Source organism: Heterodontus francisci, chromosome 7, assembly GCF_036365525.1.
Source record: "Heterodontus francisci isolate sHetFra1 chromosome 7, sHetFra1.hap1, whole genome shotgun sequence".
In the NCBI taxonomy this organism is placed as follows: domain Eukaryota; kingdom Metazoa; phylum Chordata; class Chondrichthyes; order Heterodontiformes; family Heterodontidae; genus Heterodontus; species Heterodontus francisci.
The window spans coordinates 93,611,277-93,683,365 of NC_090377.1; positions in this window are offsets into that span (position 1 = coordinate 93,611,277).

Sequence of the window (72,089 nt, forward strand, 5' to 3'; positions counted from 1 at the left end):
CAGAGGCCTCAGCCTTGGTGAAAGCCTATCTTCCTGCACGTCAAGCATTCAGATGTGTAGAAAAAAGGGAACTAATTGTAGTACCTTCTAGAGCAGGAGGACTGTCCAGTACAGAAGGCAATTTGGGATTCTGCCCATAGACCAATTGATACGGACTATATCCTCCAACCATCTGAAGTGAATTCTTCGCATGCACTGTCCATGCCAGGGCAGTTGTTAACTTGCAATTTGGCTGCTCAGCCAAGATTTTATGTAAAATTTCATCCACCATTGCATGATTCCTTTCACAAAGCCCATTGCTGAAAGGACTTTCAGCTGCAGTATTCATAACCGTAATGTTCATGTTTTCACACATATACCTGAACTCATCATTGGCAACTTCCATTCCATTATCAGTCAGAAACATAGCTGGTGCCCTAAGCCCAGTCCCTATCCATTTCTCCATAATTTTGTCTATAATCACTCTTTTGTCCTTACTATTAATTATTGTAGAAAAACTAAATTTAGGTGCTAGGTCTATAAAATATAGAATGAAAATATTCTTGTCTTTGTTCCTTACCTTTAACTACCTCGTTAATGTCACATGCCAATGGAACACTGACAATAGGATGTGATGGTGTCCTCCCATACTTTTTACAAATCTCACACTTCTCACTGATCCCTTCTATTATCCTCGTATACACTCCATCAATCATACCTGCATCTTTTAGCAGGGTTTTTAATCTCTGACAAGAATGGTGAGCAAATTGCCAGTGCAACTTCAAGACAATTTGCCTTTTATCTCTGATTCGTAACACCTGATGTCATCAACATTTCACTAACACTGACTAGAAATATTAGGTTTTATTAAGGGGATCCAATAATGCCCTGACTGGGTAAACTGCAAATTCACTGGCTTCCCAAAAAATAATTGCCTTATCATGCTCCATATCAAGTTTCATCTGTGCCTTTTTCATTGAAGGCTTACTCAAGAGTAAAGGTATCTCACTGGAGACTGCATCAGTACTGATAAAGTGGTTTACTCCAGCTATTTCACATGGGATTACTACTCTCTTCAGTGACTTCAATATGTTGCCATCACCAAACCTACAGCTGGTAGTACTTTTATATTCCTTAACCTTGCATCGATCCTCACTACTGAGTGAATCCAGATAACACTGTAACCAATCAGTTCCACATACTGTCGACGTACAAGCACTATCCAGTACAGCACAGTTGAACGAATCCGCAACCAACACAGGACTAAAACTCCTTGTGACAAGTGCAATTCCTTCAGATCCATCCATATTTTCCTCTTCTGCCTCAGAATTTTCAGAGTCATATGATATTTTGAAGACTCTGCCCCTCCGCTTAGGGACGTTCATTGCATAATGATACTTTGAGTCACATCTGAAGCACCTATTAACTGTTCCTTGAGCATTCCAGGGATTCATTCGCCTATGATTGCTGTTCCAATTCTGTCTTCCAGTGTAATAGTCGGACATGCTAAAGGTGCTTTCATCCTCATTCCTCCTGTCTTTAACTCTTCCATTGTACTTAGGCCTGCTTCCAGTACCTGGATTATTTCTAATTCTTGTAAACATTGAGTCCTTCATTCTTTGTGTCACCGCAGAGTGTCCCGCTTGTTCTACCAAGACTGTGGGAAATGATTGTTTCCCCAGGAATATTTTTAAGGCCGCGGACATATGGTCCAACAGGGAGTCTTTGTCCAAGAACAGAACCCCAGTTAGAACCAGGAGCCTGTCCATATGTGACACCCTCGCACAATCTATCAATTTAAAAGCTAGCACTGAACCAAGGATCTCCAAATTGAATTTCCTCAATCTTCTATAACATCCGTTAAAGTCCATGATATATTCCTCCATTGAATAACCAACTGTTTTCCAAAATCTATCAAAGTCTGACCATGCCTCATATGCATTCAATAGATCATCTTTCATGTAAACTTCATCCAAAAATCCTAACAGAAGTCACTTCATCAGTATCCAACTGTCGAGCATCCAGTTCAGAAAATACTTTACTTCTGACTTTACTTTTGGTAGGAAGTGACAATGCCAAGGCCATACCTTGTTTCCTTTTTGGTAGAAATGTAACCCGTGTCCACATATTCACTTCATTCTTCCACTGGTCATATGGTTCAGACTCTGAAAACACTGGAGGGGGAGGTGGTGGTGTACTGATATTGTCACTGGACTAGTAACCCAGAGACCCAGGTATTGCTCCGGGGACATGGGTTCGAATCACACCACAGCAGAAGGTGGAATTTGAATTCAATTAATAAAAAATCTGGAATTTAAAGCTAGTCTAATGATGGCCATGAAACCATTGTCGATTGTTGTAAAAACCCATCTGGTTCACTAATGTCCTTTAGGGAGGGAAATCTGCTGTCCTTACCTGGCCTGGCCTACATGTGACTCCAGATCCACAGCAATGTGGTTGACTCTTACATGCCCTTGAAATGGCCTGGCAAGCCACTCAGTTCAAGGGCAATTAGGGATGGGCAATAAATGCTGGCCTGGCCTGCGATGCCCGCGTCCCATGAAAGAATAAAAAAAAATTTCCTGACACTTGCTTTCTGCCATATTTTTCACAATGGCCCTTGGAGACTTTAGTTTTCTATCCAAAAAAATTTCCTATTTTCCAACCTTCAGATTTAAGCAGCCATCCTCAGCTACCATGTTAAATTCCAGAAAACTTGTTATAGAAGGATAAGGCTGGAGCCTGTATTTACTTAGTTTCACATTTATTGTGCAGAGTAAAAAGGATTACAAACATGGAGCTCTTCACACAAATCCCTCTCCCAGTCCCAGTGAGTGTGTGCTTTTAAGTGCTCAACTAAAACCCCAATTAACTCCCTTCACCTGCATATAATCATACAATTAACACGGATTTGTTTAGGGAAGCTCTTGTCTGACGAACTTGATCGAATTTTTTAAAGAAGTAACAAGGAAGATAGATGAAGATAGTGCAGTTGATGTCATCTACATGGATTTTAGCAAGGCTTTTGACAAGGTCAATATTACGATCAGGTGAGAAAGGGGTCTGGGGTTCCCTCTCAGCCTTTGTCTGGTTTGACCGTAACAAGGTTTAGATTTTAAAAACATTGTGTTTTTATCTCCCTCTCAGTGAATACTTGTTCACTGCTCTCCACTTGTAAGGCAAAGAAATCAACCAGACAGGTTTTCTTAGATTTAAACAAGAAAGGTTGAAGTTTATTAACATTAAAAATCTAATTCGGTTAAATCGACCATGTACACGACGCGACCACATTAGCATGCATATGCGATAAACACACATGCAGATAGAGACAGAAAAGAATAAAGAATAAAGGGGAAAAGTTTGAAGCATTAGCTGAGGTTTATTTACTGTCCTTTGAATTCGATGTAGAGTCTTTGATTGCAAGTAAATCTTGCTGTTTTGTTGGGGCCCTGTGGATGCTTTCAAACTTGTTTCAATGCAGGAGTCTTCTTTCTTAAGCTTTAAGTGTCTTCAGTGGATCTGGAAATTCATGAGAGAGAGCCAAGCAGGAGAGAGGCTCTTTCTTCAAGTTCAGTTACAGTCTGACCCAAACTGTTCTGTGAGCAGTTCAAAACCAAATCTGGGCCAGCAGGTTAGTCATGGGACTAGATGTTTTTTTTAACAAACTCTCCTGTGTTTTGTGGATTCCTTTCATCTTAGCAAACACCCGCCGTGGGTGGGGGTGGGGTGGGGGTTGGGGGGAATGGAATGCTGGCTTGTTCCACATTCAATGTCTGATGATAAAAATCCATTTGGTTTAATTGGATCAAGGAACAGTTCCATTATCTTTTCAGCCGACTGTCTTAGAATGCAATTTTTTTCAGCCACTACTGATCTCGTTAAACAATTCATCTCTTCAGTCCAGCAACAGTTTAAAATTAATGTTTCATGTGACAAAATTAATATGCCTCATTCATGGCAGGTGGAGTCTTCATGACACCTCCACACCCAGCAGAATGAAATGTGATTTTTTTAGAAGAGCATTTCATTAAAAGGGACTAGAGAGAAGAGTAGGTACAGGAACACACACATGCATCTCTCTCATTCATTCAGAAATCCTAAAAATTGTTACAGCCTCTCTTTTCTTGGGAGCAGTACTGCTTTAAACTGCCCTTTTTGGCATCCCAATAAACATGCGATTTTTGGGGGGGGGGTGGTTTTCAGTTTGTACATTTGCATGACTGCCTAGGGTGTCTTTGTTCCTGTTGAGGTGTGCAGGGGGAGGGTTAGATTTAATTAGCCCTAGTGCGGAGTTCTGCTCATGGGCGTCGGCAGTAGGTGGAACCACTCAGAACTCTCAGTGCCTTGATGAGTCACGCAAGGGCTTTTCACCTTAGAGGATGGTTGGTTCCCTTTTCTCCTGACTGTGGGGGTGCATTCTTTGCTCATCTTCCCTTTGTCCTATGGGTCACTACTGCTTTCAGGTATTTGTCCATATATTACTGCACTCCCCACGGCACTTCGACTAGCTGAGCCACCACCCTCATGGTTTCTCTGCCCTCTTGAGGACTTTCTTTGTCTCTGCAGGTTCCTGTAAATGCTGTCAGCAACTCTGGTGGGGTGCTTCTGGTGTCTGCATTAAAATAGGAGGTTGCGGAGCCTAACTTTTCAAAAATTTTGGGGTTGGCTGACCGGACGATAGGGATTTCCATTTGGAATTTCTCCCAGATTTCCTTTAACCTGTCTTCTTTGTCCCTTTTTCCCCTTTCCTCTCTAACTTGTTGCCAGCCTTGTGCTTGTCTGTCCCCTTTTGTTCCCGGCAGGGGTATCTTGCAGTTTACCAGCTCTCTGCTGGAGAGTCCTCTCAACACAGATACAGGACTTAGGGATGCAGATTTCACTGTAGTTTGGGGTTTCCCCTCAACCTGGCAATTGTGGCTACTCCTATAGTACTCCACCACATCTTTGTGGAGTTTTGGCCAGCCAAACTGCTGTCTTATGCGGGCTTTGGTTTTTCATATACCGACATGTACAGCCACTGTAATCTCGTGGGCCAGTCTTAATATTTCTCTCCGATACCCCTGCAGCACCACTAACTGGTGAACCACTGTCCACTCCTTGCTCTCAGGTCTGTGAGGAGAACTCCACTTCCTCATCAGTACCTCATTCTTTAAATAGTAGCAATCAGAGACTCCCTCGGCTTCAACTTCAGACTGGGCAGCCTATGCTAACTCTCTCAATATTGGGTCAGCTCGCTGAACCTCAGCTAGGGAAGATTCATTTAATTCATTACCTGGGTTTTCTAACTTTCCAAAGAAAGTCTCAGACAGACAGGCCTCATTATCATCTGCCTGTAGTGCCAATTCAGTCTCCTCTGGGGGAACTGGTTTGATCATGGCCTGATTCACTACACATTCAGGGAAACTGCAGGGAACCGTCTCCTGCCACTACCCTGTTTCTCTGACCTCCTGTGGTCTCTCTTTCACTACTAGGGAAGCTACCACCTTCATCCCCGCCAGATCATTACCAAGAAGCAGGTCAACCCCGTCCACAGTCAAACTAGGGACAATCCCTACAGTCACTGGTCCCAAAACTAGGTTGCACTCCAAGTGCACCCGACGTAAAGGTGCAGCGTACTCTGTCCTCCAATACCATTCACCACCATTCTGGTGTTTACTGCACTCTCTGGGAGTCAGGTCAGGCCTTTTCCCAGTGAAAGGGATCCAGTGGCCCCTGTGTCCCTAAGGATTACTATGGGCTTGCTTGCCCCACTTGAGGGGTATAGGGTTACTTTCCCTTCAGACACAAAATCCTGATAGTCTTCAGGACTCCTATTAAATTTTCCTGCACTTGCAGCAGTAGGCTTCCTGGATCTTACTATTACTGCATTTAAAGCTATACCTTGTTCTGCTGTGCTTTCCATCAGGGTCCTTTCCCTGTCACTGAGCGGGTGTGCCCTGATTAACCTTACAGGTTTTCCTTTTAGTTTACAAGTCAGCTCTTAGATGACCTGCTTTATTACAATGGGAGCACACAGGTCTCCGGGTCTCACTCCTCCTTACAGCACCTTCCTTTTTGGCTGGAGGAGGGCCCCTTGTGTCTCTTGCTTTTCTTTCCCTCCCAGGACTTCTTGGGCTTCAATCACCTTCCCACCCTTTGTCCTTTTCGGATTTGTGGGGTGACTAGGAAAGGTTTTCTCCTGGGGAACTGACTTATAAATGAGAGCGAACTCATCAGCCAGAACTGTGGCTTGCCGGGCTCTATGAACTTTTTGCTCTTCTACATGTGTCTCTATGGAGAGTGGGAGAGAGTTTTTAAATTCTTCCAGCAAAATTACCTCTTTGAGATTTTCATAGCTGAGCTGTAATTTAAGATCCCTCAGCCACTGGTCAAAAGCCAGCTGCTTATTTCACTCAAACTCCAGGTAAGTTTGATCAGCTTGCTTCTTGAGGGTTCTAAACATTTGGCGATAGTTTTCTGGTGCTAACTCATATCCCCAAGGATAGCATTTTTTGTCAGTTCATGATCTGATGAACTCTCATCTGGCAATAGGGGATAAACCTCATGGACTTTTCCTGTTAGCTTGCTTTGTAGCAGGAGAGTCCAAGCCTCAGCTAGTCACTTTAACTGCCGTGTAAGTTTTTCAAAAGGTACAAAAAATGCTTCCACATCTCCCTCATTGAATTTTGGAATCAATTGGGAAAATTTTAACAATTCTGTACCCAGCCCTGAATTACACTCCTCCATATTGGCCATGCTATCACTGGGGTTACTCTGTCACCCCCTATTTAACTCAAGCCGCCTCAGCTCTCTCTCTTCGCATTCCTTCTGGAAGGCTCTCCATTTCTCTCTCTCCGTTCTCTTTTTTTCTTTCTCCTGTCGCTGTCTCTCTTTATCTTTCCCTGTCTTCTAATTTAAGTTTCCTTTGTTCCAATTTTAGCTTTGCTGGCAATAACCTTTTGGAGCCTATTTCTAACCCTGTTTCTGCTTCTTCAGAGTGAAGGGGAAAATGGTTGGCCACTAGTCTTACTAGTTCAAACTTTCCAGTCTTGGCATGGATAGTGATCCCACACTACTCATCCATTTTTCTCAACTCCTCCATAGACAGTGCTTTTAACTTATCCCAAGTTACTTCACCCTGGCTTGGGGAGCTACTAGCTTCAGTCGCAGACATGTTAATATTCTAGCACACACAAGCACAAGAACACCTGTATTGAATTCTTTTCTCTTTTCTTTAAATTGGGATCAATTTGACTGCCCACTTCCAATTTCTCATTTCTCTGTGGGTCCAATCTGGATGCTAGCCCCCAAATCTCTGTTATGACCAGCTGAGAAAGGGGTCAAGAAGTTCCCTCTCAGCCTTTGCCTGTTTTGAGTGTAACAGGGTTTGGTTTTCAAAAACACTGTTTTTAGCACCCCCTCAGTGAATCCTTGTTCGCTGCTCTCCAATTGTAAGGCACAAAAATCAACCAGACAGGTTTTCTTAGATTTAAACAAGAAAGGTGGAAGTTTATTAACCTTAGAACTCTAATTCGGTTAAAATGACCACGAATACGGCGACACGACCACGCTAGCATGCATACACGATAAACACGCAAGCAGATGGAGACAGTGGGTGGAGGCATGGGGGGGAAATGGAATGCTGACTTGTTCCACATTCAATGTCTGGTGATCAAAATCCATTTGTTTTAATTGGATCAGGGAGCAGTTCCATTGTCTTTTCAGGCAACTGTCTCTTAGGATGCAAATATTTTTCAGCCACTGCTGATCTCTTTAAACAATTCATCTCTTCAGTCCAGCAACAGTTTAACATTAAAGTTTCATATGATGAAATTAATATGCCTTATTTGTGGCAGGTGGGGTCTTCATGACAGTCCCACATGGCAGACTGGTTAAAATAATAAAATCCCATGGGATCCAGGGAAATACAGCAAGGTGGATACAAATTTGGCTCATTGGCAGGAAACAAAGAGCAATTGTTGACGGGTGTTTTTGCAACTGGAGGGCTGTTTCCAGCAGCATTCCACAGGGCTCAGTACTGGGTCCCCTGCTTTTTGTGGTACATATTAACAATTTGGACGTAAATGTTGGGGGCATGATCAAGAAGTCTGCAGATGACACAAAGATTGACCGTGTGGTAGATAGCGAGGAGGATATCTATGGACTGCAGGAAGATATTGATGGTCTGGTCAGATGGGCAGAAAAGTGGCATATGGAATTCAACCTGGCGAAGTATGAAGTGATGTATTTGGAGAGGTCAAACAATTCAAAGGAATATGCGATTAATGGGAAAATACTGAGGAGTGTAGAGGAAGTGAGAGACCTTGGAGTAAATGTCCATAGATCCCTAAAGGTAGCAGGACAGTTTGATTAGGTAGTTAAGAAGGCATATGGAATCATTTCCTTTATTAGCCAAGTTTAGAATATAAGAGCAGGGATGCTATGCTGGAACTGTATAAATGTTAGGCCACAACTTGAGTACTGTGTGCAGTTCTGGTCACTTCATTACCGAAAGGATGTAATTGCACTTGAGAGGGTACAGAGGAGATTTATGAGGGTGTTGCTGAGACTGGAAAAATGCAGCTATGAGGAAAGATTGGATAGGCTGGGGTTATTCTCCTTGGAACAGAGAAGGCTGAGGGGAGATCTGATTGAAATGCACAAAATTGTGAGGGGCCTGGGTAGAGTGGAGATGAAGGGCCTATTTACCTTAGTAGAGAGGTCAGTGACTAGGGGGCATAGATTTAAAGTGATTGGTAGAAAGATTAGAGGGGAGATGAGAAAAGTTTTTTCACCCGAAGGGTGGTGGGGGTCTGGAACTCACTGTCTGAAAGGATAGTTGAGGCAGAAACCCTCAACTCATTCCAAAGAAGTCTGGAAATGCACCTCAAGTGCTGTAATCTGCAGAACTACGGACCAAATGCTGGAAGGTGGGATTAGACTGGGTGGAACATTTTTCAGCTGGCACAGACACGATGGGCCAAGTGGCCTCTTTCTGTGCTATAAACTTCCTATGATTTCTCTGAGTCTATGACATTAGAAGGCTAGCAAAATAAAGGCGAGCATCAACTAGGTTAGAATACAGAATAATGTCAAGAAGACAATGTTAAAGACACTCTACCTGAATGCATGCAGCATTCACAACAAGGTTGATGATTTAAAGGCCCAAATAGAGGTTAATGACTATGATATAATTGCCATTACGGAAACGTGGCTACGGGGTGACCAAAACTGGAAACTGAATATTCAAGGATATTCGACATTTAAGAAGGACAGGCAAAAAGGAAAAGGAGGTGGTGTTGCATTAATAATAAGGAATTGGATCAGTACATTAGTACGGAAGGATCACAGATCAGAAGAACAAAATGTGGAATCTGTTTGGGTGGAGCTAAGAAACAGCAAGGGGAAGCAAACATTGTTTATAGGCCACTAAACAGTAGTGGTATTAATCAGGAGATTAGAGAAGCATGTAGCATAGGTAATACAGTAATCATGGGTGACTTCAATTTTCATATAGATCGGGTAAATCCAATGAGCACGAATGCTGTGGAGGATGAGTTTCTGGAGTGTGTTAAGGATGGTTTTCTAGAGCAGTATGTTGAGGAACTGACTAGAGAATACGCTATTTTAGATCTAGTGTTACGTTATGACAAAGGGCTAATTAATAATCTTGTTGTAAAAGAACCTTTGGGGATGAGTGACCATGATATGATAGAATTTTACGTTATGTTTGAAAGTGAGGTGGTTCAATCTGAAGCCAGGGTGTTAAATTTGAACAAAGGAAATTATAAAGGTATGAGGGGCAAATTGGCTGAGGTGGATTGGAAAAATACATTAAAAGGTATGACAGTACATAGGCAATGGATAGTCTTTGAAGAATTATTACATAGTTTACAGCAACAATACATTTCTTCAAGGCACAAAAACCCCAAATGAAAAGGCAGTCAACTGTGGCTAACAAAGGAAGTTAAGGATTGTATAAGATTAAAAGGAAAGGCCTATAAAGTTGCCAGAAGAGTAGTAAACTTGAGGATTGGGAGTATTGTAGAATACAGCAAAGGAGGATCAAGAAACTGATAAAGAAAGGGAGAATAGAATATGAATGTAAATTAGCAAAAAAACATTTTAAAAACAGACTGTAAAAGCTTCCATAGATACATAAAAAGGAAACATTTGGCTAAGACAAATGTGGGTCCATTATAGGCAAAGTCAGGAGAATTTATAACGGAGAACAGAGAAATGGCAGAGAAGGTAAATGATTACTTTGTGTCTGTCTTCATTGAGGAAGGTACAAGAAATCTCCCAGAATTAGAGATCCAAGGAACTAGGGAGAATGAGGAATTGAGGGAAATTAGTATTAATAAAAAGGTTGTATTGAAGAAATTAATGGGGCTGAATGTTGATAAGTCCCCAGGACCTGATATTTTACACCCCAGTGTTGAAAGAGGTATCTATGGAGATAGTGGATGCATTGATGATCATCTGCCAAAATGTTATAGATTCTGGATCAGTTCTTGCAGATTGGAAGGTAGCAAATGTCACCCCACTATTTAAGAAGGGAGGGAGAGAGAAAACAGGGAATTACAGACCTGTTAGCCTTGCATCAGTTGTTGGGAAAATGCTAGAATCTATTCTAAAGGATGTGATAAATAGACACATGGATAATAATGATCTGATTGGGCATAGTCAACATGGATTTATGAATGGGAAATCATGTTTGATGAACCTGTTGGGAGTTTTTTGAGGATGTTACTAACAGAATTGATAAAGGGCAGTCAGTGGATGTGGTAAACTTGGATTTTAAGAAGTTTTTTTGATCAAGTCCCCCACAGGAGGTTGCTTAGCAAACTTAAAGCACATAGGATAGGAGGTAATATACTAGCATGGATTAAGGATTGGTTAACAGGCAGAAAACAGAGAGTAGAAATAAACGTATAATTCTCGCATTGGCAGGCTGTGACTAGTAGGGTACAACAAGGATCAGTACTTGAGCTGTTCACAATATATATCAGTGATTTGGTTGTGGGGACCAAATGTAATATTTCCAACTTCGCTAAACTAGGTGGGAATGTGTGGGGATTTGGACAGGCTAAGTGAATGGGCAAGAACATGGAAGACAGAATATAATGTGGAACAATGTGAAGTTATCCACTTTGGTAGGAGGAACAAAGGTGCAGAGTATTTCTTAAAGGGTAAGCGATTAGAAAGTGTAGATGTACAAATGGACCTGGGTGTCCTCATCAATAAATCGCTGAAAGCTAACATGCGGGTGCAGCAAGCAATTAGGAAGGCTCATAGTATGTTAGCCTTTATGACAAGAGGATTTGAGTACAGGAGTTGTCAAGTCTTGCTTCAATTGTATACAACCTTGGTTAGACTGCACCTGGAGTACTGTGTGCAGTTTTGGTCCCCTGACCTTAGGAAAGAGATTATTGCCATAGAGGGAGTGCAATGAAGGTTCACCAGACTTGTTCCTTGGATGGCAAGACTGTCCTATGAAGAGAGATTGGGGAAACTGGGTCAGTATTCGCTAGAGTTTTGAAGAATGAGAGGTGATCTCATTGAAACCTACAAAATACTTAAAGGGATAGACAGGGCAGATGCAGGTAAGATGTTTCTCCTGGTTGGGGAGTCTAGAACCAGACAACACAATTTCAAAATAAGGGGGAAGCCACTTACGACCGAGATGAAGAGAAATTTCTTTACTCAGAAGGTGGTGAATCTTTGGAAATCTCTACCCCAGATGGCTGTGGAAGCTAGTCATTGCGTATGATTAAAGAAGAGATTGACAGATTTATAAATACCAGTAATATAAAGAGATATGGGGATAATGTGGGAAAAAGGCATTGAAGTGGATGATCCGCCATCATTGTATTGAATGGCGGAGCAGGCTTAATGGGCTGAATGGCCTACTCCTGTTCCTATGTTCCTATGACCAAAAATGCCATTAAAAAGTATTTCATCTATTTTTTAAAAAAAAGTAACATTCACTTGTTATTTTATCACCTGTGTGTTCTCCAGTCTCCTTCATAGGTGAATAAGCAACAAAGTTAATAACTTGCTACATGGAATTGTCTGTTCCTTGCAACACTTGCATGGAGCTTACATTTGTCGAGTACCTTTCAAATCTTTGAACTTTCCAAAGCGCTAGTTTAGTGTAGTCACTGTTGTAATGCAGAGAAACCTGGCAGTCAATTTACAAACACCAAAAGCCACAAACAGCAATGAGATAAATAACCAAATAATCTGTTTTAGTGATGTTGGTTGAGGGATAAATATTGACCAGGGCACCAGGAGAACTTTCCAACTCTTGTTATATATCCACATGAGCGGGCAGATAAGTGCTTTAGTTTAGCATCTTATTTGAAAGACAGTACAGCTTTCCCTTAGGGCTGTATAGCATTGTTGGCCTAGGTTATGTGCTCAAGACTCTGCAGTGGGGCTTGAATCCTGAACCGTCTGATACGGAGGCAAGACCACTACCAATCAGCCAAGACTGACACCTATCAGTGAGGGCATTGTAAATTTATATAAAAATCCATGTGTTGTGTTCCTCAGATTTTCTTTATTATGCACAGTGCACAGGGATTTTACACTGTGGTTAATAATCTGCTCACTATCAATGTATTTTTTTTAAATAGACTCTTTTGAAGGCATATCTCTTCATTTACTTTTTCATGGTGTCTTCAAATCATGGGTGCAACCTACCACCTAATTTATGAAGAGCTCAAGATCGGCCTGGGGGGGGGTGACATGGGCCGCGATTTTATATGGCCTCCTGAGGCAGGGTCGGCGGCAGGGGGGGCTTGGAGTATCATGATGGGTTGGAGGGATGGTGGCGGGGGTGGTGGGGATGGGGTGGCGAAGGGCCCGTTGTCTCCTCGTCGCCAAGTGATCTTCCCAGGGGCAGGATAGGCTGATGACAGCCTTCCTGCCCAGAGATAAATTGAGGCTCTTAAGTAACCTATTAACGGACAATTAAAAGCCTCTTCCTGCCGCCGCTGGTATCTTGTAACACGAGGCCACCTCACTGAGGGCTTGGTGAGACATCCCTCCTCCATGAGCAATCTGTGACCCAGGGAGGACCCCGCCCGGGAACCAGTTTACCTTCCAGGAGTCCCCTCCCCCTGGACTGCATGACTATCCCCTCACCCCCACTCACCAGGGCCTTTCAGACTGGCCCTGGTGACCCTGCCTCACTTACCTGAGGTCCAGGGTTCCAGCGCTGGGACTGGTTCCGAGGCCTCTGCAGTATCAGCAGTGGCCACCGCTCCCAGTGGCGCTGCCGATACTGTTGAGCTGCCAGCCCTCTGATTGACCGGCAGCTCTTGGATGCAGGGTCCCCATCTTTAAGGGACAGGTATCCTGGCTCCTGAAACTTTGATTTAAAAAGACCAGAGGATCGCTCTGGAGGGGAGGCACGAAAAGGCGGGTGCGGGCTTTCCCCCATCTTTTCGGCCCAATGTCAGGAGCCCCGCCTCCAGCACAAAATCCAACCCATAGCTTCAGTTCATCGATGCTTTGCAATACCATAACTAGTTTTGGAAAGTTGCAATTGCATTATACAGTGTGTACTCTAGAGGTTGGTGTAGGACACACCTGCTACCAAAGAGAAAGTGAAACTAACACAGAATAAAAGGAGAAGCCTTTAAGTTCAGCTGCTGCAGTCTTTGTCTCTCAGTCTTTGCCTCATATCCTATATCAAACACTACTAAACCTCACTCAAACTCCAAGGACATCACAGTCTTTAGTTAATTTCTGTTAAGTTTCGTTAGTCTAATAAATAAAGGCATGGATAGGCACTTTAGTCCTGTGGAATGTACATCCTGTTCCATGTGGGAACTCCAGGATTTTTCTCATGTCCTGGAGAACCACATGTACAGGAAGTGTCATCAGCTGGACGAGTTCCAGATCTGGGTTTCAGAGCTTGAAGAGCAGCTGCCGTCACTGTAGTGCATCCATGAAGCTGAGATCTATGTGGATAGCATGTTTCTGCATGTAATCACCCGCAGATTAAGGGTGTGCAGGCAGAGAGGGCTTGAATGACTGCCAGGCAACCAGGGAGGACCAGACAAGTAGGCAGGAGTCCCATGAGTGCATCTCACTACCCAACCAGTCAATGGTAATATCAGGATGTTGATAGTGGGGGATTCAGCGATCGTAATGCCATTGAATGTCAAGGGGAGATTGTTAGGTTCTCTCTTGTTTGAGATGGTCATTGCCCGGCACTTGTGTGGCACGAATGTTACTTGCCACTTAACTGCCCAAGCCTGGATATTGTCCAGGTCTTGCTGTATTTCTACACAGACTGTTTTAGTATCTGGAGGAGCCCAGCAAGTCTGTGCAAAAATGAGCTGAAGCATTACAAACCATCTTCAACCAGAAACGCCGAGTAAGTGATTGATGTTGGCCTCCACCTGAGGTCCCCAGCATCACAGATGTCAGTCTTCAAACGATTTGATTCACTCCACATCATATCAAGAAATGGCTGAAAGCACTAGATACTGCAAAGGCTATGGGTCCCAACAATATCTGGACCGTCGTGTTGACGACTTGTGCTCCAAAACTAGCTGCACCCCTAGCCAAGCTGTTCCAACACAGCTACAACCCTGGCATCTACATAACAATGTGGGAAATTGTACAAGTATGTCCTGTCCACAAAAAGCAGGACAAATTCAATCCAGCAAATTACCGCCCCATCAGTCTACTCTCAATCATCAGCAAAGTGATGGAGGGTGTCATTGACAGTGCTACCAAACGCTACTTTAACAGCAATAACCTGCTCACCGATGCTAAGTTTGGGTTCCACCAGGGCCACTCAGCTCTAGACCTAATTACAGCCTTGGTCAAAACATGGACAATAGAGCTGAATTCCAGAGGTGAGGTGCGAATGACTGCCCTGGACAATGTTCAGGCTTGGGCTGATAAGTGACAAGTAGCATTCACAGCACACGAGTGTCAGGCAATGATAATCTCCAACAAGAGAGAATCTAAGCATCTCCCATGACATTCAATGGTATACCCATCAATGAATTCCCCACCATCCATATCCTCGGCATGACCATTGACCAGAAACTTAACTGGACTAGCCACATACATACTGTGGTTACAAGAGCAGGTCAGAGACTGGGAATTCTGCAGCAAGTAACTCACCTCCTGACTCCGCAAAGCCTGTCCACCATCTAGAAGGCACAAGTCAGGAGTGTGATGGAATACTCTCCACTTGCCTGGATGAGTGCAGCTCCAACAACACTCAGGAAGCTCAACACCATCCAGGACAAAGTAGCCCACTTGATCGGCATCTCATCCACCACATTAAACATTCACTTCCTCCATCACTGGCACACAGTGGCAGCAGTGTGTACAAACTATAAGATGCACTGCAACAACTTGCCAAGGATTCTTCGACCAAACCTGCGACATCTACCACCTAGAACAACAAGGGCAGCAGACATGCAGACCATCTGCAAGTTCCCCTTTAAGTCACACACCATCCTGACTTGGAACTATAGCGCTGTTCCTTCACTGTCACTGGGTCAAAATCCAGGAACTGTCTCCCTAATGGCACTCTGGATGGACCTACACCACATGGACTGAAACAGTTCAAGAAGGCAGCTCACCACCATCTTCTCAAGGGCAATTAGGGATGGGCAATAAATGTTGGCCTGGCCAGCGTGGCTGACATTCCATGAATGAAAGAAAAAGGATATAAGTTGTTCAGGAAAGATACGGAAGAAAAGAAAGCAGGAGGGGTGGTTATAATAGTTCAGGAGAATAGTACAGTGCTGAAGATGGAGTAATAACATCTAGTCGGTTCCAGCTGAGAAACAATAGAGGTACCATTACACTACTGGGTATATTCTATAGGCCACTGATTGGTGGGAAAGATATAGAGGAGAAAATTTGCAGAGAAATTCCAGAGGTGCAAAAACTATAGAATAGTGATAATGGGGGAACTTCAATTATCCTTATATAGACTGGGATGGTAACAGTGTAAAGGGTAGAGAAGGGAAGAGTTCCAAAAGTTCCAAAAGTACCTGGATGAGCACTTGGCACGTCATAACATTCAAGGCTATGGGCCAAGTGCTGGCAAATGGGATTAGGTAGACAGGTCAGGTGTCTTTAATGCATCGGTGCAGACTCAATGGGCCGAAGGGCCGCTTCTGCACTGTATTATTCTGTGATTCTGTGAAGTGTGTTCAGGAGAATATTCTTGAGCAGTATGAGGAAGGAAGCATTGCTGGATCTGGTTCTGGGAATGAGGCGGGTTAAGTGGATCAGGTGTCATTCAGGGAACATTTAGGGAACAATGATCAAAAGATCATAAGTTTTACGATAGACATGGAAAAGGATAAGGAGCAATCCAAAGTAAAAATACTAAATTGAAGGTGGGCCAATTTCAGTAGGATGAGAACAGATCTCTCCTGGGTAACTTGAAATGGAAGTTTGGCAGACAAAATTTTAAAGGAACAATAGGTTGCCTTTAAAGAGGAGATAGTTCGTGTACAGTCAAGGTACATTCCCATGAGAGGGAAAGGTAGGGCAACCAAAGCCAGAGCTCCTTGCATTATAAGAGCAATAGAGGGTAAGATGAAGCAGAAAAAGGGTGTGTATGACAGATGTCAGGCCAATTATACAAGTGAGAACCAGGCTGAATATCGAAAGCTCAGAGAGGAAGTGAAAAAGGATATCAGAGTGGCAAAGGGAAAGTATGATAAAGGAATGGTAGCTAACATAAAAGGGTATCCAAAAGTGTTCTATAAGCACATTAACAGTAAAAGCGTGGTAAGAGGAGGGATGGTGATGATTAGGGACCAAAAACGGGATCTATGCATGGAGGCAGAGGGCATGACTGAGGTACTAAGTGAGTACTTTGCATCTGTCTTTACCAAGGAGGAAGATGCTGTCAAAGTCACAGTGAAAGAGAAGGTAGTTGAGAGAATGGATCGGCTAAAAACTGATAAGGAGGAGGTATTAGAAAGGCTGACTGTACTTAAAGTTGATAAGTCACGAGGACCGGATTAGATGCAGTCGAGAATGCTGAGGGAAGTAAAGATGGAAACTGTGGAGGCACCGGCCATAATCTTCCAATCCTTCTTAGATATGGGGGTGGTGCCAGAGGACTGGAGAATTGCAAATGTTACATCCTTGTTCAAAAAAGGTGTAAGGATTAGCCCAGCAACTACAGGCCAGTCAGTTTAGCATCAGTGGTGAGAAAGCTTTTAGAGATGATAATCCAGGACAAAATTAAACTGTCACTTGGACAAGCGCAGAATAATTAGGGAAAGCCAGCACAGATTTTCTAAAGATAGATATTGCTTAACTAACTGGATTGAGTTTTTTGATGAGGTAACAGAGAGGATTGATGAGGTGTATATGGACTTCCAAAAGACGTTTGATAAAGTGCCAAATAATAGATTTGCCAGAAAAGCTGAAGCCTGTGGAATAAAATGGAAGGTGTTACAATGGGTATGAAGTTAGCTGATTGATAGGAAACCGTGATGAATGGTTGTTTTTCCAACTAGAGGAAGGTATGCAATGGGATTCCCCAGGGGTCGATACTGGACCACTGCTTTTCTTGATATATATTAATGAACTAGACTTGGATGTACAGGGCACAATTTAAAATTTTTCAGATGACAAAAATTTGTAAGTGTGATGAACTGTGAGAAGAATAATGATAGACTTCAAGAGGACATAGACAGAATGTTGGAATGGGCAGACACATGAAATCTAATGCAGAAAACTGTGAAGTGATACATTTTGGTAAGAAGAGCAAGGAGAAGCAATATAAGATAAAGGATACAATTCTAAAGTGAGTGCAAGAACAGGGGTATATGAGGACTAATTGTTGAAGGTGGCAGGGCAGGTTCAGAAAGTAGTTAAAAAGGCATACGGGATCCTGGGCTTTATAAATCAAAACATAGAGTACAAATGCAAGGAAGTCATGATGACCTTTTATGAAACATTGGTTCAGCTCGCCTGGAGCAATATTTCTAATTCTGGGTACCGCACTTTAGGAAAGATGTGAAGGCTTTAGAGAGGGTTCAGAAAGGATTTATGAGAATGGTTTCAGGGATGATGACTTCAGTTGCTTGGCTAGATTGGAGAGGTTGGGATTGTTCTCTTTAGAGAAGAGAAGATTGAGAAGAGATTTGATAGCGGTGTTCAAAATCATGAGGGGTCCAGACAGAGTAGATGGGGAGAAACTGATTCCATTGGCTGAATGGTCAAGAACCAGAGGACACCAAGTTAAGTTGATTGGCAGAACCAACAATAGCATGAGGAATAATTTCTTTGAGCAGCGAGTAGTTAGGATCTGGAAGGCACTGCCTGAGATTGTGGTGGAGGCACATACAATCAGGGCTTTCAAAAGGGAACAGGCAGCTGAAGAGAAAAAGTTTGCAAGGCCACAGGGAAAGGGCGGGGGCCCAAGGCTAGCTGAGTTGCTGTTGCAGACAGCTGACACAGACATGATGGGCCAAATGGCTTCCTTCTGTGCTGCAACCAATCTATGATTCTATGATCTCAGAGTGCTTAACAAAGTAAAAGTGCTGAGTGCTAAGTAGGAAAGGGAAGACATTTGAGGAATGAGACCAGTAGCACTGACAAAGAGAAAGGATTTTTGGAAACTTTTCCAAAGCAGAGAAAGAAAGTTAAAAATACTTTACTTACTTTTCACTCTGTAACTCTTGGTTCCTACCATTTATTTTAGTGGTGGGAGCTACATATCAAAACTAAATTGGTTAAAAGCTGTCTCCAAATGACAGTTACATGAAAGCTGAATGTATTACCGATATATTAGTGGAATAGAAATATAAACCTTAGGATTGTACATGATAGGTAAAAGATGGTCTTAAACTTACAACAGAATAATTAGTGAAAATTAACATTGATACAATAATTGATAGGGTAATGTCAAGCTATTGAATTCAGGAGACAAAAAGCTTTATCGATTTATGAACTAAAATTTGCCACTTTTATCCCTAATGAATGTCATCTCTCGAGCTGTAACTTTCAGTGTGACCCTTTAATAAAAATTCTGATCACCTAGACAGATATTTCAGAGAACTGACGACTTCCAGCTGAAATGGACTGTTGCCTGAGAAACTTAGTTCGCAACTCTCTTTGTGGTCAGAATTATTCTCTTTTTAGTTCAAAACTTGTGTGCGATGTTTAAAAACGTAATTTTAAATTTTGACTCTGAGCAGCAGCATTTTTCATATTTTGGCGTTTTGTGTTGGTAAAGATTAGTCGAAAGAGCGAGAAGGGTGATGCAAAAAGTAATTGAATCATTTTAGATTAAATAACAGTGCCATTACCGTAATTGGTTACAACAATTGATCTGGTTGCTATAATGATGAATCAGAGCAACAAAATCAAAAATGGAGGCAGAAATACAGACCAATAGAGTTCTTGTGATAATCATGTTTTCAGATCATTACAGTGTTTATATCAAATCTTTTACAGACAGGTTACACTTTTAAAGCTCTGCTACGTTGTTGCCAAAATTCCCACTGCACTTGAGCTGCTACCAGTTAACTTGATGCTGATAGGTTTACTGACAAAAATTGGAAGCAAAATCCCACACTGCATTGGGATGCTATCAGTTGTTGCAAGTCAAGGTGGCAGCCACAAACTGCATCAACAGCCTTGTTGGAAAAAAATCATCATTGAGCCACCATTATTTTATCTGCATATTATAAGGAGAAAAAAATAAACTTTAATGGATGTGCTTTCATTTGCCTTTTCAAATTGCCTTGATTTGTGTGATGTGATATTATGTGACTAATCTTGCTACGAGGGCACAAATAGAATTGGTGCTGGTACAAGTAATTGTTATTGCACTGCTAATTAAGTTGTGTCACATTTGCATCCTGCTTTTGTTGTAATTCATGCTGATGTTGAGAAGGAGAGGAGTAAAATCAAAGCTGTAGCAGGAAGATGGTGTCTTGCTAACCCAGGAAAATGCCAGCTCTCTGGAACACATTTCCAAAAATCTGGGGTAGCAAACGAGCTGGTTAGACTTTTTGGCAAATATCAAATGCAGATCTTATTTAGTGGGTTGTCTTTTGTGGTAGAGTCATTTTCTCTCAACAATCTTAATTCCCCTTAAAACTCAAGACTTAAATAATGCTCCAATAATCTGGAGAAGCACTTCCAGTACCTCACTTGCACCTGTGGACAAGATACAAGAAACAATTTGACTTCAGACAAGTGTTCTCACTTCTAGCGTCCCATTTCTCTCTTACAATATTCCTTGCCCTTTCTCTATTTTATTCATATTATTACGGTCAGTCCTTCTCTGAACTTTCCTCTTTCAACCCTTATAAAATCCAAGTATGTTGCCTTGCAAGTTCTTCCTCCTCACACCATCCCTGCAGTATTGACATTAAGACTTATGGCAGTTTCCTATTCCACTTGTGGCTAATTGGGAATCCAAATTGGTAATTTAAAAAACAATTAGTAATAAAAACTGTTGTTGGGCAGGTGATCTCAATACTCATAATCGCATGGCATATGCATGTATACTGTAACCTTTATGGTGTGCTCGTTGTTAAAATGGCAAGATGAAAAGCAGAGTGCGAGAATGCTTTTTGATCATTTTGAGTGCTTTTCAATCCTTAGTTACTGAATGGTGTTAATGTTTAAATGAACATACACATGTGAAGTACATTTAATTGTATTCTGTGTAAGGTGTTTTCAACAAAAATTAATGCATGCAGTTAAAACGGTGTCACTATAGTGTCAGTGATTTCTATTGGACAACACTGTCCTATTCAACCATTTTCTTTCCCAGTACTTCAACGTCCTGGTACCTCCAGTCTTCAGACTTTGTAAGTTCCAAATGGGCATCACCAAGGCATTGCTTCCCAGTTTTGCTTTACCCCTTTACTGCTGTTGCCATCCTGCACCATGTGCCCTGGCTTTTCATCCGCACTTCAATTTTAAAAAAATGTTGTTCATTTCTACAGCTTGATTTCACCTCCAAAACCAACCATGAAGAAACGGTAATAAAAACAGAACATGCTGGAAATACTCATCAGGTCAGGCAGCATCTGCGGAGAGAAAAACAGAGTTAATTGGCAGAATATTATCAGCCCCATGGTGATGGGTTGGAGGTGGGGAGGGGCCGGTAAAATAGAGGAGACACACTTCAGAGCGGAACCCCGATGTCTTCCTGCAATGGGAAAATTTCTCGGAGTCGGTCAGGCAGTGGGATTGCAATCGCGCATCACAGCTGCGGGCAGGTAATTGAGGCAGTTAAGCAGTCAATTGTCAGCAATTTTAAGGTGAATTTTAAATTTTACCAGGGCCACATGGATTACACAGTAGAGCATGGCTACCCGACCCGAACCTGACGGGACCCGACAACATGTGTCGGGTTTGGTTCGGGTCGCACTTCCAGGTCCGGCATTCGGGCTCAGGTCTGGTCGGGCCAGGTCGGACACGCTCTATCACCACCTCCAGTAAATGGCTCCAATGTTCATGTACTTGTGGGACTTGTTACAGTTTTTTTAAGCTTGTGCAGATAAGCAACAAAGTGAAAAATGGAAGGTAGGTTAACTGATGGTCAAATTGGGTCAGGTCGGGCACGGGAAAAAGTGAAAGGACTGAGGCCGGGTCGGGCTCGGGGTCGGATGTGGTTCTGACGGGCTCGGATCGGGTTATATTTGCAGACCCGAGTCGGACTTAATTCCACAGAGTGTCAGCGGCTCACCTGCTAAATGGAGGCAACAGCTCATTGGTAGATCAGTGTTGGCTGGATGTGGCAACTATTGAGTTCAGCTGCATTTTGAAACAGGTAGGCTGAGGTTCATTTAAGCAAGGGATTGAAAAGTTGGAAGGATTGAACTGTGTGAGTCCAAATCAAGGGGCACTTATTAGAAGGGTCTCTGCCAGGTTCACTTCATACATTTCAGGCAGCAGTGGTGGTTTGAGAGGCTTAGAGCATTGAGTACGCCAAATCCCAATGGCTCTTATGCACTCAGAGTTTGACTCCTCCAATGGAAATGAACCTGCAACTCCAACACGCATTGATCTGTGTGCCATGGAGACAAGTGACTCATTTATAAGCAAACATTTCTCCTGAGGGATTGTTAAGCGCCCTTGGAGATGTAGAGATGATTCAGTCTTCTCCCTGAGGTAGCCTTGGTGGCTTTTCATGAAATGCCCTTACCATGATTCCAAGGGACACATTCACCATTGCCCTCATTCTGTGCACACCTTTTCATATCCTCCATCTCAAGTACTTACCATCTAGTGATGGTCCACTAATGCAGAAATGAACATACGAGATGTTGCATAATACATTAAAAAGCCTTTACATTGGCACACACATCTAACTGTTTTGCCTTCAGCACAAAACTATCACCCAGTGAGACCCCAAGTGCTACTTGGTGGATTTACACACACGCTTCCGGGTGCTCCTCCATTGTGCTCTCCTGGTGCCTGCAGTTGATGTGGAGGCAAGTTGTTGCCTTTTCTGCTCCAGTGCATAAGATGGCAGTGGTGGACGCCTCTGGGTGCCTGAACCCTCAGAGGGGCCCAGCACATGGGGTGGGGGGGGGGCGGGGCTCTGCATCTATGCAAGGGCCGCCTCTGTCATCAGAGCTTCATGTAGCATTCATGGCACCGTCAAAGGGGCCAAGGATCTGCTGTTAACGCAAACAGTGCCTTGAGAAACGCCTCATTCATCTTCATACAGCTACTACTCCACTCTTTCAAGGCACCCCCCCCCCCCCGTCCCTACCTAGAGTGGTTGAACACCTGGCAAGGGGTCCTTGCATCTTGGGGCCAGCTTGTCTACCCATTGCTCAACACAGCTCATGGATGAGGTCATAGTGTGGAGGTCTGTTCGCACCTCCTGCATCCAGTGGTTGGTATGCAGCATGTGGCTCTCCATGAGGGCTGCCACTGTCTCAATGGAGGTTGCCATATGCTCACAGGCCAAAGACATGGCACCACATATGGCATGGATGGACTCTTCCATCATATGTACCTGGTAGTGAACAGCCTCTGGGAACTCTTAACAGCTGCCCACACATTTTACGCTGCTGATCCAGGATCTGCCACTTTGATCATGACAACTGAGGCTTCCTGATGCTTAGCACCACTGGGCACTTCCTCAGTCTTCCGATGGGGGGTGGCGCAGCTGCCACTGCCTCTATTAGCTGCTCATGTGCGTCTATGCAGAGCTCACCAGCTGGTGTCACGCACTCGAACCACGCGTCAATGGCCACTGACGTGAGAGCATCTGCACTGGTGGAGGGTGCACTAGACTGATGAGGCACAGTCTCCTCAGGTTGTGGATCCTTCTCAGAGGTCCCATGCTGCTGGAGCTGTTGTCAGCCCCTCATCCTCTCCTGGACCTGCGGGAGAGATAGGAGCGATGTTAGCGTGTTGCTCCTCTAATCAACTCCTGCTGCCTGTCCTTGATCTGCAGTTCCCTGGATTCATCAAAGCCCACAGAGGAGCCACATATAATACTCATCAGAAGGTTGTTCTCACCAATCTACCTGTTGCAGATGCATCTGTCCATGACAGTATTGGTAGGAGTGACCACTGCACAATCCTTGTGAAAATGAATTCTCATCTTCACACTGAGGATACCCTCCATTGTGTTGTGTGGCACTACCACCATCCTAAATGGGATAGATTCAGAACAGATCTGACAGCTCAGAATTGGGCATCCATGAGGCTCTGTGGGCCATCAGCAGCAGCAGAATTGTGTTCAACCACAATCTGTAACCTCATGACCCGGCATATCCCTCACTCTACCATTACCATCAAGCTGAGGGACCAACCCTGTTCAGTGAAGAGTGCAGGAGGGTGTGTCAGGCGCAGCACCAGGCATACCTAAAAATGAGGTGTCAGTCTGGTGAAGCTACAACACAGGACTACTTGCGTGCCAAACAGTGGAAGCAGCATGCAATAGACAGAGCTAAGCAATCCCACAAACAATGGATCAGATCAAAGCTCTGCAGTCCTGCCACATCCAGTCACGAATGGTGCTGGACAATTAAACAACTAACGAGAGAGGAGGCTCCACAAATATCCACATCCTCAATGATGGCGGAGCCCAGCACATCAGTACAAAAGAAAAGACTGAAACATTTGCAACCATCTTCAGCCAAAAGTCCCTAGTGGATGATCCATCTTGGCCTCCTCCTGAGGTCTCCAGCATCACAGATGTCAGTCTTCAGCTAATTCGAAGAACTCAACATGATATCAAGAAATGGCTGAAGGCACTGGATACTGCAAAGCCAAGGGTCCTGACAACATCCTGGCTGCAGTACTGAAGACTTGTGCTGCAGAACTAGCCATATCAAAGCATTTCCAGTACAGTTATAACACTGACATCTACCCAACAGTATGAAAAATTGACTAAGTGTGCCCTGTCCACATAAAGGAGGGCAAATTATCACCCCATTAGTCGACTCTCGATCATCAGCAAAGTGATGGAAGGTGTCGTCAAAAGTGCTATCAAACTCACTTCCTAACTCCCCAAAACCTGTCCACTATCTGCAAGGCACAATCAGGAGTGTGATGGAATACTCTCCACTTGCCTGGATGAGTGCAGCTCCAACAACACTCAAGAAGCTCGACACCATCCAGGACAAAGCAGCCCGCTTTTTCAGCAGCACCCATCCACCACCTTAAACATTCACTCCCTCCACCACTGATGCATTGTGGCAGCAGTGTGTATCATCTACAAGACACACTGCAGCAATTCACCATGCCTCCTTGGATAGCACCTTCCAAACCTGCAACCTCTTCCCCCTAAAAGGACAAGGGCAGCAGATGTATGGGAACACCACCACCTGCAAGTTCCCCTCCAAGCCACACACCATCCTGACTTGGAACTATATCATCATTCCTTCACTGTCGCTGGGTCAAAATCCTGGAACTTCCTCCCTAACAGGATGTACCCACACCAGATGGACTACAGTGGTTCAAGAAGGTAGCTCACCACCACCTTCTCAAGGGCAATTAGGGATGGGCAACAAATGCTGGCCTAGTCAGCGATGCCCGCATCCCATGAAACTATCACATTACTTGCTCTGTAGGGGCGCCACACCCACTTCGCCTTCAGTGACAGGCTGCCATGCTACAGCCTATCCTAGTCCCATTGCCTCCTCCTTCATCCGAATCACTGTAACTATGAATGGCACACCACCTCCAGTTTTTCTCCATCCCCTAGTATTGAGCATTCTTCTCCTGCAACCACATACATACATGGTGTCACTGTTGTTTCAGAGCCCAGCTGCATTTGCCAGCCTGTGCCAGTTTCCATGTCCATCATCAAGTCCTTGGAAGCCTGCTGCAAGTGGCCATTCAATCTTGCCAATGCAGTAATCACGTTTGTCTGCTAATGGGCCTCTGGAGTGAGGCTACTCTGCATCTCATTGTGGACGTTGGTCCCTGGTCATGCCTGATGCATGGGTCGACAACCTCTCCTCACATTTCATGGGTGCAATTTATGAACTGCATGAATATGGGCTTGCTATTTAGAATGCCACTCACCTTGCCAGACCATACCAGGTCATTGAAACACTGCACCCATGTTCGTGGCTGCTGACTTCCTTGGCCACCTCCAGCCATCCCTTCTTCGTGAGGCTTGCTGCCCTCCTCTTCACGTCCATTGAGAACAGCACCTCTCTCCGTTCCCTCAACACCTGCAAAAGCACCTCCTGGGAGGTGTTACTAAACTTTGGAACCACCCTTTCTGTGACTCCAGCCCGTTTGTGCACAGCCTGCCATGTTTGGCTCCCCCTCCAATGCCCTTTAAATATCGCATCTTCTTTTGACATGCTGGGACTACCCCAGGCCACCACCTGTTATTTGCCCAGTCCCCCACCAGCCAGACATTAATTGGCTGTAATAAAAACAGAAAATGCTGGCAATACTCAGCAAGTTTGGCAGCATCTGTGGAGAGAGAAACAGAGTTAATGTTTCGGATCTGTGACCTTTCATCAAAACGGATCAAAGGTCACAGACCTGAAACATTAACTCTGCTTCTCTCTCCACAGTTGCTGCCAGATCTGCTGAGTATTTCCAGCACTTTCTGTTTTTTTATTTCAGATTTCCAGCATCCACAGTATTTTGCTTTTATTTTAATTGACTGCAGTCTGTTCATCTGGGGATAGTCATGCACGCCAATACTGAGCCTGGCTACTGTACAAGCAATTAGTTTTCTCACTCGGTACAAATAGGTCTCAGTAATGACTTAGATAAATAGAGCAGCGGCAGAGGAGGCCCGAGACCAGGAACAAGAGCTATGTGAGACCAGTGGGGATAAATGGAGCTAGGCTGGAAGTGGACGGACCAGGCTCGAGGAAAAAAAATCAAGGTGTAATGTCACTGGAAAGCAGGTAAGTGACTGGTTGGTGAGTGAATCTTTTTTTCAGGGGGCACTAGTTTGAACTAGGAACCAGGAAATTAAAAATTTCAATCAGGGTAAGCATAACAGTAAGTGGATGAATAATAAGAATAATTTCACAGAGCAGATCTGGAGGCATTAGTTATAATTAATAGTTTAAGCAAGGTACTAACTAGATTCTAAAAGAGGAAATAAAGTTTATTTTTAGATCATGAATAGGCAGCTGAAACCAGTTGTTTGCAATTCCTGTGCCATGTGGGAACTTCAAGGCACCACATGTGTCTTAGGGGACCAAGAGCTCCGGGTTTCTGAACTTGAGAGGCAGCTGGAGTCACTGAGGAGCATCAGGGTGGCTCAGAGTTTCCTGTATCCTACATTGCAGGAGATAGTCAGCCCACAGGCAGTGGGAGTTCAGAATAGTAGATGGATGGCCATGCAAAGGAGAAGGAAGAGGCAGAAAGTCTTCGGGGTGTGTGCCACTTTCAAACCAGTACTCAGAATTGGAGATTGCTGGGACTGATGACACCTTGAAGGAGTACAATCCAGACCACAGTGCCAATGGGCAAGAGACTGCACCGGGGTGGGGGGGGGGGTGGTGGCGGTGGTGGAAATAGCAAAGCTGATAAATGCAGTGGTTATAGGAGTTAGAGGGACAGACAGGCATTTCTGTAACTGTCATTGTGAGTTCTGCATTGTGTGTTGCCACCCTGGTGCCAGGGTAAAGGACCTCATGGAGAGGGTGCAGAATATTCCACAGGGGGAAGGGAGTGAGCCAAAAGTTGCGGTACATGTCAGTGCCAATGACATAGAGAGAGTAGGTATTGAGATCCCACAGTCAGACTTTCAGGAGCTAAGGAGGAAGTTAATAAGTAGAACCTCAAAGGTAGTAATCTCTGGATTACCCCTTTTGGCACAAGCTAGCGAGAGTAGAAATAGGAAGATTGAGAGGATCAATGTGTGGTTTGAGGGATGGTGCAGGAGAGAGGGCTTCAGATTCTTGGGACATTGGGATCAGTTCTGGGGCAAGAGGCATCTATTCAAAAGAGATGGGTTGCACCTCAACAGAACTGGCACCAATGTCCTCACAGAGAGGTTTATTAGTGCGATTGGGGAAGGTTTAAACTAAATTGGACAGGGGTTGGGTGCAAGCACATTGAAGTATAAAAGAGGAATAAGCTGCATTAAGGACGGAGACTGTGGATAGTACTAGAGAAGGAAGTAGTACTATATTAGATAGAAAACTAAGAAGCACAATGAGGAATAGAAAGACAGGTTTAGAATGTATGTATGTTAACACACAAAGTGTGCTGAATAAGGTTGGTGAGCTACAAGCACAATTAGCCATGTGGGAATATGATGCAGTGGCAACAATGGAAATGTAGCTCAAAATGTTGAGGACTTGACACTTAATAATGTTCAGAAAAGATAGGGAAGAAAAACAGGAGGTGGGATGGCAGTACTGATTAGGGAAGACATTGCAGTGTTGGAAAGAGAGGCTGTCCATGAGGGCAAGGACAGAAACCATTTGCTTAGAGTTGAGAAGCAAGAAAGGTATGATCATGCTATTGGGGCCTATAGGCCTCCAAATAGTGATAAAGAGATAGAGGAGCAAATCTGCAGGGAAATCAAAGAGATTTGTAAGATCTATAGAGTGGTGATATTGGAGAACATTACACAAATATCAATTGAGATTATGTTGGAATAAAGTGTAAGCAGATGGAGAAATTTCTGAAATGTGTTCAGGAGAACATCCTTGGGCAGTATGTTCACAGTCCAACTAGGAAGGAGGCATTGCTGGATCTGTTGCTGGGGAATGAGATGGGTCAAGTGGACCAACTGTCTGTGAGGGAACATTTTGGTAAGAGTATCATAAGGCTTAGATTAGTAATGGAGAAGAGTAAAGAATCATCAAAAGTAGAACGTCTAAATTGGAAAAGGGTTAACTTCAATGGGATGAAAGGGAATCTTGCCAAGGTAAAATGGAACCAAAGACTGACAGGAAATGCTGTAACAGAACAATGGATGATCTTTAAGGAGGAGATGTTTCAGGTACAGGTTAAGTAATTCCAGCAAGGTGGAAAGGTAGGGGACCCAAAGTCAGGGCTCCTTGGATGAAAAGGAAGATAGAGAATATGATGGAACAAAAAAAGAGTGTATAATGCATGTCAGGTGCTTTCTTCAAGTGAGAACCAGGCCAAATACAATAAGTTGAGAGGGGAAGTGAAAAGGAAATTAAATCGGGCAAATAGAGAATATGAAAATAGAATGGCAGTTAACATAAAAGGAAACCCAAAAATCTTCCACTGGCATGTAAATAGTTAGTAAGTAGAAAGAGGATGATATATGCTTAGAGGTGCATCTCAATGCTAGGATACTTGCTGAGTACTTTGTATCAGTGTTTACTAAGGAGGAGGCTGATGACAAAATATTAGTAGAAACGGAAATGTTAGAGGTAATGGATGGGATGAAAATTGATAGGCAGAATGTACTGGAAAGGCTGCCTATACTTAGAGTGGATAAGTCCACTGGTCTAGATGGCTTGCATCCCAGGTTGCCAAGGGAAGTGGGAGTGGAGATAGAGGAAGGGCTTGCCATAATCTTCCAAACTTCCCTAGATACAGTGGAGGTGCAAGAGGATTAGAAAGTAGCAAATGTGACACCATTGTTCAAGAAAATGTGCAAGGACATTCCTAGTAACTAGGTTGGTCAGTTTAACATCAATGGCACGGAAGCTTTCAGAAAGTATAATCAGGCAAGGAATTAACAGGTACTTGGAGAGATTTGAGTTAATTAAGGAGAGCCAGTCTATATTTGTAAAAGGCAGATCGTGTTCGACTAATTGAATTTTTACCTTCCGGGAGCAGAGTGGAGAGCAATCGAACGTCTTCCAGCACGCTGGAGTTTTGAAAAAAAAGGCAAACAGTGACGTCAGAGAGCTGCATGCTGATCGGTTGGTGAGTAGCAGCTGTTAGAATATCTTTTAAAAAAAGGGGAAAGTTGGGTTTTTTTGTTGGAAAAAAACCTCTGGTGAAAAGGTGAGTACTACTAAAGTACTACTAAAGTGTTTTTTTTTAAGACGGGTTGCATCTAAACTGGAGGGGGACCAATAGGAGGATTGCTAGTACTACTCAGGAGGGTTTAAACTAGTCTTGCAGGGGGGTGGGACCCAAAGTAACAGTCTCTCCGATGAGATAGTTGAGGCAAATGTAGAGGTTAAAGCAAGCAAGTCCAGTAGACAGGCCGGGCAGGGGCAGGACAGGGAGCGTGGAAGGTCTGGTAGACTAAACTGCATTTACTTTAATGTAAGAAGTCTTACAGGTAAGGCAGATGAACTCAGAGCATGGATCGGTACATGGGATTGTGATATTATAGCTATTACGGAAACATGGTTGAGGGATGGGCAGGACTGGCAGCTCAATGTTCCAGGGTACCGATCCTTCCGGCGTGACAGAGGTGGAGGTAAGAGAGGAGGGGGAGTTGCACTATTGATTAGGGAGGACATCACGGCAGTACTTAGAAAGGATATCCCGGGGGAATGTCCAGCGAGGCCATATGGGTAGAACTTAGAAATAAAAAAGGGGTGATCACTTTGATGGGATTATAGTATAGGCCTCCCAATAGTCAGAGGGAAGTGGAGGAGCATGTATGTAGGGAAATCACAGATAGGTGTAGGAATTATAGGGTTGTAATAGTAAGCGATTTTAACTTCCCTAATATTGACTGGGACTGCCTTAGTGCTAAGGGATCAGATGGGGAAGAATTTGTTAAGTGTGTCCAGGATAGTTTTCTGAAGCAGTATGTGGATGGCCCTACTAGAGAAGGGGCTACACTCAACCTCCTCTTAGGAAATGAGGATGGGCAGGTGGTTGATGTGTCAGTGGGGGAGCACTTTGGGACCAGTGACCATAACTCTATTAGCTTCAAGATAGTTATGGAAAAGGATAGGACTAGTCCTCAGGTTGAAGTCCTAAATTGGGGGAAGGCTAATTTCAATGGCATTTTATAGGAACTCTCAAAAGTTGTCTGGGAGAGGCTGTTCACAGGTAAAGGGACGTCTGGCAAGTGGGAAGCTTTTAAAAGTGAGATAGGAAGAGTTCTGGGCTGCATGTTCCTGTTAAATGGAAGGGCAAGGTTGGCAAGTTTAGGGAACCTTGGTTGATGAGGGATATTGAGGGTCTGGTCTGGACAAAGAAGGAGGCATATGTCAGGTATAGGCAGCTGGGATTGAGCGAGTCCCTTGAGGAGTATAGGGGATGTAGGACTACAGAAGGAAATTAGGAGGGCGAAAAGGGGCCATGAGATTTCCCTGGCAGATAAGATAAAGGCGAATCCTAAAAGATTCTATAAGTATATTAAGAGTAAAAGGGTAGCTAGGGAGAGAGTAGATCCCCTTAAGGATCAGTGTGGCAATCTATGTGTGGAGCCACGGGAAATGGGCGAGGTCTTAAATGAATATTTCTCGTCCGTATTTACCGTGGAGGTGGTCATGGAAGCTAGTGAGTTCAAGGGAGGGAACAGTGATATCCTGGAGCATATCAACATAACAAAGGAGGAGGTGTTGGAGGTCTTGAAGCGCATTAAGGTCGATAAATCCCCAGGGCCTGACCAGGTGTATCCTAGGATGCTCTGGGAAGCAAGGGAGGAGATCGCTGGGGCCCTGGCAGAGATTTTTGTTTCATCGTTAGCCACGGATGAGGTACCGGAAGACTGGAGGATAGCTAATGTTGTGCCTTTATTTAAGAAGGGCAGCAGGGATAAGCCAGGGAACTTCAGGCTGGTGAGCCTTACATCAGTGGTGGGAAAGTTATTGGAAGGGATTCTGAGAGACAGGATTTATATGCATCTGGGAAGGCATGGTCTGATTAGGGATAGTCAGCATGGCTTTGTGCGTGGGAAATCATGACTCATGAATTTGATTGAGTTTTTCGATGAGGTGACCAAGAGGATTGATGAGGGCAGGACGATGGACGTTGTCTGCATGGACTTTAGCAAGGCTTTTGACAAGGTCCTGCATGGTAGGCTGGTCCAGAAGGTTCAAACACATGGGATCCAGAGTGAGCTAGCAAATTGGATACAAAATTGGCTTGGTGATAGGAGGCAGAGGGTGGCAGTGGAGGGTTGTTTTTCAGATTGGAGGCTGGTGACCAGTGGTGTGCCGCAGGGATCGGTGCTGGGCCCTTTGTTGTTTGTCATATATATTAATGACTTGGATGTGAATGTAAGGGGCATAATTAATAAGTTTGCAGATGACACCAAAATTGGTGGTATAGTGGAAAGTGAAGAAGGTTGTCTCAGGTTACAACAGGATATAGATCAACTGGGAAAGTGGGCAAGGGAGTGGAAAATGGAATTTAACTCAGGCAACACAGGTAGACAGGGTGGTGAAGAAGGCATATGGCATGCTTGCCTTCATCAGCCAAGGCATTGAGTACAAGAGTTGGGACGTCATGTTACAGTTGTACATAACGTTGGTTAGGCCGCATTTGGAGTACTGTGTGCTGCTCTGGTCGCCGCACTACAGGAAAGATGTGATTAAGCTAGAGAAGGTGCAGATTAGATTCACAAGGATGTTGCCTGGTTTGGAGGGCCTGAGTTATAAAGAGAGATTGGATAGGCTGGGTCTGTTTTCCCTGGAGCAAAGGAGGCGAGAGGGGACATGATAGAGGTATATAAAATTATGAGAGGCATAGATAGGGTAAATAGCCAGAGTCTGTTTCCCATGGTAGGGGTGACTAAAACTAGAGGGCATAGATTTAAGGTGAGAGGGAGGAGGTTTAAAGGGGATCAATGGGGTTAATTTTTCACACAAAGAATAGTGGGTATCTGGAATGAGCTGCCTGAGGAGGTGGTGGAGGCAGGAACAGTAGCGACATTTAAGAGGCATCTGGACAGGTACTTAAATGAGCAAGGCATAGAGGGATATGGAATTATTGCAGGCAGGTGGGATTAGTATAGATAGGCATTATGGTCGGCATGGACGTGGTGGGCCGAAGGGCCTGTTTCTATGCTGTCCGACTCTATGACTATGACTCTATGACTCTAAGGTTGATGAAGGGAATGTGGTGGATGTTGTCTGTATGGATTTTAAGAAAGTGTTTGACAAAGTACCACATAAAAGGCTGGTTAACAAAACTTAGGCTCATGGAATAGGAGGGTCAGTGTCAGCTTGGATAAAAAAATTGTCATATGGACAGAAAACAGCAAGTCATGGTAAATGGTTGTTTTTCAGACTGGAGGATGGTAGACAGTGGTGTTCCCCAACGGTCAGTGCTAGGACCACTGCATTTTTTATATACATATATAAATGACTTCGATATTGGGATACAGAATAAAATGTCAAAATTTGTCAATAATACAAACTTGGAGGTGTGGCAAACAGTGAGGATTATAACAATCAACTGCAACAGGACATAGATAGGCTCGCAGAATGCGCAGACAAGTAGAAGATGGAATTTAATATTGAGAAGTGTGGGGTGATGCATTTTGGCAGAAGGGATAGGGAGAGGCAATATAGACTTGATGGCCAGAATTTTACCTTCAAAATGCGGATGGCATTGAAGGCAGGGGGAAATGAAAGATGGGGCGTAACGATGTCGACTTGCGCCCTCAAAGTCATCATGCCTGAATGCTATTATACATGCAATGGATGGCAAGCAAGATGGGGGCTCTACTTGCCATCTGATAAAGGCCAATTAAAAGCCAACGAAGGTATTTGGAAATGCAGTTTACTTGCATTTTACGAGCCCCAAAACATTTTATAGGTTGCACATGATCCACATGGCTGTGGGGGGGGCTTGGGTGGTGCGGGGCGGGTTGGGCAGAGACTTGGCAGCTTTAAATGAGCAGCAAGGGGTAGCAGCTGCAGGGGTCTGAAGGACTCGGCCTAGCACAGCTGAGGCTTCAAATTAAAGGAGTGTGAAAGAGGAATCATTGGTTCACTTATGCCCACTTGGCCAAGTGGTCCTCTTGGCAGGGCCATCTTGAAAGAGATTTCTAAGAGGGAGTTGGGATAGTGTGTCCTCTCAACACCCACCGGAAAGATGCCCCCACTATATATTCAGTGCGCGGGTGGCATAGGCACGTCCTTAATGTACGCATTGTGCTCTCTAAACACCATCTTCACCACGGATGCCCATCTCGCCTTGCCAACATCCTCGTGGAAATGTCCATGGCTCCTTCTTCCATTGTGGTGATGACATGCAGGTATGGGACCTCTCCTCCTGTCTGGGCCCTCTTTCAGGCATTGAGTGCCTGTTTCTCCTGAAAGAACTAAAAAGAGTGAGATAAGGCAATGCTGGCCTGGATGGCCAATGCCAGCTGCTCCAATTCATTAGAAGCTACATTTATCAGTGTCGGCAGGTCCTCAACAGCGCTAAGGCTCTGAACCATGCTGAGGGATCAGTAAGTACCATGGATACAGACTCCTCCTATGTTCAGGAGCAGCATGTGCCCTCAGGCTCCTCAGCTGGAGTGTCTGCTGGAGGTTGAATACCCAGAGGCCTGTCCTGAGGGTTTGATGTTGCACTCACCTTGCCAGAGCGAATAAAGTCATTGAACCTCTTCCTGCACTGGACCCAGTTTCTGCAGGTTACACTACGTCTGCTCACTGTGTTGATGACCTCAATCAAGGCCTGCTTAGTCTGGGAGGGTGGTCTTCTCCTGCAACTCTCTGGGAAGAGGACCTTCCTCCTCTCTCTCTCTGCCTCAAACAGGACCTTCATGTCTGAATCTGCAATACGAGGGGCTGCCCTGCTCTGGCTTCCAGGCCTCTGCCTCTCCTGAGACATCTTTCTTCCAGCAGCTAATGCAGTGAAACAGGCAGCCACAGTAATGGCTACCGTTGTCTGTTTAAATCGGGCCCGCTCTCTTTCCACCCTACCTCCATTCCCATCCCTGTAGCCGTTAATTGGCTGCCCAACCTGCCCTCTAGCCAATTAACAGTCCGTTCCCATGAAAATTGGGAGCTGTATCTTCTTCCCCACAGTGGTGGGGTCAGGACCTGGAAACTGTCCCGATGTCTGTTTCCCGCCGTGGGAGGAAAATCCTGCCCTATGACTTTATATGCACAAGTGATGTGTCCCAGCCCAGGGAAAAACTACATGGTGAGCATTGACGCTCCTCCCAATATAGACAAATGCATATAAAGGATAGGATTCATTTGTCTCACACCATAAAACACATTTTCATATTGAACAACAGAGGAAAGATAAGGGTCAGAAATTTGGACAGGGCCCAAAAATGGAGCATGGAGATTGCGATGCCAGATTACCTCATCTCTGTTGCTTTTGATGTAGGCAGCATGCAAATTTTGTATTGCCTTAAATGATTGCAGTGTGCAACCAGCACTAAGTGCACTGTTGACTGGTTGCATGCTTCAGTAGGGGGTATAATATCGTGACACCTAACATGAATTAAAGCTAGCCTGGATTACTTAAAGCTAACCTTCACCTCTTAAAAGGAGGTGCATTGTAGCTGCAGAAGGTGCTGGAAGCCCTTGTAAAAGTAATTTTGATGTATAAATGGTGAATAATGGCACAACATGGCAGAGAGGGAGCTCCAAGATTTTCCAACATGGTACTGGAAGACTTGGTGCAGAAAGTGGAGAGGACAATTAGCTTCTGTAAGCCTGGGCTAGAGACAGGAAAGGACCAGAACTTGCACTTCTGGTTGTTGGTCAGTGACTTCAGCATGTGTCGATAGTGTAAAGCTTAGCTGTGATACTCCCCATTGTTGTGATATTGCTTAACTGCTTTAATACGAGATAACATACATCAGAATATGTAAATAGTTTAGTATACATCATCACAGGAAGTGATGCAAGCTAACAAGTGATACTGTAGTTGAAGCAGTATTAGTCAGCAGTGTATTGAACAACTCTCCTGTAATTCTGTTATTCTGTAATAAAGAACCCTTTGTTTAGCTCACCACTCATTCTCATAGAGTTTGGTACATTTGTGTTGAGAACCTAATAACACAACACCCATGACCTAGAGAGGGTGTGTTGATCGGCTGACAAAAGTTGTATTAGAGGGTAGACTGTACCAGGAGAACTGTACCTCTGCAAGGAGTCAGTAGCTTCAGCAGAGGAGGGAAGAAAAATTCCTGGGAAAGACATAAGATAGACTGGAACGAAAAAAGGCATTTGGCACAGCAAAACTGTTTCTTCCACATACTAACTACAACTTTTCAGCCATGGACTTTAACAAACACATTGCAGGACCTTTCCTCAGGAGATGAAAAGTTTATCCCTAGAAGGGAACTAATGAAAACTTCAGCATATCCATCGAGCCTTACACCTTACAATATATTTAATATATTTCATGTTGTGGCATGTTCTTATAACCATAACACTCTGCACAACATTTCATTATCTCCCTAACTGCACTAACCCTCAAACTGGTTTCAAACGTTCATCCAGTTCTTTTGGCCACATGATAATCAAAACCAAATAAACTTTGGATGGGTGGCTTTTCCATATATCCATTCTTCTGAAAGGAGAAATAAAATCCTTCAAATCTCAATTCTTGTTTGAAGCTTGTTACTATTCTTAAATTTGCAAGCTATATTCTAATTATGCGGCTATTAGAATTTGTTTAACAGATACGTTATGTTGATTGCAAGTTATTGACCTAATTAACTAAATCATTTTCCTTCTGCACACTTCAGTAGAACTTCCATCTTAGTCTGTGTCAATAAGTGCATTAAAGCAACGTAATTGATTAACTTGTTTGATGTATCGAGTATGCTTTTATGTGTATTTGTTCTTTATCTTATTTTATTTTATTTGTTTGACAATAATTAACTGTACTCACATTAAACATGGATGACATGACTGATTCTGGGCCTTCTTTATTTACCTTTTCTTTCCTAGTCACTATCACATTTTACCATCACAAAGACCATTAAATTCACATGTATAAGGGGAACCATGATCTCAGAAACACTGAGCTTTGATTGGATGGTTTTCTTTCAATTTTTATTTTCAGTTTTGCTTATGGCTTTTTTCTGGCAGAGTATTTTGCTCTGGATGTTTGCTAACCTCAGATATTTTGACTTCAGATAGGACATTAACTTGAGCGGTTGTCTACACGTAGTACCCTTGCTTGTTGGATGGAGCCCATGTGGAAATTCTAAAAGCTTTCACTACATGATGTAAAATGTGGATCAATTAGATCAAGCTGTGCTTGCCTGTATCTAGCATTGCACAGTCTGTCATAGTCTTAGTTTTTTCCTTCTTCTGTATTTCCATGGATTTTGTAGAACATTGTGTTCTATTGAGCAGCATGAAACTTATAAGCATGTAGGCTGCCATATAATGTGTGTGCTAATTGTCCAGTTCTTGGTTGTGCTGAAACATTGAAATAGAATTTATATTTTCTCTTTCAAATCACAAATGAAAAATATTAGATTTTCTAATTGGTATTATTTTAACACTAGCAGAATAATACCGATTGAAAAACCTAGGCTTTGTTTCACATTTGTGCTTTTTTAAAATCTCTGCATTAATAGTTTATAAATTTCTTTTCTTGCTTTATTGCACAGTCTGCAGCTTTTACCTCCCTATTGAGAAACTATTTGGTTGTCGATTGCTTTGGGCCTCTGCAAGTAAAAGCCAGTAAAGGTCATTATTATTCTGCTACCACTTGCATCAATAATACATTTTATTAAAACTGTCTTCTGTGTGTGATAGCTGTCAACTCTCGACTCTTGCAGACTAAAAGCTTATGTTGTCAGAAGTACAATAAACTGATCAGAGCTGCAGTCTTGTATGGTGAGTTGTGTCAAGTTGGGTTTGTGATTAACTGTTGGTGAAATCAGATTTTCTTACATGAAACAAATTTTCTTTTAATTCCACTTAATTCCTCCAGATAAAAGGTGATGCTATGAGAATCCACATATGGCCTAGCTATGCCTGTCTTTTTTTTTTAGGTGAAAAAAATCCCTTATTTCCTTAACCCTCATGCACATACACATACATTCAAAAAGAAACCGGTTAACCAGGGAAAAGGATTTTTGGTGTACAGTTGTTTCTTAGGAATAGAAGAAATAATAAAAATAATTGAGTTTGTCACATTTTGGTAGGATGTTTTCAGTACAGTGAGATGTCCCAGAGTCGAATAGTCGGATGCTACTCGAAGTCTCTCCGGGCGAGGTTGATGAACAGTCTGTGATGGGTAGGCATTCATGGCAATTTGTCTGTAGCAGGCATCGCATAGGTTTTTAAGCAGGGGTGCAGCAACTGGTCTGCTTGGGTTTTTAAAAACAGCAATCTAGCAGTAGAAGCTTTCTTGAGATTTCAGGATCTCCCAAAACACAAGAGGCAGCAGGAACTACTCTGGATGCAGAAATTCTTCAGAGACTGGAGGCAATAGGAATCTGCCACCTTTCAAATGCAGGATTCCTTTTTAAGAGATGCAAGTCTCCTTTACAGAGAGAAGTAACACTTTTCTGGGTCTTTCTCTCTTGCTACAGGCAGGTCAAAGCAAGGTTTCAAATACCTGCACTTTGTCCAACCTTCCTGAACATGGTCACATGTCCTGACATGTCCTCTCACTCACAAGCTGCTCTAAAGAAAGGTCAAACCCCTGTGGTTTCCTTGAAATTGCTAGCTTTCCTGTCCTTGTACAAGTTCAACTTCCTTTCAAAGCACCCATAAAGTTCAAATCTTGTTATGAACTTCCTTTCAAAACATTGCAGGAATTCCAATTATTTGCAGATGTCATTCACTGAGCAAAATCCTTTTCTCAGTTTTTTAAAACATACAGAATTCTAAGTTCTGAGTACAAAAAATAAAACCTTTGTAAGATAGGGTAAATTTTGTTCCTGCTCAAGTGCCCTATATTACCTCCTTTTCCATTACATCAATGAGTGTGTCAGTGTCACTTCTTGCTCTCAGCCTGATCTAGAAAATTTCAAATTTCCACTTATCCCTCACATATTCTGTCTCTGACTGTCCCCCATCACCACCACCACCCCCCTCCCCCACCCCCCAGCCCTTTCTGGACATCTCTCTCTATCTCTAACAATGGGCTTTCCACTGGCATCTATTGTAAGCTTACTGACTTGCACAACTACTTAGTTTATATTTCACTCCACTTCTTATAAGGACTCCATTCCCTTCTCACAGTTTCTCCATCTCAGTTGCTCTGACGACGCTACCTTCCACACCAAATCTTCTGAAATGTCTACTTTTGCCTCAGCTGTGGATTCCCCACCATGGCAGACAGAACTCTTGACTGGGTCTGTCCCATTTCCCATGTTTCTGCTCTTACCCCTTCCACCTCCATAAAAGTATCCCCTTTGTCTTCATCTTTCACCCCACCAGCTTCCACATTCAACAAACCAATTCCTGCCATTTCCACCACCTCTAATCTGATCCCTCCACTAAAAACATCATCCTGGCCGTAAAAGATGGTGGCCCGCATGCACAGGCTTTACTCTGCGGAGCCGCCATGATATTATACGCAGCAGCTCATTTACATGCCCGGGGCGGGACCCCCTACCCTCAAACTGAGGTTCAATATATTGAACAAATGGAAGCTTGTAGAAATGAAATTAAAAGTGAAATCAGAAATATCAATGCATTTGTAAATGTACACACTGAGGCATCTCGATCAACCCTTCATTTTGAATACACATGAATATTCAATTCAGAGTAATGCTGGAAGTGAGAGCTAAACTCTTGTCTTCTCACTCTCACTTCAGCTGTTGTACAATATTCAAATTTGTGAGTTATAAAAAGCCAGTATAGTTTTATTATAAGACTATAATCTTTGAGTTATGCTATCTTCATGATGTATGTTCAAAAACAAACTCAAGAATTTTGGGTCCAATCTGTACTTCCCAAAAGTGCAGGATAGGTATGAAATATCCATTCTCATGTTCTGGAGAATAATATATTAACTGGACTTGAAGACTTCTTACCGTACTTTATATAAATTTACCCTGCATTCTGGTTTGCTCACTATCAGTGATATTCATCTGCAGCTAATAGGTTATCACATTTTCTTTCAAAAGGGCATCACAGACCAAGGAAGAGTTGATTCAATGTTCTAAATTATTCACATGTTAGCATCCTACATCGAAGGCATTTCACTGACAGTAATAGCTAAGTTGTTTAAGTCTTTGGAGGCTTCTACTAATTTACCTCTTTAATAATTTCTAGCCAGAAAATTGCAGCTGTAGACCTTGCAAGTGATTCAGATGCAATTTATTGCAAGGCTTAACAGACAGCTGTGTGAACCCAAGAGTTTCTACTTATTATGGTGTTGAATGCATCCTGTTCCTAACTGGTTCAAGCTACTAATGTTTTATAATGTTTTATAATAAAATGGATAATTGATTTATTATAAAGTGAGTACTTGTTACTGAACAAGTATTTTAACAATTGTTACGACCAAGTGAGAAAGAGGTCTTGTGTTCCCTTTCAATCTTCACCTGGTTTTGCTGTAACAGGGTTTTATTTTTAAACACAGTGTGTTTTAGCTCCCCCTTGGTGAATCCTTGTTCACTGCTTTCCAATTATAAGGTAAAGAAATGAGCACAAACAGGCTTTCTTAGGTTTAAAGAAGAAAGGTGATATGATATTAAACTTAAGCTTAAATTCTAATTTGGTTGATGCCTATGGATACACGATACGCCCACGCTAGCATGCATATGCAATACATACATGCAAATAGAGATAGAAAAGAGCAGAAGAAAAAATAAAGTGGAAAAGTTTGAGGCAATCTCTGAGGAGGGTTTTTTGTTACTGACCTTCGAGCTTGCTGTAAGATCCTTAATTGAAGATACAATCTTGCTTTTCGTTAGGGCCCAGAATTCTTCTTAAAGTTTGTTCACTGTCGGAAACTTTTCTCTCTTGGGGTTCATGTATCTTCAGTGGGTTTTGGAGTTCAGTGAGAAAGAGGGAGCAGACAGGTAGACAGGAGGTCTTCTTCAATCCAGGAGCATTCTGCTTTCTGCCACTTCAAACACTGTCTCTACAATTTAAAACTCCCCAAGTTGGCCAGCAGGGTGGTCACGTGACTGACTGGTTTGACCAGGTCTGTTCTGTGTATTGTATTGGAGCAGGTGATAGCTCCTTTGTTCCAAGTAGTGTCTGTTAATATACAAAAGTGTCCTTCCAGCCAGGGGCCTGGCAACTCCTTGTAACAGGCCTTCTCTTCTTCCCAGCAACAATTTGAAATTTAATGTCCATGTGGCAAAATTAATATGCCTCATTCTTGGCAGGTGGGGACCTGCATGACACAATAATGATATCTTCTTTGCAGTAGTTCATGCTTTAAATACTGTGTAACTTTTAATAAATGATTTATTGATTGCATACCCCATGTATTTATGAGACATTTAAACGTAAGTGTTATAATTTTAGGTATTTACACTAGATATTTCGTGGGTTCAGCATTAATAACCACTTCCATAAGTGGACCTCACATTCCTTATGAATCAGAGGGAAGAATTTAGTGCGGACATTTAGAGCGGGAATGGTGACATGAGGGATGGAGAATAACAAGAGAAGCGTCTGCCTGGAAATCCAACGTTCTGACATCGATTCCGAATTTAGTCAGCGCGGGAAAGCATCAATTGGAATTGCCATCCCCACGTGATGGGAATGTATTTTAAATTGCTGAGCATTTACTTTTAATGCATTTGCATCTAATTCATTGCGATTCAATGGGGGGCTTGGGATTAAGTGGACGACGGGCGGCATTCATGTGTCTTCAGATTCCTGGTCATTAGAAGCTGGCGGCATCGAGGCGAAGCTTCAGTGTTGCGACAGGTAGGGAGCCATTTCCAGCACTGCATAGGTGAAGAGTAGGGCACAGAGCACATTGTTGGCCTGCAGTGCTATGCATTCTGCACAATTGAAGACAAGCTGATCCCCCTCAGAGATTTCAATGCCAGAGTTGGGAGGGACACAAACCTTTGGAAAGGTGAGATTGGCAAGGAAGGTGTTGGAAGGGCTAACACCAACAGAGTCCTCCTTCTGACGAAATGCCTTGAACATGGCCTAATCATAACGAACACCCTATTTCGTCAGAGAGACAAATACAAGACCTCATGGCAGCACCCTCGCTCCAGGCATTGGCATTTACTTGTCTATATCATTGTCCGAGTGAAGGACTGCAAGGATGATCGTATCACCCATGTCATGATAGGAGCTGATGACTGCTGGACTGACCACCGCCTAACCTGAGCTACTATTTCCATAAACCCAGTCCAAAAACAGAAGCGGCAGCAGAAGCACTGCCGCAGGAAAATCAATGTCAATGGTATCAAGGACTCTGCAAAAAAAGGTCTACTCAGGCAGCATCTTACAAGCAACTTGGCGACGCTCGACGAACAAGAACCACCGAATGTCCTCAACGCCTGGTCTGCCCTCAAAGCTACCATAATCAGCACTTGCGAAGATACTCTTAGTTTCTCAACGAGGAAACATCAAGACTGGTTTGACAAGAACAACCAGGAGATCCAGGAGCTACTAAATCGCAAGTATTCCTGAACTGGAAGCATCACCGAAATTCGAGGGAAAAATAGCAGGTATACAACAAAAAAACCTGTGGCCTGAAGAACAGCTGGTGGACTGAAAGAGTGCAGGAAGTACAACTCACCGACAGCCACAATGTGTGGATTCTTCAGCGCGGTCAAGACCATTTATGGCTCAAGCACCCAAGAACCTACCCCATTGAGAGCAAAGAATGGAGTGGAGCTGATCAAGGACAGAGAGGCAGCCAGCACTCATTGGAGGGAGCACTTCGAAGATCTCCTCAATCAGTTCTTGATGCGAGTGCCTTCGATCACATTCTACAGTATGCTACCCACCACGACCTCAGCACAACCCCAGCCCGACATGAGATGGAAAAAGCCATCCAACAGCTAAAAAATCAATAAGACTGCCGGCGTAGATGGAATTCCCGCCAAAATTCTAAAATACGGCGGAGAGACAGTCATGACACAAATACATGGTCTCTTCTCCCTCATCCAGAAGGAGGAGAGCATGCCAGGGGATCGCCGAGATGCCATAATTGTGACCATCTTCAAAAAATTCAACAAGACCGACTGCGGTAACTACAGAGGGGTATCCCTGCTGTCCGCCACAGGGAAGGTCATCGCAACAGTCCTTCTTAACCTCCTCCTCCCCGTAGCTGAAGAGCTCCTACTAGAATCACAATGTGGATTCTGTTCATCAAGAGGCACAATGGACATGATCTTCACAGCACGACAACTCCAAGAAAAATGTAGGGAGCAGCAGCAACCTTTATACATGGCTTTCTTTGACCTCACAAAGGGCTTCGACTCTCAACCGGGAGGGATTATGGAACATCCTCCTCAAATTTGGCTGCCCAGAGAAATTCATCACCATCCTCCACCTGCTGCTCGACAACATGCAAGCTGTAATCCTTGCCAACGGATCTGCCACTGACCCAATCCGAGTACAAACTGGGGTCAAGCAAGGCTGTGTCATCGCACCAACGCTTTCTTCCAGCTTCCTCACCACATAACTCCAACTCATCTCCATTAAGCTCCCTGCGAGAATAGATCTACTCTACAGGACGAGTGGGAAACTATTTAACCTACATCATCTCCAGTCCAGAATCAAGGCCACTCTAACCTCTGTCATAGAGCTGCAATATGTGGATGACGTTTGCATCTGCGCACGCTCAGAGGTCAAGCTTCAAACCCTTGTCGATGCATTCAAGGAGGTGCATGAAAGAATGGGCCTTAAGCTAAACATCCGGAAGACAAAGGTCCTCTACCAGCCTGCACCCACAGTGCAACACTGCCTCTCAATTATCAAGATCCACGGCGAACCACTGGACAATGTGGATTACTGCTCATACTTTGGGAGCCTCCTCTCAGCAAGGGCAGACACTGACAATGAGACTCAGCATCGCCTCCAATGTGCCAGTGCTGCCTTCAATCATCTGAGGAAAAGAGTGCTTGATGACAAAGACCTCAAACCTGGCACCAAGCTCATGGTCTACATGGCCTCAATGTTACCTGCCATCCTGCGTGCGTTGGAAAAATGGACACTGTACAGCAGACATCTCAAAGCCCTGGAGAGATATCACCAGCAGTGCCTCTGCAAGATCCTGCAAATTGAGTGGCAGGACAGGCGCTCCAATATCAGTGTCCTCTCTCGGGCCAACATCCCCAGTATCAAGACACTAGTCATGGCTAGTCCATTATGGTGGTGGGCCACATTATCCGCATGCCTGACCCAAGACTCCCAAAACAAGCTTTCTGCTCCGAGCTCTGACACGGCAAGAGGCTACCAGGATGGCAGAGGAAATGCTACAAGGATGTCCTTAAAGCCATCCTGAAACAATGTGACATCTCCACTGATTCGTGGGAATCTCTTGCCTGAGTCTGCCCAAAATGGAGAAGAAGCATCCGTGAAGGTGCCAGCCAGTTCGAACAACGTCGACATGCCCAGGCAGCGACCAAGTGCAAACAGCGGAAGAAGCATTCGGAAATTCGAGCATCCCATTCACTCGCCTCATCAAATACCACCTGCTCCACCTGTGGCAGAGTGTGTGGATCCAGAATTGAACTACTGAGTCACCTGAGGACCCACAACCCTGGAGTGGAAGAAAGTCATCCTCTTTCCCAAGGGACTGCCTAAGAAGAAGGAGAAGCGTTCTACAAGGTGGGGGTCAGGATCACGAGTGCTCTGCAAGGCAGGTGCTTGATTTTGTGTGGCTTTATTGGGTGGCCAAACTGTTGAGTGAGATGTTTAGTTGCCCATACTGATGAGAGTGTTGGCTATCAGCAAGGGTGGATACTGAGGCCCATCAGGGAGTCTTCCAGGAGAAGTAGCAAAAGCTCTGTTGCCAAGGCAGGGTTGTCTCTGCATCAACAGTGCTCTGTAGGGCCACTGGTCACCTGGCAGGGGTCTCATACCCCCTGTATTTTTGGACTCCCGAGGCATGATGCGGCACCTCCAACGGAGGGATGGGCAGAAGGCAGCTGGGCCTGCCATGAAGCTCATGATGAGAGCAACAGCAGCTGGCCATGCCAAGAAGGGCCCAACTACCTGCTGGACTCGGATCAGCTACCTCCAAATGTCTGAGCAGCATTGTCAGCGAAGACTCTACCTCTCTAGGTCGGCCATCACTGACTTATGCACTATGCTGCAGGATGAGTTGCAACCAATGGGATTTGGGGGTCACCCTATGCCAGTGGCCTTGAAAATTACCATGGCACTAAACCTTTATGCGTTTGGATCATTCCAAGGATCTGCGGGGACGTGTGTGGGGTCTCCTAGGCAGCAGCCCACAGCTGCAACAAGGAGGTGACCAAGGCCCTGTTCAAGAGGGCCAGTGACTATGTGCACAACTGGACCAACCATGACAGTAAGGCCGAGAGGGCCATTGGCTTCTGAGCCATTGCTGGATTTAACCAGGAACAAGTGTCATTGACTGCATGCATGTGGCCATCAAGGCTCCCATGGAGCAGCCAGCCACCTTCATCAACAGGAACGGCTTCCATTTCATCAACGTTCAACTGGTCTGTGACCACCAAAAGCGTTTCCTTCAGGTCTGTGTTCGTTTCATGGGAAGCAGCCACAACGCCTACATACATCAACATTCCCAGGTGCTGCAGCTTTTCTGACCCCCTGCTCGCCTTCAGGGATGGATTCTGGCTGCCGTCGCCTGTTCAGCAGATGAGAGGTACAATACTTGCCATGGTTCCACCCAAGTGAGCAACAAGCAGGCCATTGGGCTGCTGGAGTTGAGATTCTACTGCCTCGATCGATCCATTGGAGCATGTATGTCCCAGCAAGGGTTTTGCATATCGTTGTGGTCTGCTGTGCTCTGCACAATTCAGTACTGCTGAGTGGGGAGGGCTTGCATGACAATGACATGACTGAGCAACACTCCTCCACCAATGAGGAAGACATAGAAGAGGGAGATGAGCAAGCAGAACTGAATGTTGAAGCCTTTGCACCAGAGGCCATGCAGATTGTGCAACAGGCCAAGGAGGCAAGAAACAATCTTATATTTATCCGCTTCCAATCACCCTGATGGCCAGTCAGAGAAAAAACAATAAAGACTCACCTCAATGCATGCAGTCTGTCGCGCCCTTTACATTTGTGTTGCATGCATAGCACTCAGCTGAATCACGCACTAGTGCCCATGAGAGATCATATTCAAATGAGGGCCGTGCCTACATTGGCATCCACTGAGGGGAAACGGTGAAGTCAGCAGCTCCCAAATAATGCATGATAGAATAATCACTTTTACACAATGAAGGTTAATAGTTTGAATAATAGAACTTTATGTGATGGAGCTCATGTTAAATTTCAAGCGCCTGTGAAACCCCAAAGTGTCTGGGTGCTTTTCTTTATATATTTACGAGTGCTTCTCCGAGGAGTGATCACATCACTAGCAGCTGGGCTGGAGGCAGGCTGCTGATCACGCTGCCCCTTAGCCGGTGATAACTTCGGTGGACATTCTCTGGCTGTCTGAGGCCTGGAGGACCCCGGCTACCTGAGGGCTTCCTGCACATGTGCAGGACTCTCCTCAGGCTCCCTGGCTACTGGAGCTGCTGTCCACACGCAGAGCACCCTGAGGGGAACCCTCAGCTGTGGAGGGCAGCCTCTCCTCCTCCCTTTCAAGGCTCACTTGAACCTCCCTGTTGACCAGCGAAGGAGGAGGAGCTGGAAAAGACTCCAGGGGCCTTGTCATTCTCTTACCTTGCCACTGATGCATTGAACTCGTGGCCAAGGCAATCGTGTGCAGGTCCTCGCGCATTTGTGGATCTGGCTCTCCATGAGGGTCACCGACCTCTTGATGGAGGAAGCCATCCACTCACCCTTGTGACATGGCAGCAGTCTTGGCAAGAATGGACACCTCCATCATCCGCTCATGACTACATGTTGCCTCTGACATCTCCACCAGATGTTGCCTTGCCTCTCCCTACAACTCCAGTATGCCCTGTGCTGTTGACACCAGAGGATCATCATCAGCCTGGGGCCCAGCATAGGCCTGGCCACCACAGTCCTCTGACTGTCAAAGGCCTCGGCTGTCTCAGCCTCAGCCAGCTGGTCGTGCACGTGTGCAGTGCTCTTACCAGCATGTGACCCTGGTTCTACAGCCGCGCAGAAACCCACCGAGGTGAAAGTATCTGCGCTGGTGGAAGGTGCAGAAGAATCATAGGATGGTGCATCCTCTGAGTGCTCTTCCTCCTCAGAGGTGGACAGCTGTCCCCCTTTGGATCAACTCTCTTGCGGATGCCAATTTGCATGAGAGAACAAAAACATGTGTGGATCAGGTTGTGCAGATCTCACCATGCCAACCATACATGATGTGGGTTTCCAGAAGTGAACTGTATGTTGATGGAAAGCAATCCTCACTCTCTTGCACAGAGACTCCAGTCTCTCCATCTGTTATGGAGCTGCCGCCCTGGGTCCCCGCTAATTCTAGTGCCTCCTCTTCTGCTGTGGTGAGAGGCCGAACATCTGGGATGCCTCCGCCAGTCCGGGCTGTCACCCTCCTGTTGTGGGCCCTCTTGTCCTGCAAGGGGAAAGAGGGCAATAGTCATACTTTGCAGAGAGATCAACATGATAGTTCTGCTAGTGTCAGCCCCTCGTCTCCTACTGGCGTATCCTATACAGCTCATGCTCCTGTCCACCCTCAGGGTAGTTAATTGGGGTGAGTTATGAAAGAAGGTGGCCCATGGCCGAGATACAGCCATGCAGCTGTCAGGATAAGGTGATGCCTTAGCCCTTCTGCCATCGCTGTTGTAGTGCCTCCCTCCCCATGTCCTGCTTCCTCTTGTGTAGCCATTTACAATCACTAAAAAGGAGAGATGTGTGGTACACTCTCCTTGGCAGAGCACAGGGGGTAGTTGACACTCTTGCGACACTGTGCCCAGGGGCCACCCTGTGGCTTGCCTCTTACCATCCTACAGGGTCCACCTCGGGGTAAGGGGGTGGGGGGTTTCAGAGTCACTGGAACATGGGTCTCAGTTTTGACAAGCTAGCAGAAAATGAGTGCAAGGAAGCAATGCAAACTGGGCTGGCAGGCCTTTAAATATGGTGGCAGCACCTACTCCAGAGTCATCTGACACCGTATTCGGTGTCTCACATCCCACCCCCATAGCGTGATTGGATGGGCTCTGTCCCTCCATTATGCAAAATGGCTGCCCCCCACATGATTGTGATGGGGCAGCCACCCATGTGATTAGTGAGAATGGTGCCAGGACCTGCAGTGAGCTCGCTACATTTAGCCTCGAGTGTGCCTTTCTCTATCAAATATCCCTTTTCTGGACATCTTTCTCGATCTCCAACGATGGGCTTTCTACTGATATCTGTTGTAATCCTATTTACACCCACAACTACCTGGATTATATTTCTTCCCACCCCACTTCTTATAAAGACTCCATTCCCTTCTCTCAGTTTCTCCATCTCCATCTCAGCTACTCTGACGATGCTACCTTGCACACCAAATCTTTTGAAATGTCTACATTTTCCTCAGCTGAGGATTCCCCTCCACTGTGACAGACAGAACTCTTGACTGGGTCTGTCCCATTTCCCATGTTTCTACTCTTACCCCTTCCACCACTTCTCACATCCATACAGAATCACATAACACATTATTAACTGCACCACATGGACAGTAGCAGTTCAAGAAGGCAGCTCGCCATCACTTTCTCAAGGGCAATTAGGGATGGGCAATAAATACTGACCTTGTCAGTGCAGCCCACATCCCGTGAACGTATATGAAAAAAAGGTAATTGTAGGGAGACTCAGAGATTTAACAAAGAACCTTTATCACTGCACTCTGAGCAGAGGACATAACATGCTGCCACCTGATCATTGTAACTTTGGTAGGCAGAAGAATAACACTCTAGCATTCTATGGTTCAGAGTATAAACCACCAGACAAGTTATTGAACACAGGTACAGAAAAGGTACTTAGTGCAAGCAGTATATTAATAATAATCTCAAAATGTCAAAATATCAAAGATACATCTCTTGTGCTAACACTCAGTATGAGACTGACATTCAGAACACTTGCTTACTTCTTACATAGCTACTTGTTATCACAGAGCATTCTAATAAGCTTTGTAGTTCTGGCACCCTCAGATTGACTGGTGAGCTGAGCGATGGTGCCCCAAAATAAGTCCTCAATTGAAAGCTTTTGGTTTCCATCAGAAAAACTCCAAAAGATCATCACCCTGTCCCTTGCACAGACTTGACTCATACCATCACTTCAAATACAGCTGTCAAGCAATTTAAATTAATTTTTAAATGATCGCAAGGCTGTCAATCACATAGGATGTTTGAATTAAATAGCATCACCACCCCTACCCCCCACACCCACCCCCCCCCCCCCCAACCCCACTACCTGTGAATTCCTGACCCACAGGAATGCAAAAGAGAGGATCAATGTAACACCTATTAGCAGCTGCACACAACTCAATGGAACGAGCAATCAGGTACAGAAATCCAATTGAAAAATGTATATCTTAGAGAATATTGTCTGACTCTAATCAAAAAACTGGTGTTTTCCTGAAGTAAGCCATAGTTTTAACCTTTGTTATACTGTGACCAGCAAGATTGAATTCAATAAATAATCCATTACAGGCAAAAATGCCTCATTTTTGTCATGGTGAGACTGGGATAATATGTTGAGTGGATTCCTGCAGAGTTGATACTTGATCTTCTGTTGTTTCAAATCTGCATAAATAACTTAAATACTGAAATGTAAGCTTATCAAATTTACTGATGTCACTAAAATATAGAGAACAGCAACAAACAGAAGGTGCAGTAAAGTTCTTCAGAAGGATTTAGATCAGTTATGTAATTACGCAGACAATGACAAATGCAATTTAAGACTGAGAAATGTAAGGCAGTGCACACTGGGGACACAACAATGCACATCATAAGAATGTGGTGAATGGAATTAGATTATCAAAGGGGGAAAGGATCCTGGGAATCAAAATAGACTCATGGCTTAAAATGTCTGCACTGTATGGCAAAGCAATTTTTAAAAAAAATGCCGGGGAAAAGCCAGAACAGTCGAACACAAACCTAAAGAGGGTATGCTGAAGACTTAGGAAGCACTGGTCACACCACACTTGGATTACTGTATTCTGTTCTGGTCACCATGCCAGAAAAAGATGGACAGGCATTGAAAAGAGTACAGAGAAGAGGAACAATAGTGATCCCAAATGCAAAAGGATTGTGCTGTGAGGATACAATTGAGAAGTGCGAGCTTTACAGCCCAGAATGGAGACAGTTAATGTGGAGGTGTATTCGGTATTGAATAGTATAGATAAAGCAAAACCAGATTCTTAGATCATATTACGCTGGTAAAATAGGACCAGCAAAAAGTAAGCATGTATGAAATACAGAATTGCTTTACTCAAAGAGTGGTGAAGAGATGAGTTGAAAGTCTTTTATCATCCTAGACTTTTCTTAGATTCTAAATGCATGGATGGAAAGTTCGTGGCTTGCCCATTAATACATTGGTAGCTAATTATCTTGAAACTTTCTTATTCATTTTTCAGAGATAAAGCCTTTTCATTCAGAATGAGACACTCTGCTTTGAAAGCTGGCATAATTGAGTCAGTTATTCAAAGAATGAATGATCATGAGATGAAGTATTGCTTATATTTCTCAGTAGTTTAAATTATGTTTACATAATTTTACTGGCAATTATAAAATGCATGTTTTGTATTAGTTTATATAGTTTAAAGAATAATTTATCACAACATTGTTTATTGTTATAATAAAAGCAAAATGCTGCAGATGCTGGAAATCTGAAATAAAAACAGAAAATGCTAGAAATACTCAGCGGGTCAGGTAGCATCTGTGGAGAGGTCTGTGACCTTTCATCAGAACGGGCAAAGGTTAGAAAAGAATTAGGTTTTAAGCAACTGAAGGGGGATGAGATGGTTTGGTGCGGAAGAGAACAAAAGGGAAGCAGTGTGATAGGGCAGAGGGCAGGAGAGATTAAATAACAAAGCTATCCTGGGACAAAGGCAAAGAGCATGTTAATGCTTCTGGTGAAAGACAAAGCATTAACCCAGAGAGATTGTTAATGGCAGAGTAATGAGCAATGCTGTCCACATGAAAAAAACAGGCGCATGGTCAAAAAATAAAATAAAACAAAACAATATAAAAATATTTTTAAAAGTCCAATCATGTTCTAAAATTGTTGAATTCAAGGTTGAGTCCACGAGGCTGTAGAGTGCCTAATCAAAAGATCAGGTGCTACCCCTCAAGTTTGCGTTGATGTTCACTGGAACACTGCAGCAGGCCAAGGACAGAAATGTGGGCATGACAGCAAGGGGGAGTGTTGAAATGGCAAGCAACTGGAAGCTTGGGGTCATGCTTTTGGATTGAGCAGAGGTGTTCAGCAAAGCAGTCAGCCAATCTGCTTTTGGTCTCCCCAGTGTAGAGGTGACTGCATTGTGAGCAGCGAATACAGTATACTAAATTGAATGAAGTACAAGTAAGTCGCTGCTTCACCTGGAAGGAGTGTTTGGGGCTTTGGATGGTGAGGAGAGAGGAGGTAACAGGGCAGGTATTACACCTCCTGTGATTGCATGGGAAGGTGCTGTGGGAAGGGGACGAGGCGTCGAGGGTGATGGAGGAGTGGACCAGGGTATCGCGGAGGGAACGATCCCTTTAGAATGCTGACAGGCGAGGGGAGGGGAAGATGTGTTGGTGGTGGCATCATGCTGGAGGTAGCGGAAATGGCGGAGGATGATCCTTTGGATGTGAAGGCTGGTGGGGTGGAAAGTGAGGTCTAGGGGAACCCTGTCGCGATTCTTGGAGGGAGGGGAAGAGGTGAGGGCAGAGGTGTGGGAAATGAGTAGGACATGGTTGAGGGCCCTGTCAACCACAGTGGGGGGGTAATCCTCGGTTGAGGAAAAAGGAAGATATGAAGGAAGCGTTATTGTGGGAGGTTGCATCATCAGAAAAGATGTGTCAGAGATGGAGAAACTGGGAGAATGGGATGGAGTCCATACAGGAAACAGAGTGTGAGGAAGTGTAATCAAGGTAGCCGTGGAAGTCGGTGGGCTTATAATGAATATTAGTAGACAGTCTATCCCCAGAGATGGAGACAGAGAAATTGAGGAAGGGAAGTGTTGGAGATGAACCATGTAAAGGTGAGAGAAAGGTCGAAATTAGAAACAAAGTTGAACAGGTTTTCCGGTTCAGAGAGAGAGCCGGAAGCGGCACTGATGCATTCATCAATGTATCGGATAAAGAGGTGAGGGAGGGGGCCTGAGTAGGACTGGAACAAGGAATGTTCAACATATCCTACAAAAAGACCCATGTGGGTGCCCATACCAACACCTTTTATTTGAAGGAAGTGAGTGGAGTTGAAGGAGAAGATGTTCAATGTAAGAACAAGTTCAGCTAGGCGGAGGAGGGTGGTGGTAGATGGGGACTGGTTGGGCCTCTGTTCAAGGAAGAAGTGGAGAGCCCTCAGACCATCCTGGTGGGGGATGGAGGTGTAGAGAGATTGGACATCCATAGTGAACAGGAGATGTATAAATAGATGAATGCTTTGTCTTTCACCACAAGCATCAACACACTCTTTGCCTTTGTCCCATGATAGCTTTGTTATTTAATCTCTCCTGCCCTCTGCCCTATCACACTGCTTCCCTTTTGTTCTCTTCCGCACCAAACCATCCCACCCCCCTTCACTTGCTTAAAACCTAATTCCTTTGCCAGTTCTGATGAAAGGTCACAGACCTGAACTGTTAACTTTGCTTCTCTCTCCATAGATGCTGCCTGACCTGCTGAGTATTTCCAGTACTTTCTGTTTTTATTATTTATTGTTATTCTATGCCAAAAGGGCAGAAGATGACTAAAGTATGGAACAAAAGATGTAATTGACACTTGATTCACCAGACTAATCCCTGGGATGGTGGGGTCGTGTGACAAGGAGAGATTGCAGACATTGGGCCTGTATTCTCGACAGTTTCGAAGAATGAGAGGTGATCTCATTGAAACGTACAAAATTCTTACACGGTGTGACAGGGTAGATGTAGACAGGATGTTTCCTCTGGCTGGTGAGTCTAGAACCAGGGGACACAGTCTCAGAATAAGGAGCAGGCCATTTAAGACAGAGATGAGGAGGAATTTCTTCACTCAGAGGGTGGTAAATCTTTGGAATTCGCTATGCCAGAGGGCTATGGAAGCTCAATCATTGAGCATGCTCAAGTCAGAAATTGATAGATTTATGGATACTAATGACATCAAGGGATATGGCGATAGTGGGGAAATATGGCATAGAGATAGGTGATCAGCCATGATATGTCTGAATGGCAGAGCAGGCTCGATGAGCCGAATGGTCTACTCCTGCTCCTATTTCCTATGTTCTTATGTTTCCGCTCCGTTCATTTCACAAACCATGCATATGCACGTGGATTTACAAGCACTCAACCTGTGTTCAGATTCTTCTCAACTTGCCTCCTTTCAGGTTTCTTAGTCCCAAGCTGTTTAAATTATAATGGCTAGGGACAAAATAAAGGGCCGTATTTGCTTGGAAAATAATGATGAGTTCAAGCAACACGCCATTATCAGTGCATTAAAAAATCCAGCAGTTTGTGGCGCGTAAGTGATTTGTGGTGATTTGCAAATCGCTCCAAATTGCTGGATAATTTGTGCTGATCATGTTAGTCTATTTCTGGATTTGTGCTATAAATACTAAATTTATAATGCTACAGCATTATGGGCTGCTAGTTCATGGTGAAAGGACCCTGTTAATGGGGTGATTAATAGTCTTGACATGCCACTCAATCTTGGAGGCCCACAAATGGAACAATTGAAACTGTGGAGTCTCAATCATGCAGATAGTAAATTGTTCTCAGAGCTTCTTAAATTTTACATATGTTTCTAACTTTTCTTTAATTCTAATCTTTCCCTCTCTACTTCTCTGTCTGTATCTAGTTTGACTGTAATTCACCCCATTTCCTTCGCTGTCATTCACTCCATTTCGTTCTCTATCCTTAAATTGAATTGACTAAGGAGATAGACTATTGTTCCCATTATTCACTGAGATCCAAGCTGCCCATTGATCTAGTTATCAATATGCATTTCCAGCAATTTTCAGCACAAAAATAACTGAAGTAAAGATGCCCAGGTCCAGCAAATTCTGGGTCATCATTAGAGAATGGGAGGAAACAACCTCACATATCTTAGCAGTCCTAAGAGGCAATTCCTTCCTTACCTGATAATAAATTGTTAACATAATAATTGTTCAGAATTCCTGTTCTGCATTGGTCATGGTTTGTATGTAAAACTATGATAGATTTTTTTTAATATTCTGATTTACTGAATGATGTAACTGCCAGGTTACTGTTTAGGTGGCAGCTTTGGGCAGAGACTGCTTCAAAGGCACAATTGGATTCTGTCCCACAAGGTGTAGTGAAGGTTAGATTCAACGTACATAGATATTGAGTTAGAATCAGAAAAATGGGTGGAAATTATTTTTTTTTAATATCAGGTTTTAATTATATAATTGTCTATTATTCTTACCAATCACCTTCAGGACTTTTCAACTAAAGCTCTCCTTAGCCTTGACATTTGCACTCAAAGAGTTGTTATCTTGTTAGTTTGGAATGCTACCTGTCTATGTCCAGTTCAGATGGAGCAAATGAATGAGTAAAAATGATAAATAGATTGTCTCCTTGAAAGCCAAATCAGGATCCTAGAAACTTTTGATTTTTTCCTTGTAAAGATTGTGTAATAAATCTATGCCTCAAAGATCTGAGGATGTCAATATTGAGACAGAAATGAAGAGAGAAAGAAAGAATGTACATATTACAGCCAATGAATTACTTTTAAAGTGTAATCACAGTGGCAATGTAGGGAAATGCAGCAGCTAATTTGTGCACAAATCTAAAATAGGAGTTGGCAGGAGTTTGACACAGAGAACAGGAGCTATCTGTTATCTCACTGTACTCTCTGCTCCTCCCGTGGATCCTTCTTCACTATTGCTGCTGGTGTTGATGGACGAGACCTGAAGAGCAGGAATACATTGGCTGATGATAAGCTCCATGATAGCCTTTGATGGTGATACAAATGGACTGAATTTAAATCACCTTCCCATCAATATTGGACAAGATGAGTTTCTAGATAATAACTGCCAAGCCCTCTCCGAGGAGGGGTGGCAGGGTATGGGTTGCATTAGTGTTGGAAAGATCCTTGTCAGAACTATGGCTCATCTCCAGCTGAGGGAAAATTAGACATAGTGAATTCTGCATTACAGACCATTAGTTGAATAGGACTGTTGCTTCAGATTCAATGAATAATACATTATCGAGAGCTAACTGTAAGTAATGAGTGTTGATGGTAGAAGGCATCCGTGCATACAGAATATGTTCTCGGAATGTCTGATATTCAGTCTAAATACGTCAGAGGAATCAGACCAATCTTGGAACTTTCCCCTCCCTCATATATACAGGCTGGAATGGATTTATGCCATACATGTCTATGGTATTCCAAGGTTTATAAGATGCCAAATTAGCTATTCTCTGAACCACCTTGTATGCCCAGTCCAGAGTAATTTAATAGCTATGCCCCAAGTCAATTAACATAGAACCATCGTGCAATCCAAATGAAATAAACGAATTCTTTCTACCCAGCATTATCAAAGATGACACAGACATAACTATTACTAATTTAATCAAATCTATTAGCACGACTAACATTCTCCATAAGGTAAACCTTTGATATTATGTTATTTATTTCAGTGTTAAGTTTACAGCAGCCATTACATGTTTATAGCAGCCATTACATTTACAGTCAGCATCAACAGGGCACAAATGCTACAGAAAGAAAGAAGACTGTTTAAATGTATTTACAGAAGAAAAAAAATTACAGGGCTATTGGGAAAGAGAAAAGGACTGGGATTAATTGGATAGCTCTATTAAAGAGCTGGCACAGGCATGATGGATTGAATGGCCTCCTTCTGTGCTGTATCATTCTATGATTCTATGTATCATCATATATCCACCATAGTTAAGTTTTGGTAACCAGTTCCAGGTCCATGGTTGCTGTGTAGCTTAATGGGTTAAGTGGTCTGATTAGTAAGTTTGTGGACGACACAAAGGTTGGTGGAGTTGCGGATAGTGATGAGGATTGTCAGAGGATACAGCAGGATATAGATCGGTTGGAGACTTGGGCGGAGAAATGGCAGATGGAGTTTAATTCGGACAAATGTGAGGTAATGCATTTTGGAAGGCTTAATGGAGGTGGGAAGTATACAGTAAATGGCAGAACCCTTAGGAGTATTGACAGGCAGAGAGATCTGGGCGTACAGGTCCACAGGTCACTGAAAGTGGCAACGCAGGTGGATAAGGTAGTCAAGAAGGCATACGGCATGCTTGCCTTCATCGGTCGGGGCATAGAGTATAAAAATTGGCAAGTCATGCTGCAGCTGTATAGAACTTTAGTTAGGCCACACTTAGAATATTGCATGCAATTCTGGTCGCCACACTACCAGAAGGACGTGGAGGCTTTGGAGAGGGTACAGAAGAGGTTTACCAGGATGTTGCCTGGTCTGGAGGGCATTAGCTATGAGGAGAGGTTGGATAAACTCGGATTGTTTTCACTGGAACGACGGAGGTGGGGGGGCGACATGATAGAAGTTTACAAAGTTATGAGCGGCATGGACAGAGTGGATAGTCAGAAGCTTTTTCCCAGGGTGTAAGAGTCAGTTACTAGGGGGCATAGGTTTAAGGTGCGAGGGGCAAAGTTTAGAGAGAATGTGAGAGGCAAGTTCTTTACACAGAGGGTGGTGAGTGCCTGGAACTTGCTGCCGGGGGAGGTGGTGGAAGCAGATACGATAATGACGTTTAAGAGGCATCTTGACAAATACATGAATAGGGTGGGAATAGAGGGATACGGTCCCCGGAAGTGCAGAAGGTTTTAGTTTAGGCAGGCATCAAGATCGGCGCAGGCTTGGAGGGCCAAATTGCCTGTTCCTGTGCTGTACTGTTCTTTGTTCTTTGTGTACATTTATCACTCAGTACTTCAGTAGCTCAAATTTGTGATCTCATCAGTCGATTTCCTTCTGGGAACTTATGGTATGTCACCATCTATAGCCATCTTTCTCAGTCTTTGTTTGTCTACCTCTTACTGTAGCTTAGCTAACTAACAATTATCAGTTTTCCTGTACTTCTGGACTGCATGGAAGTCTCGCACTGTGCTGCAAAAGATGAGATAATATACTTTATGAGAGTTTTTCTGTTGGTTGAGTACTGAACAGGTATAGGTCTTAAGACCTTGGGGCTGAAAGTCCATTGGGTTTCTTTTGGTGTCCCACCATAAATCCTTAGGGAAATGACAGGAATGACCATTTATATTGTTTTCCTCAGAATTATGTTGATCCCACACTGAATGTTCTGGAACCCCATGGATTTTCAACTTCTTTATGTTTTGTCTTTCTGGGCTGAATTGACTGTATGCAGCTTTTCCAACTGTAACTTTGACTGCCTGTTTGATTTGGATGTTATAGTTGCCATTTTTTTTCTGCCTGTTGCCTTCCAACTGCTTTCTGATTGCCCTTCTCTTGTCCGGCTACCAAGACTGGAAAAAGCATGGCTTTTAATGTCTCAAGTCTTACTGGCAAACCTCCCTTTTGGGTTGAAACCTCTGCATCAAATTAAGGAAGATTAACTGGGCTATGTGAATCCCTTCCAATGTATCAATTAATTCTCGTAGGCTCAAGTCAGAAATTATACATGGTCAATATTCACATGGTTTGATGAGGCTAAACCATCGAGTCATTGTTTATATCCTTTTAACTTCTTAGCACTTCAGCTACAGTGAGGGCCATAAGCTCAGCTTTGATTTTGTTTTTCTCGCTGGTTGGTATACTCTCAAATAAAATATGAATCATCTATCAGCTGCCCAGGTTAATTGTGGGTATAGCTTTATGATACTTAAAGCAGGGGTGCCCACAAGGGAGCAAAAGGAAGAGCATGATCCTTGCAGGGGCACAATTTTCTTTTGTTTTATTTACATCATTTAATTGAGAAAGCTGTGAGTTAGGACAGCGGGGTATCTATCAAGTCTATGAGAGCATGGACACCACTGGCTTAAAGTGACAGTTTTATTAACCATGTGCTGCTGCAGTGAGTGTGAGAACCTCTTACCTCCAGTTTTCTCAGGCAGCTGGCTTTCCTAAAATTCCAGTGTTAACCCTTCAGTAATTCAGTAATGGGATTGAGAGAGCCCACTATCTTAGAGGTTTCCCAGCATTCAGTAGTAAGACTCAGGAGTTCACTATACTTCAAAACACAGAAAGGCACCCTGGAGTAATTAGGTTGACTCTCCATTTACTGGCCTGAAAAGCTGGGTAGGTGTTATGCTACCCTGAAAATGTTTAGATTTAGAATACATTTAAAAAATGAAACAGATGGTAGGCAAGCAGATGCTTAATTGAGGTCCTTAGGGCTCTGCTTAGTTCTTCTTCGAGCTTTTCTTAGCAATATTGATTCCACATGAGGGAAGTTGTCACTTTGAAGTGGGATCTTTGTTCTATTTGCCTATCATGCCTGGCTTGCATCCAGAAACAGTGTCTTTTTAGCTTATTATTGTTTCTGAGTCTCTAGAGACCACTTTTGTCTACCTTATCCAAGAATTCCTTGATAAATGTCATGTCAAAAAAAAAATTGCTTAGTGGAGGACACACTAGGATGGATGTTTATCATTTAGAAAACCAGTTGTCAATCTTACCATTTTTTGTGAATTTTACTGGCAACAAACGGAAATGCGAATGCCTTCAGTTTTCTGCTGGGTGAATGTGTTCCCTGGGGTATCATTAACCTTACCGACAGAAGCCTGGCCATTGCAATCATGCTCATTTTGTGCCTCTCAAGTGATTTAAGCCATTTAACTAGTCAAGCAAAGGACATTAATCCAGAGTAGGACTCTGCAGGAAATTAAGCAGATTAGCGGATTTACAAATCCCAATTCACTGACACAGTCATTTCCAAATTTTCAATAACTGGTTTGTGGATAGAGACTAACGTAAATAAAAAACATATTCATATTTCTGTGCATAATCAACCTCCAAGTTTTGAAATTGGAAACAAAAATTAAATTGGAGTTCCAGTTCTAAGAATTCTATGCACTGTCTTGCGTAGATGGTGTTCAAAGTTATATTTGAATCAATATCCTGGTTAGTTCTGTCCTTCATGGTACATCTAATAATTGATTTCAACATCCAGACAGTGAGATTTTTGGACTTTGTACAAAGAAAATGAAACACCCGCTCAGTAGTGCATTGGAGCTTTGTAAACGTTTGCTGCTGTTTCTATTAAAAGCCAACCCCTAAGCCAAATGATTAAGGCACCGACAAGTGCAGAGTTTATTAGGTGATAGACCATGTGTTTGGGTGGGATTGGGTGCTTGCTCTCTGATGGAGCCTGAGCTGCTCCCTTCCACCAATGGCAGCACTTGCAACAGTTCATTTAAAATTGAAGTAAAACTCACAGTAAACAGGTGTTCTGCCAAAAGAGTTTCAATGCTCCATGGCTAAATTAACTCCAGCTAAATGGGCAAGCCTACCTGATTGCCTCAATTTCCCCAATGCAAAGCTGCAGCTTTCACTGAAAGCTCATAACAAGCCCTTAACAAGCAACAGTAAACTGAGCATTGGCAGCTCTTTCCTTTGGTGAAGAACAGGTAATAACGCAGAAAAGGCTTTTAAAAAAAACTATCAGCTTCACAGCATCTCCCTGTTATCCTGCCAGCTTTATCACCTGCCTCTGCCATTAAATAGCAGTGGTAAATGTCCCCCACCCCTGGATTTACTAAGAATTAGTGTTGTTTATGAAGAAATACTTTCAGCGTCCTGTATGGAATATTAAATGAGATCATTTTCTAAAAATGCAAAAAAATTCTCTCAAATTAACCATCATTTGTTTTCCAAAACCTAGCTACAAAATAATAGGAAAAGAAATGACAGTCTCTTTTTGCAGTGTCACTTTTCACAGGCAGAAACTCAGCTTCTGCCATGACTGCCGGTGAGCAAAGAGGAACTGATGATGATGTAACGAAGAGCAGTATTACAAATGTCACAAAGAAAGATACATTGCTTTGAAAGTCTCAGTTATCCTGGGTAAGTACATCATCCAACCATAAATTCATCACTGCTAGATTGGAGGCCTGGTGTTGTATGAACAGCTTTTCAGCAAACCACTGTGGGATGAGAAGGAAATTAATTACTTTTCCATGAAAATTGTCGGCTATTTCATATTTTTCATTGCTTATATATGAAAAATGGTGGATGTTCCTGTCTTCAGTTGTTAAGGCTGTTTGGCTGCTAAATGAAGGGTAATTGCCCTTGCTTACTGTCTACGAGTTAATGAGTGATATTGCACTTTTCCGCATGTTAATTTACTATTGGTGGATTCATGTTGTCAATATTTTTTGTTAAGCAGCTTAACAAGGTGGAAATAAGATCCTTGATCCCTACAAATTACTGCATTGTAATACCATCAGTTTAATTTTGCAGAAAATTACACTTTTAGCAAAGGGAAGTGAAAAGCCAAACATTGAAGATGGACATCATTGTTAAGGAGATATTGAGGAGCCTTCAATGTTAGGAACCACAGCCAATCTACTCAAAGCTCAAACCCTGTAAAGTGGCCAGTAAAGGGACTGCCAATCACCAATGTCTAAAAGAGGAAACAAGCTAGAGAAAAGGAAACAATTTAATCATGTAAAGTTGATTGCCAAGGAAGTCTCATTTAACATAGAGTCAATGGAAGGGGCTACTAATATTTTTTTTATTCATTCATGGGATGTAGGCGTCACTGGCCAGGCCAGCATTTATTGCCCATCCCTAATTGCCCTTGAGAAGGTGGTGGTGAGCTGCCTTCTTGAACTGCTGCAGTCCATTTGGGGTAGGTATACCCACAGTGCTGTTGGGAAGGGAGTTCCAGGATTTTGACCCAGTGACAGTGAAGGAACGGCGATATAGTTCCAAGTCAGGATGGTGTGTGACTTGGAGGGGTACTTGCAGGTGGTGGTGTTCCCATGTATTTGCTGCCCTTGTCCTTCTAGTTGGTAGAGGTTGCGGGTTTGGAAGGTGCTGTCTAAGGAACCTTGGTGCATTGCTGCAGTGCATCTTGTAGATGGTACACACTGCTGCCACTGTGCATCGGTGGTGGAGGGAGTGAATGCTTGTAGATGGGGTGCCAACCAAGCGGACTGCTTTGTCCTGGATGGTATCGAGTTTCTTGAGTGTTGTTGGAGCTGCACCCATCCAGGCAAGTGGAGAGTATTCCATCACACTCCTGACTTGTGCCTTGTAGATGGTGGACAGGCTTTGGGGAGTCAGGAGGTGAGTTACTTGCCTCAGGATTCCTAGTCTCTGACCTGCTCTTGTAGCCACGGTATTTATATGGCTACTCCAGTTCAGTTTCTGGTCAATGGTAGCCCCTAGGATGTTGATAGTGGGGGATCCAGCGATGGTAATGCCGTTGAATGTCAAGGGGAGATGGTTAGATTCTCTCTTGTTGGAGATGGTCATTGCCTGGCACTTGTGTGGCGCGAATGTTACTTGCCACTTATCAACCCAGCCTGGATATTGTCCAGGTCTTGCTGCATTTCTACATGGACTGCTTCAGTATCTGAGGAGTACAAATGGTGATGAACATTGTATAATCATCAGCGAACATCCCCACTTCTGACCTTATGATTGAAGGAAGGTCATTGATGAAGCAGCTGAAGATGGTTGGGCCTAGGACACTACCTTGAGGAACTCCTGCAGTGATGTCCTGGAGCTCAGATGATTGACCTCCAACAACCACAACCATCTTCCTTTGTGCTCGGAATGACTCCAGCCAGCGGAGGGTTTTCCCCCTGATTCCCATCGACCTCAGTTTTGCTCGGGCACCTTGATGCCATACTCGGTCAAATGCTGCCTTGATGTCACTCTCACCTCACCTCTTGAGTTCAGCTCTTTTGTCCATGTTTGAACCAAGGCTGTAATGAGGTCAGGAGCTGAGTGGCTCTGGCGGAACCCAAACTGAGCGTCACTGAGCAGGTTATTGCTAAGCAAGTGCCGCTTGATGGCACTGTTGATGACACCTTGCATCACTTTACTGATGATTGAAAGTAGGCTGATGGGGCGGTAATTGTCTGGGTTGGACTTGTCCTGCTTTTTGTGTACAGGACATACCTGGGCAATTTTCCGCATTGCAGGGTAGATGCCAGTGTTGTAGCTGTACTGGAACAGCTTGGCTAGGGGCGCGGCAAGTTCTGGAGCACAGGTCTTCAGTACTATTGCCGGAAAATTGTCAGGGCCCATAGCTTTTGCAGTATCCAGTGCCTTCAGTCGTTTCTTGATATCACGCGGAGTGAATCGAATTATCTGACAGGTCTGTAGCAGAGTCATTTTTCTACTCGGGCTTAGAAATTTGATTGCGCACAAAAACGGTCATTCAGGGGCGCAGGGCGCACACAGCACATGTCTCTTCACGTGATCCCAGCTAATACATTAAATTTGTGTTGGGACCTCAGTGCATAGGTACATTGGAATAAGGTTTAGGCCATTTAGCCCCTTGAGCCTGTTCCGCTAAGTTGATACAGTCATGCAGCCAGCCCTACCTATTCATTCACTGCATGGCTGTTTGGGTGTTGGAACAGAAATCAAGCTTCACTGACAGCACTTAAAGGCAGCCAGCACTCTTGCAGGGGAGGTACACTCGGGCTGTAGACACGAAAAAGACTTGTAAACAGAGAAATGGCTGCAGGACCTTCAGATTTTGCACTGAGATTCTCCGATGCTGCTTTGGAGGCCCTGGTCTGGGCACTGGACAGGAGATGGGTGATCCTGATTCCCCTCCTGGGGAACATTTCCATCGCTAGTGGGAAGAGGTCACCAAGGAGGTCAATTCCAGGAGCCTAGCTCCCAGCAAATGACTTCAATACTGCAGAAGTTCGATGACCTCACAGAGTTGTCAAGGTATGAATACTGATCTCTTACTCTGCAATCAGACTTCCTCAACCTTTAGTCTCACTACTCCTAAAACCCCCCTCCCTCGCTTACCTTCACTCTCCAACAATCACTGCACCACATTTCAGTCTACCTCTTCTGACTATTGCAACCCTCACATCCCACACCTCATATCTGATACGCAGTAGATCAGCTATTCTACAGGCACATTCTCTAAACACCTTAACTCCAGACAGGAGGCTGCCATTGGAGGGGGCTGAGCCCACCTGCACACCCTCTCCTCTGTTGAAGAACGCGCACTGATCATTATAGCTGGGGAAGAGTAAGTGTCATGGAGACTGGCAATGCTGGAGGAGATATTGTGCAGTATTTAGAGACTAGTCTAGAAGATGGTTTTTCACATGGTGAATCACTGAGCACAACTGTGAATGAGCTGAGTCAAAGGAAAAGGACACCAGAAGACTCGGTTGATAATATTGAGGGCCCAAGCTACTGAAGAAGGTTAATGGCCGTATACCAGGAAATGCAAGGTGCATTGAGCAGTCTGCCAGCTTGCATACAATGTTGTAGAACATGGAGGAATCCGGCTCTAACTTACTTCAAGGCTTCGCATAAAGGATGAAGACCATTCTGTCTAACAACACTGTGCGTTATCCTCTGTCAGGATGACAGCAAGCCTGCTCCCTGCCACCTGTTCTCCCAGTGCCCAGGTTAGTGGCATGTAGCCAGCTGGGCCATACTGCCCTGACGGGGGCTGAGATGCTGCAGCTTACAGCTGGAGGTTCATGGTCCAGAGCTGCTCGAGGTCTCCTACCATGGCCATCTCATTGGAAGCTCAGCAGCCTTTAATATCCCAATCTAAAGCATCTGGGAAACACTTTGGAAGAGAGCTGGGATATGTAAACAGAGATCTGTCAACTATGGACACTGGTGGATGATGCCTTTTCTACTCTTCAAACTCCTCCTACATCCCCTCCTGCTTTACTTCCTACTCCGCAGGTGGTGGTAAAGGCTGGTCCCTCATGATGGCAAAATTATGGAGCATGCAGTCGGTGACCATAAATCTAGCTACCTGCCTAGGGCTGTACTGCAAGGCTTCAGAATGATCCAGGCAGCAGAAGAAGTGCTTGAGTATGCCAACTGTTTGCTCAATAATGTTTCTGATGCCAGCATGGCTCTCTTTGTAGGCCAGCTCTGCAGCTGTGCTAGAGTCTTAACATGAGTCATTGGCCAAGTCTGAAGGGGATAGCTCTTTTTGTCCAGTAGCCAGTCTATAACCTGGCAACCTGGTTGGAACAAAGGCAACACAAAAGATTGATGAAGGATGAATGAGTCATGACTGCAGACAGGAAACTGGACACAGCCATTGCTCCTACAAGATGTTGATGAAGGAGAAGTTCTTCCTGAAGACCAACTGTGGGTATGGCCTCCTGCACAGTTCCCTCCTCCCCCTTCTTGTCCCAATTGCTCCTTGTCTCCTTTCTTCCTGCTCCACCTTGCCTTGTAGCCCGAAAGACATCCCTACCAGACCTCCCATGACTGCAGTACAACTGTTGTGAAGGAAGCTAAAACCAGTGCAGAGCAGGAAAACTTTTCTTCTCAGCAATCAGAACTAAATATTCAAAGTTAAAAAAACTACCAAAACCCATCCAGACGTTAACCAGAACTCGCAAAAGACAAACCAGCAACTAATCTGTAAGTACAGCATGAGCCCATTAAATATGATCAAATTCCCCAAATAAAACTTCTGGGAATCCCATGCTACTTCAGGGAAGTTCCTGAATTAACAGAGTTTTTGTTTGCCTAATAAGAATTGTACAGTCTCTTCCCATGAACGCACCCCCTTCCCTGAGGCTCATCAGACTTAGAAGCAGGTTGGCAAGAGCCAGAGTTTAGGTATAGACCCTTAGGTGCATCCAAGGTATTGCTGGATTTTAATTAGCTAAAACTAGGCAGTTTATCAGATCGCAGCTGCACAGCTAAGGCCACTCTACTCATTTGTGGCATTCATTTGCATTTTTAACTGGAGCCAAGTAGGAGAATGCCAAGCCCTTCCCCAAGTCTCATTAATGATCCAAGCTGGTGAGTTAATCATCAACTCTGAGGCATTCCTGAACAAGTCGGGGGAATCAATATTCAACTCTGCCACACAAGATTAACTCAGCTACGCTGTTCAGGGGCTAGGCTGTCAACTAATGTCTATTAAAACCGCTCTGCCTCCAACAGCTACTTTGACTACACCTCCTCTTACCCCACTTCTTGTAAGGATTGTAGGTAGGTGAACCTGCACCTCCCCTCTTATACTCTTAACTCTAAGGTCCGACCTGAACCCGTCCATGTGGGAAAATGGTCAAGGCTCACAACTCAGTACACTCAGTGTTCTTTTAAGTTTATTGTACCACCGATAACTTACAAACATCAATAACCTGTTACCTCCAAGTTAAATCAATACTCACAAATTCTGTCCCTTAATTTCCAAACTACACTCATCCTGTCGATCACTCAGAGGATTGCGCTCCCATTTATGCAGATGATCAATCCCATCTGTGGTTGCTGCTCTTGTCCATGAACACATGTTTCTGAAAGTATAAAAATCATGTCCATGACAATGATTGAGACAAACCCCTTCTGATTTTGATTGAACTTCTTAAAACTTGCAACAATTTCACATCCTGGGTTTGTCAATAGTCCATTAACATATGAAGGTGTTTCGATGGGGAAGATTCTAGTTTATCAGCATCATCAGATGGGTGAATGAGTTTCACCATAATGGAACAATTTTTGCGATTAACATTTGCAAGAGATGTGGGTGTCCACATCTTACTGGGACCCACAACTCGTTATCTTGTAAGTACTATTTACAGTTTGGCTACAGGAGTTCAATGATCTAGATAATTCATTTAAATCTGAATAGACACATACCATTGTGTGGTCTGATTGCATCAGCTATCTCTTGACTAGTATATTCATGAAGTCACTCCATTGTGTCTGTTTCATTTCCGTTCCCAGCTTGTTTTTTTTTCAAAAGTTGAGTTACAAAGTCTGGGATGCGAAATTTGGCCAATTTCCGACAATTGTCCATTACAAACAGCCTTTTTTGCAGCAACATCAATTAAACTTTAAATGTTGGTTCCCTTTAAGTTGAATGCATTCTTGCTGAAGGGCTGGCTGCAGGACTGGCCTGCCCAAGTGACTGGTGTCCTTAATCCTCAGAGGATCAGTCACTTTTAAACCAATTTCTCCTGTTCTTGCTGAACCAAGCATGGAATCCAATTGGTGAAAGGTATATCAATATTTTATTCACACATTAAATCATCAAGTATACGCTCTCACTACTTGTACAGTATCAAAACTCATCAAAATACAAGCTCTCACTACTTGTACAGTATCAAAACTCATCAAAGTATAAGCTCTCACTACTTGTACAGTATCAAAACTCATCAAAATACAAGCTCTCACTACTTGTACAGTATCAAAACTCATCAAAATACAAGCTCTCACTACTTGTACAGTATCAAAACTCATCAAAGTATAAGCTCTCACTACTTGTACAGTATCAAAACTCATCAAAGTATAAGCTCTCACTACTTGTACAGTATCAAAACTCATCAAAATACAAGCTCTCACTTCTTTTGGGCCTCCTTATCTCGAGAGACAATGGATACGCGCCTGGAGGTGGTCAGTGGTTTGTGAAGCAGCGCCTGGAGTGGCTATAAAGGCCAATTCTGGAGTGACAGGCTCTTCCACAGGTGCTGCAGAGAAATTTGTTTGTTGGGGCTGTTGCACAGTTGGCTCTCCCCTTGCGCCTCTGTCTTTTTTTCCTGCCAACTACTAAGCTCTCACTACTTGTACAGTATCAAAACTCATCAAAGTATAAGCTCTCACTACTTGTACAGTATCAAAACTCATCAAAATACAAGCTCTCACTACTTGTACAGTATCAAAACTCATCAAAATACAAGCTCTCACTACTTGTACAGTATCAAAACTCATCAAAGTATAAGCTCTCACTACTTGTACAGTATCAAAACTCATCAAAGTATAAGCTCTCACTACTTGTACAGTATCAAAACTCATCAAAATACAAGCTCTCACTACTTGTACAGTATCAAAACTCATCAAAGTATAAGCTCTCACTACTTGTACAGTATCAAAACTCATCAAAATACAAGCTCTCACTACTTGTACAGTATCAAAACTCATCAAAGTATAAGCTCTCACTACTTGTACAGTATCAAAACTCATCAAAATACAAGCTCTCACTACTTGTACAGTATCAAAACTCATCAAAGTATAAGCTCTCACTACTTGTACAGTATCAAAACTCATCAAAGTATAAGCTCTCACTACTTGTACAGTATAGCACCCGCCAAGGCACAAGGTGATCAGTCTCGGACTTGCGGCTGCTCTCCTGTTCTCTGAGCCCTTGACTAAGGGGTATCTTCTCAAGTGTTCTTCCCTAGGGTTCTCATGCCTTTCCCAGTTTCAGTGAGGGGTTAAATCTTGTTTCCAAGAGCCTTCCCTCTTCCTTATTTATAGGGATCTGGTATAATGACATAATGATAATTCCTTATTTGGCTCAGTGACAACCTGTTCAGCATTTTACAGTTTCCCATTGTCTACTATGTGTCTAATCATATCTGGTGTCCATGATGACTTCTTTATCTGCTACGTGCAAGGACAGTGTCTGGGATCATCAATATGTCTTTTCTATACTGTCTACAATTCCTCCGCCATCAGTGTGCTGTGGCCCCTTTCTACCCAGCCCCCCACTCCTATGCTTTAGCACACTGTTCATTGTTGTGCGACTAGCCCCTTAGTTTCAACTAAGTTCTTATGTGTTTTTGCTATATGTGTTTTTACTGGGTCTACAGTACCCATCCACCACCTTCAATATTCATTCCCTTCACCACCGACACACAGTTGCAGCAGTGTGTACAAGATGCACTGCAGCATCTCACCAAGTCTCCTTCGACAGCATCTTCCAAACTCACGACCTCTACCACCCAGAAGGACAAGGGCAGCAGACGCAAGGGAAGTTCCCCTTCAAGTCAGACACCTTCCTGACTTGGAACTATATCGTCGTTCCTTCACTGTCGCTGGGTCAAAATCCTGAAACTCCCTTCCTAACAGCTCTGTGTGTGTGTACCTATACCCCAAGGACTGCAGCGGTTCAAGAAGGCAGCTCACCACCACTTTCTCAAGGGCAATTAGCGATGGGCAACAAATGCTGGCCTAGCCAGCGATGCCCACATTCCGTGAATGAATTTTAAAAAAAGGTCTGAGCTGTGTAACGTCTGTAACATTATGTAATTTAGGTATTGTGCACTATTACCATCCCTGGTGATTCAAAGCTACATTTTACACAAATGTGTTTCCCTTCCTTTATCTCTATCACCTTTACCAAAGCTAAATATTGTTGCATCCTTTTGCCCCTTTTTCAGAGCTGTTATTACTGTCAGAAGGACATGTAAAATACAGTTCCTTTGAATATTTTTCAACTTTAGCTGTTTTCCTCAGGTACGTGATGAACACCAATCTAGTTTGGAGGTCACACTTTCGCACCAAATTGATTCCCAGGAGAGAGCGCTAACACACTTTTCATAATTTTCCTTTCTCTTTCTGAAAAATAAAAATAAACAAAGGTTCACTTTGCGTTGCCCTGCTACACTATCCAGGCTGCACAACTTATTTTTTTACACAATTTACATGCATGCCCTTGGCACTTATGACTTCTCAAGTTATATTTTGGGTCTTTAGGGCTAGTACCCTTTGGGCTCTCTCCCTTCCTGTTTGCACCTCCTGCTGTCATTTTTCGAGGGGCTGGACTGATATTGGTGGCCCTGTGGCTTTCCCTGTGGCTGTACCACCATAGCTACACCCTTGTTTTCCATGGTCCACCATTTTATCATACTCATAACAGTTTCTTCCTCCCTCTGTTGTTGTTTTTTTAGGGTTTATACAGTTTCATTTGATTAATGTGGAATCATTTTACCTTCTTGGATTGTTGGATCTTCCTGTCATCAAATTCATGAGCTGAATACCCTGTTGTATGAGAGGTACTTCCCCTAATCATCAAGACCAGTGGTAATACTTCATCCCATTTCTTTCTTTGTTTATTCAGTTCTTTCCTAAGTCTTTCTTTTAGGGTTCTGTTCATGCACTCTAAAATTCCTGAGTACTGCAGATTAAGACTTAATGTGCCATTTCTTTTCTATACCCAGCAGTTTCAAAATCGCTTGCATTACTTGTCCAGTAAAGTGGCTTCCCTGATCTGATTCCATGATCCATAGCAGTCACCATCTGGAGAATACCTCCTTCACCAGGATTTTCACTGTAGTTAGGGTGGTAGCTGCCTTACATTGAAATGCCTCAACCCATTTGGTGAAGTTATCTGTCTGCACACACTGCCAAGGCCCTTCTGATCTTCGATCATGCCCCAAAGGTGCCTTTCTTCTCTGTGGGTCTGAATTATTGGCCACACAAATCAGGCAATTATGAGAAAAATCCTCCATATCCTCTCTCGGATGATGCCACCATCTCACCGCATTCACTCTTTACCATGTTTCCTCTGCATTTGTATGCCCTGCTCTGGGGCCCTCATACACTAATCGGAGAAAATCTCCCCTCTAGGCTTTAGGCACAACCCTTTTGTCATTCTTAACTAACATCACTTCTTTAATTCCCATTTCAGTTCTTCCATAGGGTCTCTCAATAGTTTCCCCCTTTGCAAGTTTGCTTAACACATCCCTGAGTGCGGGATCTGCCTTTTGCACCTCCATAAGATCACTCACTTTCACTAGCTGAACCACTGCCATCATTGTTATTTCTCCCATTCCTTCATGGGATCCCAAAGCACTCCTCCTATAGTACCTTTCTTTGCTAGCATGTCTGCTTTCTCATTTCCTTCCCATCTCGGCTCTATCTTAGAGTGAGCCTTCACTTTGTGTATAAAATAGTCATATTTCCCTTCATTGTTCCTGATCACCTGCAGCACCATCTTCAGCATAGGGCCAGTTAGGAGTGACTTCCCATCTGCTGATCTAAATCCTCAATTTTCCCAAACTGCTAGAAACTGCATTGGTAAATTATGTTACGATCACCTGGTTCATGGTTTGTATTAATATCTTAGAGGTCACTTTTAGTTTTGGTGAATTAAATGCATAGCTGTAAGATTGTCAAAAGGTTGCAGACCACCCAAGGTTTAAAGTTTAATAATCTCTCCATGAGTACTTACAGAGACAGAGTTAGGGAGATGTGAGCCATAAAACAGCAGGTGGTCTTGTTTAGGTGACTTTCGAAAAGCTGTCGGCTTCAGAAGGTCACAGAGAAAATTGTTGGCTTTTGGAGCAACTGGGCTCAGGAGCAAAGAGGCCTTCAGGAACCAGGAATGTTTCTGTTTTGAGTAAGGTCTGTGCTCAAGCTGTGAAGTCCAGATTCGGGAGGTGTTGGAAGAGAACCGGAGGACTTACCTAGCCGAAGGCATAGGTAGAATCTCAGCAAATCTCATACCTTGGAAGACAGTTGAGAAATTAAGGAGAAGCGAAGTGAATTCCTAAGAGCTGTGGTTTACTTTGGATTGGTCCCAGGAGAAGTGAATAAAACTGCCAGGATCCTGTAAGGTATAGGGGAGCCCTTGAGGTGGAAGTAACAGTCAAACAGGAGTGTTTTGTTAAGATTTAGAGTTTAAAGTATATGTCTTCATGTTCTGTTAAGATTTTAAGCTGAACGTATAAGTGTTTCCGATTTGTGCTGTTAGTGTCTTGGATTTGTAAAATTGTTTGTTTAAAATGTGAAATCATGAGACGTAATTCTTTCAGTAATAACTGGGAATTCAACTTCTTTTTAAAAGTTAACGGTCCCTAACGGGATCATAACAAATTTGGGGCTCTTGGTGGGATTTCAAATCCACAGACTGAGATGGGTATGCTAGGATTTGCTAAGGTTTAAGGGAACAATATTTCGCGGTGACCTTTACTGTACTTATTGAGAAGCAGAATGGCTTTGTCAATTGCGAGGACATTTCTGGGATGGGAAGATTTATCCCCGAGTGTTTTGCAACAAACAACAAAGGTTAAGCTGATGGCATTAGCAGATGAGTTGAAGATAGAGTTAAAAGCAGGTGCTAAAAAAGCTGTAATAGTGGAGACTTCAGCACAGCATTTGAAATTGGAGAAGAAAAGGTTGACCCTGATAAAAATGCAGATTGAGTTAGCTAGGATTCATTTGCAAATGAAACAACTTGAATTGGAAAATGACAAGCAAAAATTTGAACTCAAAAGAGCAAAAGAAATGGAAATGAGAAAGCTTGAACTTGTTCCAGAGAGAAGTTAGCCAGGGAGGAAAGGTTAAGGAAAGTGACCGAGAGCTTCAAAGAGAGAAAGAAGCTAAGCAATATGAGCTGGCTAAAGAAAAGCTTAGGTCACAGGGTGATGGAGGAGTGAGCAGTTTGGAAGATGAGTCAAGTCCCACTCTGGGTTTTTAATTTAACAAGGAATAGTCACCTAATGCCTAAATTCAGTGAGGAAGGGGTTGAAAGATATTTTGTCTCATTTGAGAAAATTGCCATGAGGCCATCTTGGCCATGAGAAGCATGGACCATTCTTTTACAGAGTGTTTTAATAGGAAATGCATTGGATGTCTATTCCAGTCTTTTGGTGGAACAGTCTGCAGATTATGAGACATTTAAAAATGTGATACTTAATGTGTATGAGCTGGCTCCAGAAGCTTGTCAATTAAAATTTTGAAATTTGAGGAAAAGACAGAATCAAACTTTTGTAGAATTTCCTGGAGAAAAAGAAATGATTTTTGACCATTGGTATCCTTCAATGAAACTTGAACAGAATTTTGAAAATGTTAGAGAGGTGTTGTTAATGTAGGAATTTAAAAATAGTGTTTCAGCGAGTATTAGGACACACCCAGAAGACCGTTAAGGTTCTAATTTAAGAGAAGCTGCTGTTCTAGCTGTTGGTTATGATTTATCCCATAAACTGCTAGATTTGTATGTTTATGCACAGCTCAATGTGGATTGAGTCAGCACACGATAAACACACACATGGGGTTATACTCCAACATGAAGCTGCCCTTTGGTGTGATGTCTTTAAAAATTTTCCAAGCTACACGGGGTAAGATTTTGTAAGGAGTACCGCATTGTTTGTGTAATCAGGATGATGTGTTGATTGTGACCGCAACAGAGGAAGAGAATCTTCAAGTGTTCGATGATGTGTTAAAAAGGCTCAATGATCACAATGTGAAGTTGAAAAGAGCAAGTCTGTTTTCATGTAATCTGAGATAACGTACCTTGGATTGAACATCAATGAAAAAGGACTACAGCCAATGAAAGAGATGATCAAGGTAACAGTCAATGCCCCAAAGCCAAAATATGAGTCTGAGCTTAGATCTTTTCTAGGCATGGTCCAATACTTCTTGTGATTTCTGCCTGAGCTTGCAATGGTGTTAGCTCAATTACTTGAGTTGTTGAAGAAAGATGTGAAATGATAATGGTCTAAAGCACAACAAGTTGCTTATGATGCATGTAAGAGAAGCTTGACCAGTGATGCATTACTCATTTATTATGACAAAAATCATAACCTGAAGCTAGCATGTGACACTTCCAACTATGGATTTGAAGCAGTGATCAATTATGACATGGATGATGGTCAAGAGAAGCCCAAAGCATTTGCATCAGATACCCTGACCAAGAGTGAACGCAACTACATGCAGATAGAAAAGGAAGCACTTGGAAACATCTTTGGAATCAAAACGTTTCACCCGTTTACACTAGTTACAGATCATAAACCCCTA